The sequence below is a fragment of the Coregonus lavaretus genome, assembly GCF_964263955.1.
Source record: "Coregonus lavaretus genome assembly, contig: HAP1_SCAFFOLD_4194, whole genome shotgun sequence".
Taxonomy (NCBI): Eukaryota; Metazoa; Chordata; class Actinopteri; order Salmoniformes; family Salmonidae; genus Coregonus; species Coregonus lavaretus.
Window position 1 is genome coordinate 1 of NW_028158744.1, and position 53,000 is coordinate 53,000.

General features: G+C 44.8%; 1 protein-coding gene across 1 annotated transcript; it reads right to left on the reverse strand.

The window, feature by feature from the left end:
* Positions 1-12,855: 12,855 nt before the first annotated feature.
* Positions 12,856-50,854, reverse strand: LOC311123645 (solute carrier family 2, facilitated glucose transporter member 9-like; the record flags this gene model as incomplete). The annotated part of the gene is made up of 12 exons (XM_084197889.1): positions 12,856-13,107; positions 15,114-15,241; positions 16,914-16,974; positions 17,285-17,386; positions 18,021-18,131; positions 21,136-21,323; positions 21,637-21,769; positions 22,258-22,403; positions 24,933-25,057; positions 27,526-27,686; positions 36,906-37,004; positions 50,810-50,854. 12 exons carry the CDS (start codon positions 50,852-50,854, stop codon positions 12,856-12,858), a joined length of 1,551 nt encoding a protein of 516 aa, XP_084054015.1.
* Positions 50,855-53,000: the final 2,146 nt, after the last annotated feature.

Sequence of the window (53,000 nt, forward strand, 5' to 3'; positions counted from 1 at the left end):
TCAAATGGACTTAGCGGATAGAAACAATGAAAGCCAGCCTCTGGTCCAACTCTATAGATTCATATGAAGAAATAACTGTTTGAAAATTGCTACATGACCAAATAGTGAATCCAATAAGCCACCCATCTCGTAAGAGAATAGAGGGAGGGAGAGAAGGAGTAGTAGTAGTAGTAGTAGTAGTAGTAGTAGTAGTAGTAGTAGTAGTAGTAGTAGTAGTAGTAGTAGTAGTAGTTCCTTGGTCAGAGTGTGGAGGGATGACGCGACAGCGCTTTCCACCACTAGCGCTTCCCCCTGTGAGGGGTGACCGTGTGCATTCTGGGAGATCATCTGCTTCCTCCCCTCAGTCCCCCAGTGAATCAATAGGCGCCATATGACAGCAGCTCACTCATCACCCGGTACCCAGTGCGGCGACTGGGGCTGCTGCTAGAAATTTGCTTAAAGCCTGTACCAATTAACTTCAGCCTGTCACGACGGATACGAGCCGGATACGGGAAGCCAATGGCTGAGGGTCCTGTGTGCCTATTTGGCTGGTTGTCAGTCTGCCTCAGTGTGGGCACAGAATAGAAGAAGGGAAAGCTCAGCTGTTGTATGGATGGAAGAGGGAGAAAATAGAGAGAGAGGGTGAGAAAGAGCAGGAGAGAGAGAGAAGGAGAGGGTGGAGGTGAGAGAAAGAAAGAAAGAGCGAGAGAGAGACATACAGAGACAAAGAGAGACAGGACGGGCATGAGAGGGAGAGAAGGAGAGAAAGAGAGAGAGAGAGAGAGAGAGAGAGAGAGAGAGAGAGAGAGAGAGAGAGAGAGAGAGAGAGAGAGAGAGAGAGAGAGAGAGAGAGAATGACAGAGACAACGAGACTGAAAGAGAGAGTCAAAGAGAGAGATCAGAGGAGGGGAGGAGTGAAAAGGAGGCGTTTCTTCTCTTTTTTTTTAAAGGGTATAAATCTGCAGCGATTCAGGCCTCTCTCTCTCTCTTGGTCGGTCTCGGTCTCCCTCCTTAATGATGATGTCAATCTGTGAAAAGGCTTGGCACACATTGGAGCTGTCAGGGGCCCATCCATCAGACAGGGGTTTGTCAAAGGAGCCAGGCTGCACAGCTCAGAGTAACGAGGCACGCACAATGACAGCAAGCCCCCATTTGCATAGAAAATTACCCTCTTCTCTTTGGGAAAGTGATAGTGGGGATAGAGGGGATGGAGGGTGTGTGGGAAAGGGGGGGGGGGCGAGTGAGAAATAAAGAGAGTATTTGGCCATTGTGGCTGTTTGTTGTTGAAGTGCCTTGTTGTGAGTCAGTGTGAATGGTGTGAGTGTTCATTGGAAAAGAAAAGGACACGTCTTTGATGATTTCTCTCTTTCATTTCAAAGTGGAGATTGAGAACGCTAATCGTTAGGATGTTTGTTGCTGTTTCATAATGTTTATTTGTTTCATCCTCAGCTAATGTGTAGCTATAGCTATTGCTATTTCAATTCTACTAAATTAATCATATAACTTCATTAGGTTGATTAATTTGGTGATAAATTCAAGCCCAGTGGTCTATGTTCAAAGTGGTCGCCTCACCTCCACATCCCTAAAACACAGAGGTACCACGCACCATTGCGGCCCAAGCCTCTCACGTGCGCTTTGTCTATACCGTGCACTTTCTTTTCTCGCCCAAATGAGACATTGATGAATCCAGTGGGTTTTTCGACTCGGTTTTATGAACTACTCGAAGACTACACACTGACTTCATCTGCTAAACAAACACACATTTGGTGAATGGAAACACGCACACGCACACACACACACACACACACACACACACACACACACACTGCTACCTCCACAGCAACCGTCCCTCCCACGAGTCTACTGTGTGCTGGGAAGACAATGGTTAAAGCTACACATTAACACAGTCTGTTGTAGTGGCTATTCAGACACTAGTGCCATCTGGTCTGACTGGATTGTCCTTCTCCCTTCAGAGAGGGAACAGTGAGGGTCAGATCACCTGCAGGGATAGGGCAGAGTACATTACAAAGTGCTGGTCTGTGATGAAAGTGTGTGTGGGTTTGGGGGGGTAATGGTTGAGGTGGGACGTGTGTGTGTGTGTGTGTGCGCATGCTTTCTTGTGTGTGTGAGAGACAGAAAAATATAAAAAGGGGGAAAAAGAGAGAGCGGATGTGAATGGGTGCACGTGCGCTAGCCCTAACCCTGTACGCCCCTGTGTGAATAGAGGTGGGGGGCCTCCAGTTCCTCATCCTGAACAGAGCCAGGGGACAGTAAAGGTGTCAGCACCATGATGGACAGAGTGCTCCTCCACGGGAGATCAGCAGCTGCTAGCCAACTTTCCAGCAGCTTGGCCCTGCATGGTCCCCCACGGTCCCCCTGGTCACTTCACACTAGCCAGTGGTCTGTCCGGAGGTAGGACTGGTTAAGATAAAGAACTGAAGGACCGTAAGGGGGTGGATCCTCTATAGGTCTAGTGGAGTCAAGAGGTTGGAGGTCAATGTGTGGAAGGTCAGATTATAGGTGCTTGAATGCACGCAACAAAAGCATAGACACACACACTTCTGAAATACAAATGCTGCATACAGCTGTGATGCAGCTGTTGAGATTAGCTGAAGTCAGACCACCATGTCAATTTTCATGGAGTGAAATTAAAAGCCAACTGTAAATTAAAAGCCAGACTAAAACATGAACTCTCAAAATCTTGTGACATGCAATACCCTGAACTATGTCTCATTATCCCGTTTTAACCAAGTTGAGCGCTCTAGCACATGGTTTTTTCTACCCAAAACAATGTATTTTGGACTAGAACATACACCATCGTCAGCAGCACCTCCTTTACAATGGTCAATCTAAACAAATGCTAAGTGGGGCTACCTAAACAAACACTCCAACACTACCTCTGCACCAGCAACAATGGCTGGTTCGTAACTACCCTTTAAATCAAGCTTTATTTGCACAAACCTCTGTCCAAATCTCTCTTCAGTTGGAGAGTTTAGCTTCCACGAGTCCAGTGGATAAATTGTGTGTGTGTGCGTGTGTATGTTTGAATAGATAGCATCATTAATCACATGTATACCAGAGGAGACAGTTAAATGCCTACTAGACAGTACACTTGGCAGGCTTCCTTATTACATTGTCATGGACCAATAAACATCAAGCCCCAATCCTGCTTTCATCCAATCAAACAGCTGGCATCCCCGGGTCGTTAGGGAGGTGACGAATCAAAACGCTCCATACTCGGCCCGTTGCCCAGCGCCGCCTAATCTCACCAATGGGAGCGCTGTGCTCTTGTAATCCAATTATATATCAGATAAGCGATTTGTTAGACACTGTGTGTTAGTCTAGCCGCTAGCCAATATCGTGGGTCTGTTTGGTTGGTAATAGCGTGGCTGGGGATAGGAACATCTAACTAGCACAGAGATAGAGAATGAAAAAACAAACACACACACACACACACACACACACACACACACACACACAAGAACAGGAGGATACAAGAGGAGGGTGTAATGTAATGGCAGCAAAAGCTGGATCAGTACATTTTCATGCAGGGTTTTTGCATTGGTCTTTTGGAGAATGCGTCTCATTGATACAATGCTGCATGATGACTATAGCACAGGGACTAATAGGCTGATTATTGGGTTGTAACAGCAGGTTGACCAGCTCATTGTGGGAATCCCCCCCGTGTTAATTATGATAACAGTTGTAGAAGCAAAATGCATGATTTCTGCATGTTAATTCCACAATAGGCCTGCTGTGAAAATTGGTGGATACATGCATAATATATGGGTAATCAAATCAAACCAAAGTTTATTGGTTGCGTACACAGATTTGCAGATGTTATCGCAGTTGCAGCGAAAGGCTTGTGTTTCTAGCTCCAACAGTTCAGTAATACCTAGCAATAGTAAAACAATACACACATAATCCAGAACAATTAAGAAATATCAGAACGAGCAATGTCAGAGACCAGAATATAAATATATAATGTATATACATTTATAAACTGGGTGGTTCGAGCCCTGAATGCTGATTGGCTGACCGCCGTGGTATATCAGACCGTATACCACGGGTATGACAAACCCTTTATTTTTACTGCTCTAATTACGTTGGTAACCAGTTTATAATAGCAATAAGGCACCTCGGGGGTTTATGGTACATGGCCAATATACCACGGCTAATGGCTGTATCCAGGCACTATTCTCTTTCTCTTCCTCCAGGCCAAGCCAAGGCAATAGCATTAGATCATACACTGGCCATATACCTTCTGATCATACACTGGCCATATACCACACCCCCTCGTGCCTTGTTGCTTAAATATATATATACAATGGTGTGTATAGACCGTATGGACAGTGTATGATCAGAAAAGGTGTGTACAGCAGTAGTTATATAGGATGAGCCAAGACTAGAATACAGTATAAAGTGGGTAAAACAGTATGTATACAATATTACAGTGTACATAGAGTCTAAGGTGCAGGGTAGGGTACCGGGTGGTAGCCGGCTAGAACAGTAACTAAGGCTAGCGGTGACTTTAACAGTCTGATGACCTGGAGATAGAAGCTGTTTTTCAGTCTGTCGGTCCCAGCTTTGATGCACCTGTTCTGTCTCCTCCTTCTAGATGGTAGGGGGTTGAACAGGCTGTGGCTCGGGTGGCTGAGGTCCTTGATGATCTTTTTGGCCTTCCTGTGACACCGGGTGCTGTAGATGTAGTGGAGGGCAGGCAGTGTGCCCCCAGTGATGCGTTGGGCTGACCACACCACCCTCTGGAGAGCCCTGCGGTTGCGGACAGTGCAATTGCTGTACAAGACGGTGATACAGCCCGACAGGATGCTCTCGATGGTGCATCTGTAGAAGTTTGTGAGGGTCTAATATGTCATAGACAACTAGCTATATGCCTAATGCACACTGCAAGGTTGAGAGGAGGCAAAGTGACCCAATGTCCAATCAACTGGTCAGAGTGGAGTGAGCAGGAGGGGTAGATAGCTCTGTAGCTACATCATGCTGTGCTGTTGGGATGAAGGACAGTCTGTTGACCCCTCTGAGAGACAGACAACATATCCCACTTTTAAACGTAAAGAGACAGACTGGAGGCTGCTATTTACCTAAGTGCAAGTGTACAGACATGCAAACTGATTCTGTGTTCAGAGACTAGGCCATTTCCCATTTCCCTCAGATGTGGCAGTGTGTGAACACCTTGTTCTTGACACGCTAGGACTTAATCATATCCTCTTCTCTCTTCGGAGAAGCACTGAACTGAACATAATTTGATGCTACATCACATCTGAAAGGGGGGTGTGTGTGTGTGTGTGTTTGTGCGCATACTAGTGCATGTCTGCATGAGTGCTTGCCTGTCTGTCTGTTCTCCTGTGTGCATGTGTGTGTGTGTGTGTGTGTGTGTGTGTGTGTGTGTGTGTGTGTGTGTGTGCATAGCAAATCTTATTAAGAACACTTTCCTTCAAATCCACCCTGTTTCCCTCCACTCACTCTCCGCCGCCGCACTCTGAAAAAAAGCCCATCTGAGACGCCTTCCCAGCAGCCTCTGTAACTAATGACAGCCCTGGACAGATCTGACAGTGAGCTGTGTCTGTATATTGTGCTTAATGTCATCATAATAATGAGAGCAAATTAGAACAATCAATTTCCACGGGCTGGTGCTTGATTGGACGAGAAGGGGGAAGTGACAAGTGGTGATCCATCATTCCACAGACCAGTCACATTAAGGGGAGTGGGGGGGCAGGGGGGGGGCAGGTGGGCCGGGCTGGCGGCCAGTAACAGCCAATAGGGATGCGGCGAGGAGGGTGAGGAGAGCGAGGAGGGAAGGGCGGGCTAGGAATTAGATGCAGTGTTCTAGAAGCAAGCGTTAATTCAACTGTGGTGTGGACTGGAGACAACAAGGGGGGAAAGGAGTGATGAGACGTGGAGAAAAGTACAGGAATGTGCGTGTAGTGTTTTGATTTGTGTGTTTGTGTGTGTGTTGGTCAGTGTGTGTGTGTGTGTGTGTGTGTGTGTGTGTGTGTGTGTGTGTGTGTGTCATTTTGTACAGTATATACTTTGCTCTCCATGACAAAATACCTTTTAAATGACAATAACGTTGTGTAAACACAATCAGTTAATTTGCCTCCAGCCAGCAACAAAACTACCATCAATCTATATTTTAACACACATCACCAATGACCTTGCTCTCACCTCTGACCTTAGGGCCACCTCCAATTCAGAATGACACATTCTGAAAACCATGACATTGAGTTCTACTTTCAAATCCCAAACAAAGCAGATGTGGTATTTCCTCAGCTACTCCTCTCTTTTTCTCTGTTGAGAGACTCAGGCAGTCGCTTGACAACACGTATCCATTGTGGCCCCAGTCGGGGGTTCCCGGGCCCTTCTGCAGGGGCTGTGTGTGCAGATGGAAGCAGCAGCCTAGGGGTTAGAGAGGCATCATTTAATTTCTTATCATCTGATCCACCATAATGCTCCATTACACCAGGCTGTGTGACAATATCTCACGGTGAACTGTCACCAGACCTTTGCTTCAAAATGGTTGTAGAAAACAGGCCTGTGCGTGGCTAAATATAATGTTTGAGGTAGTTCTCTAAAGATATTTACAGGAGGGAGAAGTTGACCTTACCTAAAGATATGATTTAAAGGGGCAATCTGGGACTTAAACAACAACAAATAGTTAACCCGCCACTTATTTTAGTAAACAGCTAAGAATTAGTGCACACAACACCTCAAATGGTTATAGCCTAGTTGATTAGAAGTGTAGTTGATGAAAGTTCGACAGAGCAACCACTATTGTATATGTAGTCTAGAGCAGTGGAGTGGGCCCTGGTCAAAAGTAGTGCACTACATTGGGAATAGGGTGGCGTTTGGGACACAGCCCGAGTCATGATAAAGGTTGTGTCTGACCTTGCCTGATTGACTACCCAAACGTAAAATATGTGACTTGTCAGGGCTGAAAAATATCATAAAACCATGATGCACCATAACCAAAGACAGGAAACATGTTCAAGCATATTTATTCCTATAATTTACATACATTTGAATATAGAACATCAAAGGACATTTTACTCAACCCTCTACAGTACTATACTAGCTATACGTTATACTATATGCATAGCAGCAATAGTTAAAGACACATTCAAATATTCCAAATGTAAATACAAGGATTCTGAACAAATCTATACAGGTGCTTTGATACTCGGAGCATGTACAGTGCTTTCGGAAAGTATTCAGACACCTTTACTTTTTCCACATTTTGTTACGTTACAGCCTTATTCTCAAATTGATTACATATAATTTTTTCCTCATCAATCTACACACAATACCCCATTATGAAAAAGTGAAAACAGTTTTTTTTTTATGTTTGCAAATGTATTAAAAATAAAAAAACAGAGGGGGCCTCCCGAGTGGCGCAGTGGTCTATGGCACTGCAACGCATTGCTTGTGGCATCACTACAGACCCGGGTTTGATCCTGGGCTGTATCACAACCGGCTGTGATCGGAAGTCCCATAGGGTGGCGCACAATTGGCCTAGCGTCGTCCGGGTTAGGGGAGGGTTTGGCCGGGGGGGCTTTACTTGGCTCATTGCGCTCTAGCGACTCCTTGTGGCAGGCCGGGTGCCTGCAGGCTGACCTCGGTCATCAGGTGAACAGTGTTTCCTCCGACACATTGGTGTGGCTGGCTTCCAGGTTAAGCGGGCGGGTGTTAAGAAGCGCGGTTTGGCAGGTCATGTTTCGGAGGACGATTGACTTGACCTTCGCCTCCCGAGCCCGTTGGGGAGTTGCAGCGATGAGACAAGATCGAAATTAGGGAGAAAAAGGGGGTAAAAACAAAAAATATATACTGTATACAGTGAGGGAAAAAAGTATTTGATCCCCTGCTGATTTTGTACGTTTGCCCACTGACAAAGAAATGATCTGTCTATAATTTTAATGGTAGTTTTATTTGAACAGTGAGAGACAGAATAACAACAACAAAATCCAGAAAAACGCATTTAAAAAATGTTTGCATTTTAATGAGGGAAATAAGTATTTGATTCCCTCTCAATCAGAAGATTTCTGGCTCCCATGTGTCTTTTATACAGGTAACGGGCTGAGATTAGGAGAACACTCTTAAAGGGAGTGCTCCTAATGTCAGCTTGTTACCTGTATAAAAGACACCTGTCCACAGAAGCAATCAATCAATCAAATTCCAAACTCTCCACCATGGCCAAGACCAAAGAGCTCTCCAAGGATGTCAGGGACAAGATTGTAGACCTACACAAGGCTGGAATGGGCTACAAGACCATCGCCAAACAGCTTAGTTAGAAGGTGACAACAGTTGGTGCAATTATTCGCAAAAGGAAGAAACACAAAATAACTGTCAATCTCCCTCGGCCTGGGGCTCCATGCAAGATCTCACCTCGTGGAGTTGCAATGATCATGAGAACGGTGAGGAATCAGCCCAGAACTACACGGGAGGATCTTGTCAATGATCTCAAGGCAGCTGGGACCATAGTCACCAAGAAAACAATTGGCAACACACTACGCCGTGAAGGACTGAAATCCTGCAGCGCCCGCAAGGTCCCCCTGCTCAAGAAAGCACATATACAGGGCCGTCTGAAGTTTGCCAGATGAACTGAGTGAAAGTGTTGTGGTCAGATGAGACCAAAATCGAGCTCTTTGGGATCAACTCAACTCGCCGTGTTTGGAGGAGGAGGAATGCTGCCTATGACCCCAAGAACACCATCCCCACCGTCAAACATGGAGGTGGAAACATTATGCTTTGGGGGTGTTTTTCTGCTAAGGGGACAGGACAACTTCACCACATCAAAGGGACGATGGACGGGGCCATGTACCGTCAAATCTTGGGTGAGAACCTCCTTCCCTCAGCCAGGGCATTGAAAATGGGTCGTGGATGGGTATTCCAGCATGACAATGACCCAAAACACACGGCCAAGGCAACAAAGGAGTGGCTCAAGAAGAAGCACATTAAGGTCCTGGAGTGGCCTAGCCAGTCTCCAGATCTTAATCCCATAGAAAATCTGTGGAGGGAGCTGAAGGTCGAGTTGCCAAACGTCAGCCTCGAAACCTTAATGACTTGGAGAAGATCTGCAAAGAGGAGTGGAACAAAATCCCTCCTGAGATGTGTGCAAACCTGGTGGCCAACTACAAGAAACGTCTGACCTCTGTGATTGCCAACAAGGGTTTTGCCACCAAGTACTAAGTCATGTTTTGCAGAGGGGTCAAATACTTATTTCCCTCATTAAAATGCAAATCAATTTATAACATTTTTGACATGCGTTTTTCTGGATTTTGTTGTTGTTATTCTGTCTCTCACTGTTCAAATAAACCTACCATTAAAATTATAGACTGACCATGTCTTTGTCAGTGGGCAAACGTACAAAATCAGCAGGGGATCAAATACTTTTTTCCCTCACTGTATATACACTACCAGTCAAAAGTTTGGATACACCTACTCATTCAAGGGTTTTTCTTCATTTTTACTATTTTTTACATTGTAGAATAATAGTGAAGACATCAAAACTATGAAATAACACATATGGAATCATATAGTAACCAATAAAGTGTTAAACAAATCAAAATATATTTTATATTTTAGATTCTTCAAAGTAGCCACCTGCCTTGATGACAGCTTTGCACACTCTTGGCATTCTCTCCACCTGCTTCACCTGGAATGCTTTTCCAACAGTCTTGAAGGAGTTCCCACATATGCTGAGCACTTGTTGGCTGCTTTTCCTTCACTCTGCGTTCCAACTCATCCCAAACCATCTCAATTGGGTTGAGGTCGGGTGATTGTGGAGGCCAGGTCATCTGATGCAGCACTCCATCACTCTCCTTCTTTGTCAAATATACCTTAATATGAGGTGTGTGAGGTGTGTTGGGTCATTGTCCTGTTGAAAAACAAATGATAGTCCCACCAAGCACAAACCAGATGGGATGGCGTATCGCTGCAGAATTCTGTGGTAGCCATGCTGGTTAAGTGTGCCTTGAATTCTAAATAAATCACTGATAATGTCACCAGCAAAGCACCCCCACACCATCACACCTCCTCCTCCATGCTTCATAGGTGGGAACCACACATGCGGAGATCATCCGTTCACCTACTCTGCGTCTCACAAAGACACGGCGGTTGGAACCAAAAATCTCCAATTTGGACTCATCAGACCAAAGGACAGATTTCCACCGGTCTAATGTCCATTGCTCTTGTTTCTTGGCCCGAGCAAGTCTCTTCTTCTTATTGGTGTCCTTTAGCAGTGGTTTCTTTGCAGCAATTTGACCATGAAAGCCTGATTCACACAGTCTCCTCTGAACAGTTGATGTTGAGATGTGTCTGTTACTTGAACTCTGTGAAGCATTTATTTGGGCTGCAATTTCTGAGGTTGGTAACTCTAGTGAACCTATCCTCTGCAGCAGAGGTAACTCTGGGTCTTCCTTTCCTGTGGCGGTCCCCATGAGAGCCAGTTTCATCATAGCAATTGATGGTTTTTGCGACTGCACTTGAAGAAACTTTCAAAGTTCTTGAAATTTGCTGGGTTGACTGACCTTCATGTCTTAAAGTAATGATGGACTGTCGCTTCTCTTTGCTTATTTGAGCTGTTCTTGCCATAATATGGACTTAGTCTTTTACCAAATAGGGCTATTTTCTGTATACCACCCCTACCTTGTCACGACACAACTGATTGGCTCATACGCATTAAGAAGGAAAGAAATTCCACAAATTAACTTTTAACAAGGCACACCTGTGAATTGAAATGCATTCCAGGTGACTCCCTCATGAAGCTGGTTGAGAGAATGCCAAGTGTGTGCAAAGCTGTCATCAAGGCAAAGGGTGGCTACTTTGAAGAATCTCAAATATAAAATATATTTTGTTTAACACCTTTTTGGTTACTACATGATTCCATATGTGTTATTTCATAGTTTTGATGTCTTCACTATTATTCTACAATGTAGAACATAGTAAAAATAAAGAAAAACCCTGGAATGAGTAGGTGTGTCCAAATTTTTGACTGGTACTGTATATCCTCCTACACGTTTTCTTGCACATATCTGTTTGACAGGTACAATATAACGTACAGTACAATATACACTGAGTATACAAAACATTAAGGATACCTGTTCTTTCCATGACATAGACTGACCAGGTGAATCCAAGTGAAAGCTATGATCCCTTATTGATGTCACTTGTTAAATCCACTTCAATCAGTGTAGATGAAGGGGAGGAGACAGGTTAAAGAAGGATTTTTAAGCCTTGAGACAATTGAGACATGGATTGTGTATGTGTGCCATTCAGAGGGTGAATGGGCAAGACAAAATATTTAAGTGCCTTTGAACGAGGTTTGGTAGTAGGTGCCAGGCGCACCGGTTTGAGTGTGTCAAGAACTGCAACGCTGCTGGGTTTTTTACACTCAACAATTTCCCGTGTGAATCAAGAATGGTCCACCACCCAAAGGACATCAAGCCAACTTGACACAACTGTGGGAATCATTGGCTCAACATGGGCCAGCATCCCTGTGGAATGCTTTCGACACCCTGTAGAGTCCATGCCCCGACGAATTGAGGCTGTTCTGAGGGCAAAAAGAGGTACAACTCAATATTAGGAAGGTGTTCCTAATGTTAGGTATACTCAGTGTTTACTGTATATATCCTCCTACACACTTTCTTGTGCATATCTGTTTGACAGGTACGATATAACGTACAATATAGAACGTATCCTGCCTTGGAATATGGAATGACTACTACAGTAGCCACATTTACAAGCTCTCTTACGCAAAAGAGAGAAGCAAGAAACATAAACAAACAAACTCAAGTTATTGGTTTTCTCTTGAGCTAAGCAAGGTAAACATGATCGAAGATACTGTAACACTTGGAGCACCTTTTATGAAGCCTTATAAGCGTTCACAGCACCTTATTATGTGCTATGAATATGTTTATAAGGCATTATAACACCTGATAAAGTGTTACTAAAACTATACCATTCACATGATGTGAACTGACCTCTGTTGTCCTTTTCTGTCAAAACCAGTGATCAGGAAAATGGTAAAAACAGATATTGCATTCATATCTGGGTGGTATCATGATACTGTTGTTGCGTCAATAAATAAATACATTCTCTCTATACCATACATTGTAAGAAAGGTACTCAGCCAGATTTAGAAAAGAAGACTTAAGGCACGGATCTTGAAATGAGAAGAATACTTCCGGCATGCTTTTTGTGGTCCTCTGTAGCTCAACTGGTAGAGAACGGCGCTTGTAACGCCAAGGTAGTGGGTTCGATCCCCGGGACCAGCCATACACAAAAATGTATGCACGCATGACTGTAAGTCGCTTTGGATAAAAGCGTCTGCTAAATGGCATATTATTATTATTATTATTTACGGAATGCATTCAAAAGAGCTGGGCGTCGGCACATATAACTGGGAAGAGAGTGAAACCTGATGATCGCTACATAGAACATTCGTAGATGATTTACTGACTTCCTACCAATCCATCGAGTCAATGGAGGTTACTGTATGAACTCGTAACATTCAATGTTATATTTTGGAACTGTATGGAGATACAGTAGATTTCTGTCATTTATTTTTTCATTTACATAAATATGGCCATAATTGAACTTAGACACCATTGAGAAAACATTAAAACATTTTAGTCATTTAGCAGACGCTCTTATCCAGAGCGACTTACAGGAGCAATTAGGGTTAAGTGCCTTGCTCAAGGGCACATCGACAGATTTTTCACCTAGTCGGCTCGGGGATTAGAACCAGCGACCTTTCGGTTACTGACACAACACTCTTAACCACTAAGCTACCTGCCGACCACATCTCAAACACTCTATCCTAGAACTCTTACATAAGGGGTGGTAGACTCACACAGGCGTCTACTTCTTCTTCTCTATCACTCCGTACTCCAGGTCAACGGCACCATAGCCGTTCATCTTGGCTAGTTTGAGGTTGTTAGCGACGCACAGCTCGCTGCTCTCCTCCTCCAGCATGCCGTTCCTGGCTGCGAACATCTGGCTGATCTCCACAAATGTCTTGTTCTTGGTCTCGGGGACGATGAAGAAAACGTAGGCCGCCACCGCCATGCACACGCCAAAGAACACCAGGTAGCAGTAGGCCCCTGCCGACATCTGGGGGGGTGGAGAAAGAGTTGCTCATTTAATGAATTTAATTTATTAGAGGGAAAAGTAACAGAACATGATGTGAATTGGATCTTCAGACGATGGCAATTAAAATAATGAATTAAAACATCTGGTACTATTTGCTAATATTCTACTACTATCTACTACTATACTACAGCTATACTACTGCTATACTACTGATATACTATGCTATACTACTGCTATACTACTAGTATACTACTGCTATACTACTACTATACTACTGCTATACTACTACGATACTACTGCTATACTACTGCTATACTAAGGCTTTACTACTACAGATTAGTTTGAGGGGAGTTTGAGGGGATAGGGAGCTGGATAGAGAGCTGTCGTGAAAAAAGCCTGACTAAAATGCCAACATACAGCAGTAGAACGTGTGTACTGGAGTAATTACAGTGAGGGAAAAAAGTATTTGATCCCCTGCTGATTTTGTACGTTTGCCCACTGACAAAGACATGATCAGTCTATAATTTTAATGGTAGGTTTATTTGAACAGTGAGAGACAGAATAACAACAAAAAATCTAGAAAAACGCATGTCAAAAATGGTATAAATTGATTTGTATTTTAATGAGGGAAATAAGTATTTGACCCCTCTGCAAAACATGACTTAGTACTTGGTGGCAAAACCCTTGTTGGCAATCACAGAGGTCAGACGTTTCTTGTAGTTGGCCACCAGGTTTGCACACATCTCAGGAGGGATTTTGTCCCACTCCTCTTTGCAGATTTTCTCCAAGTCATTAAGGTTTCGAGGCTGACGTTTGGCAACTCGAACCTTCAGCTCCCTCCACAGATTTGCTATGGGATTAAGGTCTGGAGACTGGCTAGGCCACTCCAGGACCTTAATGTGCTTCTTCTTGAGCCACTCCTTTGTTGCCTTGGCCGTGTGTTTTGGGTCATTGTCATGATGGAATACCCATCCACAACCCATTTTCAATGCCCTGGTTGAGGGAAGGAGGTTCTCACCCAAGATTTGACAGTACATGGCCCCGTCCAACACCCCCAAAGCATAATGTTTCCACCTCCATGTTTGACAGTGGGGATGGTGTTCTTGGGGTCATAGGCAGCATTCCTCCTCCTCCAAACACGGCGAGTTGAGTTGATGCCAAAGAGCTCGATTTTGGTCTCATCTGACCACAACACTTTCACCCAGTTCTCCTCTGAATCATTCAGATGTTCACTGGCAAACTTCAGACGGCCCTGTATATGTGCTTTCTTGAGCAGGGGGACTTTGCGGGCGCTGCAGGATTTCAGTCCTTCACGGCGTAGTGTGTTACCAATCGTTTTCTTGGTGACTATGGTCCCAGCTGCCTTGAGATCATTGACAAGATCCTCCCGTGTAGTTCTGGGCTGATTCCTCACCGTTCTCATGATCATTGCAACTCCACGAGGTGAGATCTTGCATGGAGCCCCAGGCCGAGGGAGATTGACAGTTATTTTGTGTTTCTTCCTTTTGCGAATAATCGCACCAACTGTTGTCACCTTCTCACCAAGCTGCTTGGCGATGGTCTTGTAGCCCATTCCAGCCTTGTGTAGGTCTACAATCTTGTCCATGACATCCTTGGAGAGCTCTTTGGTCTTGGCCATGGTGGAGAGTTTGGAATCTGATTGATTGATTGCTTCTGTGGACAGGTGTCTTTTTATACAGGTAACAAGCTGATATTAGGAGCACTCCCTTTAAGAGTGTGCTCCTAATCTCAGCTCGTTACCTGTATAAAAGACACCTGGGAGCCAGAAATCTTTCTGATTGAGAGGGGGTCAAATACTTATTTCCCTCATTAAATTGCAAATCAATTTATAACATTTTTGACATGCGTTTTTCTGGATTTTTTTTTTGTTATTCTGTCTCTCACTGTTCAAATAAACCTACCATTAAAATTATACACTGATAATTTCTTTGTCAGTGGGCAAACGTACAAAATCAGCAGGGGATCAAATACTTTTTTCCCTCACTGTATATGCCAGTAGTTCTGACCTGTAGGAAGGGGAAGACAAAGCCGATGGTGAAGTTGGACAGCCAGTTGAGGCATCCTGCCACGGTGTAGGCAGCTGGACGATGGGACTGTTTAAACAGCTCTGCTGTAATCAGGAAGGGTACTCCAGCTACACAGGGACAGAGACACACACACAATGAGACACATTGGCTGCATTTAGACAGGCAACCCAATTCTGATCTTTCTTTCACTAATTGGTCTTTTGAGCAATCAGATCAACTCTGAAAAAGATCTGATGTGAAAAGTTCTGATGTGATTGGTCAAAATAACAATTAGTGGAAATAATATCAGAACGTGGCTGCCTGTGTGAACACAGCCTTAGTCTACATCATGGGCTACTAGTTATAGTCACATGTGAAGTTGGGCAAACTACCAAACCAATGATATTGATAACAGCAAGACTTTAGAGTAATAATAGTACATTGAGGATTAAAACCACCATTATATTCCATTGGTGTAATACGAGCTAAATTACAGATGTAGGATCTTAATTTGTCCCGTATTGGCACAGCCAAATAATCCTACAGCAACAGGATTTGAATGTTTAGTCCATAATGTTGCTTGATTGGTGGTTAGGCTATTAGCTGGCCAAAAATAGGTTACATGAAAAGTGAAATACTGTTAATATAACCGTGTGTTAGTGTGGATTTTCAGTGAATTTATGTAAATCACAAGCTCATCTGTATTTCCTGCGGTGCAGGAAAATTCTCAGCAACAAAACAGTGATCAAATTACGATCCTACATCTGTACCTCAATATGTTGAATCTATAATATTTAGAATCTATAGATGGTTTCATTGCTACAAATATCTAATTCTTCATGGTTAGAAATGAGAGATATTATGAATGAGGAATAATACATTAGGAAAAGCCTAATGATGAACGTGTCAAGTTAAGTCCTCATTATTTGAACATGATCATGACATAGGGGAGAAGGCTTGATAATATAATCAATAAGTAGGGCTCTACAATCAGTCTACATATGCAGTAATATGGGCCCCTTCACATTGTTAATGCAAGTTTTTGTCTCAAGGAAGCATATTCATCACACACACACACCAAAATATTCATTATGAACAATGAGCCATTGAAAATCTAATTGCGGCAAACAGAAAATCCTCATCTGAGCTTGATGTATGGATTTTGCCTGCTTGACAGATGACATTATGTAAACTAGTGTTGGTCTAATTCATCATGCTTATAGCCACCATCAGCATTCTAATACTGTTGCGTTCAGCCGATGAGCCCCAAACAAATAGGTGTAAGAATGGATGTTGCTGTTACCGTGGCAATTATGATTTCCTCATTTAGTAGATTAATGAAATACAATAGAGTAGCTATTTATGTCGGGTAAACAGTGAGGGGAGTTTTGGCTGCCTTTCCAAGAGCACTTCTATATTCTACCACCAGAGAGCAATGTTTCCTAGTTGAATATAACAGGCTGTGTCTATTGGATGAAATGGAATGTTCAAAGTGCTACAGGTAGCCTAGCGGTTAAGCGTGTTGGCCCAGTAACTGAAAGGTTGCTGGTTTGAATCCCTGAGCCAACTTGGTGAAAAATCTGCTGATGTGCCCTTGAGCAAGACACTTAACCCTAGTTTCTCTGGATAACAGCATCTGCTAAATAACTTAAATTAGTAGTATTATAGCCCCTTCTGCTGAAAGTGGAAGTACTCACTCTTCTATTGAGAGAGAGATATACCTCCTGAGCATAGAACCCTGTTTTGAAGGAGAGAGACAGAGATAAACAAACAAGCAGACTACCAGAGTAGATGTCTTACCTGGTCCTATACAGAAGCCAGCGATGATCCCCACCACACAGGCAACACTGATGTAGTGGGACTTAATGGGCAGTGAATGGAAGCATAGGACAGTCATTATCAGAGACCATAGGACAGTCATCCCATTACAAACAGTACTGACTGGTCACTGAATATACTCAGTCAAAGACACAGAGACAGTAACTAACAACAAAGAGAGTCTGCACGATTCAGACTAATAGTAATGAATATATGAAGATTACATTTTTCTTCTATAAACTGACCTGAAATCCGATTTCCACTTTTCAGAGAAAATGTAGAATTCCAGGTTGGTGAACTGATCCTAGACCTGTCTCTATAGGGGAAGATTCTACATGGATAGATTAATGTACCTGGAACATGAGGGAGAGCGTGATCCCTGCACAGCAAATTCCCATGAAGGTAAATCCACCAATCATCAGAGGTCTTCTGCCCAGCCGTTCAATGATGAAGCACTGGAGGCGGAACAAAGGAGAACAAGTTATTTCTATTGGCCGACGACATAACATGTCAATGTTATGCTTCTGTGTGGGAAAAATGTTAAACTGCTACCCAGAGACGGTGTTTCTTGGAATAGCTAAGCACCCAGTAGTATGTCCACTGACCTATATGTCTCTTTAGAAAATGTAGTCATGGGATGCATCCCAAATGTCACCCTATTTACTTTGTAGTGCACTACTTTTGACCAGGGACCATAGGGGAATATATAGGGAATAGGGTGCCATTTGGGACAGACATGGTCTGAACCAGAGCCGTACTGTATAGAATGTATATATCATATACTGTATATAATATAGCTGTGGTTTGACTATAGTATCTCAGTGGCTATATGCTTCACAGTTCCTGAGGCATAGCCTTATAGCTAACCTACAGGCTTGTCCAAAAGGAGTGTTGAAGTCAGTATTACCACCAGCTACCAGACAATAATAATAATACCTCAGACTAGAGTAGGCTAGCTAATGTTAGCCTGATTAAACCAGACTGAACGCGTCGCTCACCATTGAGAGTAGCTTTCAGTCTGGTGAACCAGGCTAAGCTAGCATGCTCAGCTGTTGTGCTCACACAGTAATCCAATGACTGCTTGCTTACCCCTACGCATCCAGCGATAACCTCAATGGCTCCGGTTCCAACCGTGGTGTACTGGATCTGAGGGACTGGGATACCTGCGTTCTCAAAGATGGCGTTGGTATAGAACCAGATCTGAAGAGAGACAGTTGTAGATCAGTAGCTGAACTGTGAGTAGTGAACATGTACGTTGTTGAATACACATACTGTAGGGCTACATCTTTGCTGCATTGTTCTTTGGATACTCAATTGTTCAGTGTTTTGGACTGTACAGCGCTTACATCATCATCATCAACAACAACAACATTAGTAACTGAGTGTACATATTAAACATGGCCGTCTGTTTCAACCTGGATAAACAAATATACAACGTTCAGCTAATGGTCATTCTAAAGCTCTTACTATTCATGTCTGATTCATCATCACTGTTGTCATTATCCTCCCGACTATCCTTACAAAAACAGATTGAAACATTTTTTAAACTGCAGTAAAAGTGCAGTAACTGCAGTCGACTGTGGTATTTTGGACACAGTGATTGCAGAATAACTGCAGTGTACTGCAGCTGAACTGCATTTATACTGCACTGTAACTGCAGTTACACTGCAAAATTACTGCAGTATAAAAAAACAGTGTTATTTTAGATGCAGTATTTGCAGCATACTGAAGTTATACTGCCCCCTAACTACAGTTATACTACAGTGTACTGCAGTTATACTGCACTCTGACTGCAATCTTTTTTCGTAAGGGTACCATCTGTCAAATCAGATATATTTAATCAATGCTGTGTTCCAATATGTCAACGTTGACTTATAATATTCCCAGTGAAATGAATGAATGGCACCATCTCATTCATCATACTTCACTACAGCAACACACATCCTCTAAAACGGACAAGATCAGGAAAAGTAGATGAAATAAACACATATAGTTGGTTTCAGTAACCATCCATACACATACAGTGGGGAGAACAAGTATTTGATACACTGCCGATTTTGCAGGTTTTCCTACTTACAAAGCATGTAGAGGTCTGTCATTTTTATCATAGGTACACTTCAACTGTGAGAGAAAAAATCCAGAAAATCACATTGTATGATTTTTAAGTAATTAATTAGCATTTTATTGCATGACATAAGTATTTGATACATCAGAAAAGCAGAACTTAATATTTGGTACAGAAACCTTTGTTTGCAATTACAGAGATCATACGTTTCCTGTAGGTCTTGACCAGGTTTGCACACACTGCAGCAGGGATTTTGGCCCACTCCTCCATACAGACCTTCTCCAGATCCTTCAGGTTTTGGGGCTGTCGCTGGGCAATACGGACTTTCAGCTCCCTCCAAAGATTTTCTATTGGGTTCAGGTCTGGAGACTGGCTAGGCCACTCCAGGACCTTGAGATGCTTCTTACGGAGCCACTCCTTAGTTGCCCTGGCTGTGTGTTTCGGGTCGTTGTCATGCTGGAAGACCCAGCCACAACCCATCTTCAATGCTCTTCCTGAGGGAAGGAGGTTGTTGGCCAAGATCTCGCGATACATGGCCCCATCCATCCTCCCCTCAATACGGTGCAGTCATCCTGTCCCCTTTGCAGAAAAGCATCCCCAAAGAATGATGTTTCCACCTCCATGCTTCACGGTTGGGATGGTGTTCTTGGGGTTGTACTCATCCTTCTTCTTCCTCCAAACACGGCGAATGGAGTTTAGACCAAAAAGCTCTATTTTTGTCTCATCAGACCACATGACCTTCTCCCATTCCTCCTCTGGATCATCCAGATGGTCATTGGCAAACTTCAGACGGGCCTGGACATGCGCTGGCTTGAGCAGGGGGACCTTGCATGTGCTGCAGGATTTTAATCCATGACGGCGTAGTGTGTTAGTAATGGTTTTCTTTGAGACTGTGGTCCCAGCTCTCTTCAGGTCATTGACCAGGTCCTACCGTGTAGTTCTGGGCTGATCCCTCACCATCCTCATGATAATTGATGCCCCACGAGGTGAGATCTTGCATGGAGCCCCAGACCGAGGGTGATTGACCGTCATCTTGAACTTCTTCCATTTTCTAATAATTGCGCCAACAGTTGTTGCCTTCTCACCAAGCTGTTTGCCTATTGTCCTGTAGCCCATCCCAGCCTTGTGCAGGTCTACAATTTTATCCCTGATGTCCTTACACAGCTCTCTGGTCTTGGCCATTGTGGAGAGGTTGGAGTCTGTTTGATTGAGTGTGTGGACAGGTGTCTTTTATACAGGTAACAAGTTCAAACAGGTGCAGTTAATACAGGTAATGAGTGGAGAACAGGAGGGCTTCTTAAAGAAAAACTAACAGGTCTGTGAGAGACGGAATTCTTACTAGTTGGTAGGTGATCAAATACTTATGTCATGCAATAAAATGCAAATTAATTACTTAAAAATCATATCATGTGATTTTCTGGAATTTAGATTCCGTCTCTCACAGTTGAAGTGTACCTATGATAAAAATTACAGACCTCTACATGCTTTGTAAGTAGGAAAACCTGCAAAATCGGCAGTTTATCAAATACTTGTTCTCCCCACTGTATATGGATCTTTCCACCCACTCATTAACATATGTCATATCCACACACTGGTATTTGCCCATCCCTGTGTAGAATTCTGATTGGACTTCTAGTATCTAGTATCACCAAGCAGAAAATGGGTTGTAAAGACCTCGGAATTTAAAAGGTGGACATTGGGGTTATTTGATATCACATTAGAGCTGTTGTGTTCCGTGTCTGGAACAGCTGCGACAGTAAAAATCAGCATAGCGTGGCCGTGCTGTGAAATGGGGACCAGCATGAGACCATGTAGACCAGTGCTTATCCACATGGTGCTGAAGGGCCAAGGGCCCTTATCACTAGGACCAGTGTGGGTGGGGATCCATTTGGACTATGAAATAAGGATGTGTGTGTGTGTCTAGGGTGTATTGTACAGTAATGAGGCGTGCTCCTGCTTTGTCACTCAGCACCAGTGGTTCTAAGTGAGGCTGTAATATATGGTGGTGGTGGTGATGAGGGATTTATCATGTACAGCTGAGAACAGGTGGTGATAGGGGCATATGGTGTATACACACACACGGACACATACTCTCCTGCATGTCTGCATGCATGTATGGACAAACACACACTGACCCACCGCGTCGATACCGGACAGCTGCATGCCGATATTGACCACCACTATAGTGATGACCTGCCATCGGACACTCCGGTCCTTCAGCAGGCCGATGACCGACACGGTCTGGACCGAGGACATGGACCGCTGCTCCTCCTGCATCTCCTCGATCTCCGCCTGGATGTTTGCTTTGGACCGGTACCACTTCAGAGCTGGGGAGAGAAGTTCAGTTTACTAAACTGGTGAGTACAGCACAGCTAGGGTTGTATACAGTATGGATAGTATTGAAATACAAGTCTTTGTTGTATTGGTCTGTGGTTACAGCTTTTCCCAAAAAAACCGAACAAACAGAAAAATGTGCATCTCTTTGAATAATACTCCTTACAATAGCAATTCAGGTCATTTAGGTATGTTACAGTCTAGTCTATATGCCCAGAAATAAATAAAAAAGGAGAGAAAAAAAAAAGAAAGAAAGAAAGAACTCAACTATCAACTGTATCCCCCTAATGGACGGAGCCTCCTCACCTGTGATGGTGGCGTGGACGTTCCTCTTCTCTATGAGCAAGTACCGCGGGCTCTCTGGGAACCACGGCAACAGCATCAGCTGGAACATGGTGGGGATCACCACCAGAGACAGGAAGAGGGGCCAGTGCTCTTCCTGTTGAGGGGTCAGAGGCCAAAGGATATAGGGTCAGCAAGAGGTCAATATGAGTTTCTTTTAAATATTATCTGGAATGAAAAGCAGCCAAATAGTCTGCTGAATGGAGATCATCGTAAAAGATGAGTCTACCATGTAGAAAAAAAACTGTACATTTCAGGGCGTTTAGGCCTGCTGCATCTCGGGCTCTGTAGTAGTCACATCGTTTCAACTTTATCAGAATCCCACAGTTCTTACCTTTGTAACAGTACTAAGCATGTGTTTGTAGGACTTATAGTTTTGAAACCGAAATGTACTTTATGAGGGTAGTATACAATATTATGCAGCGTTTAGAAAATGCCACCAGAGGGCGCCAGAGTTGAAGAGGTTAAGTTTCATTTGTTTGTACCTCTTCAGAAGGTGCCTTCCTTATCTATTTACGCCAAAGAAAAGACCAACAAAGAAGATTAACTATGAACTAAGATATTAAGCATAAGATTTTACTGCACCTTTCCGAGTAGTTCATGTAGCCCCAGGATCTGAGCGATGAAGACTCCTAGACAGATAAAGATGCTAGGCACGAGGCCCAGGAAGCCTCGCAGGTTCTTAGGTGCTATCTCTCCAAGATACATTGGCACCACACTCAGAGAGATACCTGGAGGGAGGGGAACAGAGGTGAGAGGTCATACAGGTTCTTAGGTGCTATCTCCCCCAGGTACATAGGTACCACACTCAAAAAGATACCTGGAGGGAGGGGGATATGGACAGTACACAGACCAGATTCAGCACTAGCAGTTAACCTTACAGCTAGAATTGTTGCTGATAAGAGCTGATAATGTGTTGTAGAGCAACAGACAGAAGACCTGATAAAGATTCATTTAGATAAGTAAAACACAACACAGAAATGCATAAATCAAATTCAATCAAATGTATTTATTTAAAGCCCTTTTTACATCAGCAGATGTCACAAAATGCTTATACCAAAACCCAGCCTAAAACCCCAAAGCGCAAGCAATGCAGATGTAGAAGCATGGTGTCTAGGAAAAACTCCCTAGAAAGGCAGGAACCTAGGAAGAAACCTAGAGAGGAACCAGGCTCTGAGGGGTGGCCAGTCCTCTTCTTGCTATGCCGGTGGAGATTATAAGAGTACATGGTCATTAAGGCTAGATCGTTCTTCATGATGTTCAAAGGTTCATAGATGACCAGCAGGGTGAAATAATAATCACAATGGTTATAGAGGGTGCAACAAGTCAGCACCTCAAGAGTAAATGTCAGTTGACTTTTCATTGCCGAGCATTCAGAGGTCGAGACAGCAGGTGTGGTAGAGAGAGAGAGAGCGAGAGAACGAGAGAGCGAGAGAGAGATGCCTATGCGCACTTGTGTCAAGTGTCAAGTTACAGTGCATTCGGAAAACATTCAGACTCCTTCACTTTTTCAACAAAAAAATTAGTTACAGCCTTATTCTAAATTTGATTAAATTGTTGTTTTCCTCATCAATCTACACACAATACCCCATAATGACAAAGTAAAAACCGCATTTTTGAAATGTTAGCAAATTTATACAATAAAAAAACGGAAATATTACATTTACATAATTATTCAGACCCTTTACTCAGTACTTTGTTGAAGCACCTTTGTCAGCGATTACAGCCTTGAGTCTTCTTGGGTATGATGCTACAAGCTTGGCACACCTGTATTTGGGGAGTTTCTCCCATTCTTCTCTGCAGATCCTCTCAAGCTCTGTCAGGTTGGATGGAGAGCATCGCTGCACAGCTACAGTGCCTTCAGAAACTATTCTGACCCCTTGACTTTTTCTTTCTTTGTTACGTTACAATCTTATTCTAAAATGGAATAAATAAATAAAACTCCTCAGCAATCTACACACAATACCCCATAATGACAAAGCGAAAACAGGTTTTTAATTTTTTTGCAAATGTATTAAAACTAAAAGAAAGTAATACCTTATTTAAATAATTATTCAGACCCTTTGCTATGAGACTCAAAATTGAGCTCAGGTGCATCCTGTTTCCATTGATCATCCTTGAGATGTTTCTACAACTTGATTGGAGTCCACCTGTGGTAAATTCAATTGATTAGACATGATTTGGAAAGGTACACTCCTGTCTATATAAGGTCCCACAGTTGACAGTGCATGTCAGAGCAAAAACCAAGCCATTAGGTCGAATGAATTTTCCATAGAGCACTGTGGAAGGGTACCAAAACATTTCTGCACCATTGAAGGTCCCCAAGAACACAGTGGCCTCCATCATTCTTAAATGGAAGAAGTTTGGAACCACCAAGACTCTTCCTAGAGCTGGCCGCCCGGCCAAACTGAGCAATCGGGGGAGAAGACCATATGGAAGCCACTCCTCAGTAAAAGGCACATGACAGCCTGCTTGGAGTTTGCCAAAAGGCACCTAAAGTCTCTCAGACCATGATAAACAAGATTATCTGGTCTGATGAAACCAAGATTGAACTCTTTGGCCTGAATGCCAAGCGTCACGTCTAGAGGAAACCTGGCACCATCCCTACGGTGAAGCATAGCGGTGGCAGCAACATGTTTTGGGGATGTTTTTCAGTGGCAGGGACAGGGAGACTAGTCAGGATCAAGGCAAAGATGAACGGAGCAAAGTACAGAGAGATCCTTGATGAAAATCTGCTCCAGAGCGCTCAGTACCTCAGACTAGGGTTCACCTTCCACCTTCCAACAGGACAACGACCCTAAGCACACAGCCAAGACAACGCAGGAGTGGCTTCGGGACATGTCTCTGAATGTCCTTGAGTGGCCCAGCCAGAGCCCGGACTTGAACCCGATTGAACATCTCTGGAGAGACCTGAAAATAGCTGTGCAGCAACGCTCCCCATCCAACCTGACAGAGCTTGAGAGGATCTGCAGAGAATGGGAGAAACTCCCCAAATAAAGATGTGCCAAGCTTGTGGCGTCATACCCAAGAAGACTCGAGGCTGTAATCGCTGCCAAAGGTGCTTCAACAAAGTACTGAGTAAATGGTCAGAATACTTATGTAAATGTGTTATTTCATTTTTTTATAAATTAGCACACATTTCTAAAAACCTGTTTTTGTTTTTTCCTTATGATTACCCCCTCAAATAGTGTTTCCTAATCCTTACTTCATTTGTTAAGGACGGTAGGACATAATGGCATTATTCTCTGTTACTGCATTACCTGAGTGTACCCCTGTGATGAAGCGTCCAACAATGATCATCTCTGGAGAGCCGAAGGTCCTGCTGAAGCCCATGAAGGCTCCAGCTATGAACACCAGACATGTGATTCTCACCAGGGTCCCTTTCCTGTAGACAGTAGAACAATCAGCCTGAGAAACCTTCTACAAACCTTAACCTCTTAAGGATCTAACCCTTTTTTTCAATTTTCGCCTAAAATGCATCATGTTATGGGTATGCTTGTCACTGGCAGGGACTGGGGAGTTTGTGAGGATCAAAATAAATATGAAAGGAGCAAAGCCCACGTAAAAGGTTTGAGAAACACCCACTTCAGTCTTCTGAATACCTGACCCTGGGATAGAGTTTTATTTTTCAGCAAGACAATTACACAGATTTTTATGACAAAGACACACCAGAATGACTTTCCAAGAGGTGTTAAGTGTTCCTGAGTGGTCTAGTCTCAGTCCTGACTTAAATGTGCTTGAAAATCAGAGACAAGGTTTGAATATTGCTGGCCATCAGTGATTCCCAACCAAATTTAATGAGCTTGAGCAAGTTTGACAAAAACAATGAATATACAGTATGTTGCCCTAAGACTTGTGCAAAGTTGGTATAATCTTATTCAAAATGATACACAGCTGTAATGGCTGCCAAATGTGCTTCCACCAAGTATTAACTCAGGGGGTTGGAGACATCCAATTATTATATATATTTTTTTATAATAATTTTTTATTGATTTGGAAAATGTTCTATAACTTTCTTTCTCTTTGAAAATGTGGAGTAGGATGTGTAGATCTGTAGGAAAACATATATAATTTAGTCCATTTTTAGATTTCATTTTAAGGCAGCAAAATTGGATGTCATTGAAGTTATGTCATTGACGTTATGTCAATGGCGTATGTCAATGACGTTATGTCAATGGCGTATGTCAATGGCGTTACAGTGGGGGAAAAAAGTATTTAGTCAGCCACCAATTGTGCAAGTTCTCCCTCTTAAAAAGATGAGAGAGGCCTGTAATTTTCATCATAGGTACACGTCAACTATGACAGACAAATTGAGAGAAAAAAACCCCAGAAAATCACAGTGTAGGATTTTTTATGAATTTATTTGCAAATTATGGTGGAAAATAAGTATTTGGTCAATAACAAAAGTTTCTCAATACTTTGTTATATACCCTTTGTTGGCAATGACACAGGTCAAACGTTTTCTGTAAGTTTTCACAAGGTTTTCACACACTGTTGCTGGTATTTTGGCCCATTCCTCCATGCAGATCTCCTCTAGAGCAGTGATGTTTTGGGCCTGTTGCTGGGCAACACGGACATTCAACTCCCGCCAAAGATTTTCTATGGGGTTGAGATCTGGAGACTGGCTAGGCCACTCCAGGACCTTGAAATGCTTCTTACGAAGCCACTCCTTCGTTGCCCGGGCGGTGTGTTTGGGATCATTGTCATGCTGAAAGACCCAGCCACGTTTTATCTTCAATGCCCTTGCTGATGGAAGGAGGTTTTCACTCAAAATCTCACGATACATGGCCCCATTCATTCTTTCCTTTACACAGATCACTCGTCCTGGTCCCTTTGCAGAAAAACAGCCCCAAAGCATGATGTTTCCACCTCCATGCTTCACAGTAGGTATGGTGTTCTTTGGATGCAACTCAGCATTCTTTGTCCTCCAAACACGACGAGTTGAGTTTTTACCAAAAGGTTCTATTTTGGTTTCATCTGACCATATGACATTCTCCCAATCCTCTTCTGGATCATCCAAATGCACTCTAGCAAACTTCAGACGGGCCTGGACATGTACTGGCTTAAGCAGGGGGACACGTCTAGCACTGCAGGATTTGAGTCCCTGGCGGCGTAGTGTGTTACTGATGGTAGGCTTTGTTACTTTGGTCCCAGCTCTCTGCAGGTCATTCACTAGGTCCCCCCGTGTGGTTCTGGGATTTTTGCTCACCGTTCTTGTGATCATTTTGACCCCACGGGGTGAGATCTTGCGTGGAGCCCCAGATCGAGGGAGATTATCAGTGGTCTTGTATGTCTTCCATTTCCTAATAATTGCTCCCACAGTTGATTTCTTCAAACCAAGCTGCTTACCTATTACAGATTCAGTCTTCCCAGCCTGGTGCAGGTCTACAATTTTGTTTCTGGTGTCCTTTGACAGCTCTTTGGTCTTGGCCATAGTGGAGTTTGGAGTGTGACTGTTTGAGGTTGTGGACAGGTGTCTTTTATACTGATAACAAGTTCAAACAGGTGCCATTAATACAGGTAACGAGTGGAGGACAGAGGAGCCTCTTAAAGAAGAAGTTACAGGTCTGTGAGAGCCAGAAATCTTGCTTGTTTGTAGGTGACCAAATACTTATTTTCCACCATAATTTGCAAATAAATTCATAAAAAATCCTACAATGTGATTTTCTGGGTTTTTTATCCTCAATTTGTCTGTCATAGTTGACGTGTACCTATGATGAAAATTACAGGCCTCTCTCATCTTTTTAAGTGGGAGAACTTGCACAATTGGTGGCTGACTAAATACTTTTTTTCCCCCACTGTATGTCAATTATGGCTGGAGGGGCAAGTCTAAGACTTGGGGTTAAGTCTTACCTTCCAAATCTGGTGACTAGTATGCCCACCATGAGGCTGCCCACCATACCCCCAATGGCAAACACAGACACGGTGAGGGAGTAGAACAACGTAAGCTTCTTGTCGTCCAGACCCGTCCCATTCCTCGCTACCATCGTCTGGTTATAGAATGCCTTGATGTACTGGGAGAAGAGGAAGAGAGGGAGGAACATACCGTAGATACCATGTCAAGTTAGAAGCAATTGCTAGAAGCAGACACCTTTATTTAACCAGGTAAGCCAGTTGAGAACAAGTTCTCATTTACAACTGCGACCTGGCCAAGATAAAGCAAAGCAGTGCGATAAAAACAACAACACAGAGTTACATATGGGGTAAACAAAACATAAAGTCAAAAATACAACAGAAAATATATATACAGTGTGTGCGAATGTAGTAAGTTATGGAGGTAAGGCAATAAATAGGCCATAGTGCAAAATAGTTACAATTTCGTATTAAGACTGGAATGATAGATGTGCAAAAGATGATGTGTAAATAGAGATACTGGGGTGCAAATTAGCAAAATAAATAACAATATGGGGATGAGGTAGTTGGGTGGGCTAATTTCAGAATGGCTGTGTACAGGTGCAGTAATCGGTAAGCTGCTCTGACAACTGACGCTTAAAGTTAGTGAGGGAGATAAGAGTCTCCAGCTTCAGAGATTTTTGCAGTTCGTTCCAGTCATTGACAGCAGAGAACTGGAAGGAATGGTGGCCAAAGAAGGAGTTGGCTTTGGGGATGAGATATACCTGCTGGAGCACAGACTACGGGTGGGTGTTGCTATGGTGACCAGTGAGCTAAGGTAAGACGGGGATTTTGCCTAGCAGTGATTTATAGATGACCTGGAGCCAGTGGGTTAGGCGACGAATATGTAGTGAGGGCCAGCCAACAAGAGTGTACAGGTCACAATGGTGGGTAGTATATGGGGCTTTGGTGACAAAACGGATGGCACTGTGATAGACTACATCCAATTTGCTGAGTAGAGTGTTGGAGGCTATTTTGTAAATGACATCGCCGAAGTCAAGGATCAGTAGTATAGTCAGTTTTACAAGGGCATGTTTGGCAGCATGAGTGAAGGAGGCTTTGTTGCGAAATAGGAAGCCGATTCTAGATCTAGCTTTTGATTGGAGATGCTTAATGTGAGTCTGGAAGGAGAGTTTACAGTCTAACCAGACACCTAGGTATTTGTAGTTGTCCACATACTCTAGGTCAGACCCGCCGAGAGTAGTGATTCTCGTCGGGTGGGCGGGTGCAAGCAGCGTTCAGTTGAAGAGCATGCATTTCGTTTTACTAGTGTTTAAGAGCAGTTGGAGGCTACGGAAGGAGTGTTGTATGGCGTTGAACTCATTTGGAGGTTTGTTAACACAGTGTCCAATGAAGGGCCAGATGTATACAAAATGATGTCGTCCGCATAGAGGTGGATCCGAGCTTCACCAGCAGCAAGAGCAACATCATTGATATACACAGAGAATAGAGTCGGCCCGAGAATTGAACTCTGTGGCACCCCCATAGAGACTGCCAGAGGTCCAGACAACAGGCCCTCCAATTTGACACATTCAACTATATATGAGAAGTAGTTGGTGAACCAGGCAAGGCAGTCATTAGAGAAACCAAGGCTATTTAGTCTGCCAATAAGAATGCGGTGGTTGACAGAGTCGAAAGCCTTGGCCAGGTCGATGAAGACGGCTGCGCAGTCCTGTCTTTTATCGATCGTGGTTATAATATCGTTTAGGACCTTGAGCGTGGCTGAGGTGCAACCATGACCAGCTCGGAAACCGGATTGCATAGCGGAGAAGGTACAGTGGGATTCGAAATGGTCGGTGATCTGTTTGTTAACTTGGCTTTCAAATACTTTCAAAAGGCAGGGCAGGATGGATATAGGTCTGTAACAGTTTGGATCTAGAGTGTCACCCCCTTTGAAGAGGGGGATGACCGCGGCAGCTTTCCAATCTCTGGGGATCTCAGACGTTACGAAAGAGAGGTTGAACAGGCTAGAAATAGGGGTTGCGACAATTTCGGCGGCTATTTTTAGAAAGAAAGGGTCCAGATTGTCTAGCCCAGCTGATTTGTAGGGGTCCAGATTGTTCAGCTCTTTCAGAACATCAGCTGTCTGAATTTGTGTGAAGGAGAAGCGGGGGGGGGGGCAAGGGCATGCTGCAGCAGAGGGTGCAGAGCTGGTGACCGGGGTAGTGGTAGCCAGGTGGAAAGCATGGCCAGCCGTAGCAAAATGCTTGTTGAAATTCTCGATTATTGTAGATTTATCGGTGGTGACAGTGTTTCCTAGCCTCACTGCAGTGGGCAGTTGGGAAGAGATGCTCTTATTTTCCATGGACTTTACAGTGTCCCATAACTTTTTGGAGTTTGTGCTACAGGATGCAAATTTCTGTTTGAAAAAGCTAGCCTTTGCTTTCCTAACTGATTGTGTATATTGGTTCCTGACTTCCCTGAAAAGTTGCATGTCGCGGGGGCTGTTCGATGCTAATGCAGTACGCCACAGGATGTTTTTGTGCTGGTCAAGGGCAGTCAAGTCTGAGGAGAACCAGGGGCTATATCTGTTCTTAGTTCTGAATTTTTTGAATGGGGCATGCTTATTTAAGATTGAGAGGAAAACACTTTTAAAAGAACAACCAGGCATCCTCTACTGACGGAATGAGATCAATATCCATCCAGGATACCCGGGCCAGGTCTATTAGAAAGGCCTGCTCGCTAAAGTGTTTTAGGGAGCGTTTGACAGTGATGAGGGGTGGTCATTTGACCGCGGACCCATTACGGACGCAGGCCATTAACGCAAACCATTACCTGGTTGTTGAGCTGCTCTATGTACTGAGGGAGGCAAGGAAAAGGAGAAGGGGTTGAATGTTGATAAGGAAGTCATATCAAGGCAATAGAGACTAGAAGCGATGGGATCAACAGGCAATACCCAAGCCTTTATTTTCAAACTATTTACGTGTGTGTTTTTAGGCACCATTACAGTTGTCTGTAGCGATAGGCGCTACCATTCTCCCGGTGGGTTTTTCGGATCATCACATAACCATGGCTCGGCTGTCTATTTCACCAGGGCCTCGGCAGGCATCCTATTGGAAGTTTAATGTAAAGCTCTTACAAGATGCCACTTTTTGCTCAGGTTTCCAGACTTTTTGGGAAAGGTGGGGGCAGCGAAGAGAGGAGTATGAGTCTCTGAGTCAATGGTGGGATGTGGGAAAAGTCCAAATTCGGCTTTTCTGCCAACAGTATACAGCTCTCTCATCCTAGGATAGGAGAGTATTGGGGGAACTCGAACGTAGTATTAGTGAGATGGAGGTAGAGCTGGTGGGGCAAGGCAATGTAGGCCTCCAAGCTAATCTATCTGAACTACGTAGGGACCTGGGCAGTTTTTTCCAGGTTAAAGCAAAGGGAGCACTTGTAAGAGCTAGGTTCTCCATGCTCAAGGAGATGGATGCTCCCAGCTCCTCCTTCTTTGGTTTGGAAAGACAGAGCGGTGAAGCCAAGGGTATGCATTGTCTACGGCTTTCGGATGGGCGGGTGACCTCTGTGGTGGGGGAGATGCGGGAGCGGACTGTGGAGTTTTATACTGAATTGTATAAGGCAGAACTGTGTGATCCTATGTGTGCTCAGGTTTTGTTTGCCGAACTCCCTAAGCTCTCTCTGGTACAAAGGGATGAAATGGACATTCCCCTGTTGTCCCATGAACTGGCAGAGGCCGTAACCCAGATGTCCCCCGGCCATGCACCGGGGGTCGATGGGACTCCCAGTGGAGTTTTATAAAAAATTCTGGGGAGAATTGGACTGGACTTCTTTTGTGTGTTGCCTGAATGCGTTGGGGTAGGAGAGTTGCCGATGAGCTGCCGGCGGGGGGCTCTGACTCTCCTGCCCAAAAAAGGGGACTTGTGTGAACTTATGAACTGGAGGCTTGTGGCATTGCTCTGTGCGGACTACAAGATATTTGCCAAGGTCCTCGCTAACAGACTAAAGTCCCATCTGGACTCTATAGTACACAAGGACCAGACATATTGCGTACCAGGACGCTTAATCACGGACAACTTGTTCTTAATCAGGGACATGTTGGACTTGTCGAGAAGTTCTAATGTGAACTTTGGTCTGGTCTCTTTAGATCAAGAGAAGGCTTTTGATAGAGTGGACCATGAGTATCTGTTTAATGTGATGTCTGTGTTTGGGTTTGGGGAAAGGTTTTTGGCCTATGTGAAGATGTTGTATGCTGGGGCATCATGTATGGTTAAGGTGGGAGGGGGGATCAGTAGGCCAGTCTGGGTGAGGCGGGGCATTAGACAAGGATGCCCTCTATCAGGGCAGTTATATACACTAGCCATTGAGCCTTTTTTGGGCCTGCTACGCAGGAGACTGCAGGGAGTGTGCTGGACAGGCATAGCAGTGTCAGCGTATGCAGATGACGTTTCTGTGATGGTCAGGGATGGTCAGGATATGCAGGCACTAGAGAATAGTCTGAAATGTAAGGTGTACGAGGGAGCTTCGTCAGCTAAGGTAAACTGGGGAAAGAGCAAAGCTCTGTTATGTGGGGCATGGGGAGATAGGGCCCCTCCTCTGCTTCCAGATGGGTTGCAGTGGGGTTGTGAAGGGCTTAAAATATTGGGGGTGTACCTGGGCTCGGAGAGGTGGTCAGGAAGAACTGGGAGGGGCTGTCACAGGCAGTGGTGTCGAGACTGGCCAGGTGGAGGTGGCTCCTGTCCCAAGTGTCATATAGAGGGAGGGTGCTGATAATCAACAACCTGGTGGCATCTTCCCTGTTGCATTAACTGGCTGTCCTCAACCCCCCCACCGGTCTGCTCGCAGACCTGCAACGCAAGCTGGTGGATTTTTTCTGGTCGGGCCATCACTGGCTGAGGGCGGCAGTGTTGTATATGTCCGTAAATGAAGGAGGACAGGGCCTGGTGGAACTGGAGAGCAGGGTGGCTGCATTCCGACTAAAGGCGGCACAGAGACTACTGATGTCGGATGGAGGGAGCCAGCATGCGCGCTGCTGAGGAGAGCTGGCAGATTAGGGTTGGACCGGCAGCTATTCCTCATGAGGCTGGAGGGGCTGAGTACAGCAGGACTCTCTGATTTTTACTCTGCGGTGCTGAGGGCCTGGCAGCTACTAAGGCCCACACGAGAAGGGGGTGTGGAGCCTGGGCTGTGGGTGTGGGAGGAGCCTATCTTCCACAACCCAGTCATCCTTTTGAGATCGGTTCAGTCAGCCACCCTGAAGAGGCGACTGATGGCAGCGGGATTACTAAGGCTGGGTGACCTGCGACTGCTGAGGGAGGATGGATGGAAAACCCCAGAAGTCCTAGCAAAACAAACAGGACTAACATCTCTTAGGCTGCTGGAGAGATTCCTGGGGGAAGTCCAGGAGGCACTGTCTGAGCCGGTAAGGGGGGTGTTTGAGCAGCCAAGGGGGGAGGGGCCACCAATGTTTCTGCCACTGCACGTGACGGCAGAGACTGGGGACTGGCAAGGGGGTCTGGAGGACTTGTTAGATTTTAACACTCCGAGCCTGGGGGAGTTTGAGGGGGTGGGAGGTAAAGCCCTCTACAACATCTGTATTAAGGTAAGGAACATTAGGAGCCTAACAGGAGTGAAGGCACATCAGTGGCAGGGGGCATGTGGGGCGGAGAGTATGGTGGGTTTTAGATGGAGGGGGCTCTACAAACTCCCAGTCCCAAAGAGGTCAGGGGACCTCCAGTGGAGGGTTTTACATGGAGCCCTGGCCACTAACAGCTGGTTAGCACGGGTTGAACCGGGAGTCAGACAGAGGTATCCTTTCTGTGTCATGAGTGAAACTGTGATTCATGTGTTTTCTGTGTGCGCCAGGTTAATGACATTAATGTCTCAGTTGGAATGTCTGTGTGAGAGGTTGGGGGTGGGTTTTACTGTCGGGATGTTTATAATGGGGTACAGGTATTCAAATAAGGAAAAGGAAAAATGTGTGTTGTTGAATTTTCTGTTTGCTCAGTCAAAGTTAGCTATTTGGATAACAAAGAGGAACAGGTTCAAAGGTGGAGGGATAACAGACCCTTTACTATTATTTAATGGGATGGTCTCTACGCGCCTTAGGGTGGAATTTGAGTTTTATAAAATGATAAAAAGTGTGGAGATGTTTCAAGAGATATGGTGTGTTGGGGGGGCTGTCTGTATTGCCGGGGAAGATGGTCTGGATATACGGTTGTAGAGGTGGTGAGGTTTGGGTTATTGTGATGTGTGGTGTTGTTTTTGTATCGTGGGGTAGAGGAAAAGATGAGTATGCAGTACATGGGATATTGGTAATTTGTTTATTTTAGGGGGTGGGGTGAGGTTTTAATGAAATGAGGATGTACCATTAAAGAAAGACCAAAAGTCTCTCTCTCTCTCAGGAAGCTCTGATTCAAACTCCCATTAGACAGCTCTGCAAGCGGCCTGTGGTGGGTAGCCTAGCAGTTAGAGCGTTGGGCCCAGTAACCAAAAAGTCGCTGATTCTAATAGCTGAGCCGACAAGGTGGAAATCTGTCGATGTGCCCTTAAGCAAGGCACTTAACCCTAACCCCCTGTAAAAACTACAAAAATTCACTGGACCTATCCAGTGTGTGACAATAAAATATAAAGTTCTTAAAAAAAAAAAAAAATGTTTTTATATAATGTAAATATACGTTCGTTACTCACCAAATATAGAGTTTCGCTGAGCAACTATCTTCATTTCCTACCATTACAGACGGTATGTACTTCCAAAAAAACGTCTAAATAAAAATTTACAGGCAACCGGATTTTTTTATTTATTCGGCACCTCCAATGTAAATCACTCATTACCGCGATGCACAAGTCAGAAGAGTACAACAGCTTAATACATTTGAGGTGGCGAAGATTTAGCTTGTCGATTTTTATTGAGACCTTTTTTGGAAGTACATACCGGCCGTAACGGGAGTAAATTAAAATAGTTGCTCAGCGAAAGACCATATTTGGTAACGAACGTATTTTGACATTATAACGCTTGCAGAGCTGTGTAATGGGAGTTAGAGAATAGACACGTCATACTCATTATCGACATCTCTAACCCAGAGACACTGGAGCAGGGCTGATTCAACTTCAGATACCAATATCAATAATCGCTGTGGAAATGTGCGATTATATTGTCTATGGAAGTATTCGTCAATTACCATTATGTATTATGTTTTTATGACACCATTTTGTCTCCCGTAGACAAATCGATTTAGCTTATGAGATCCCTATCCAAGTATAAGACTTACAACGTCAACAGTTCACATTGTGGAAATAACACAGTCTAATGTGAGGCTGCCTGACCATGGCTGACTGAATTAACACAGTTCACACTGAACCAGTTCAACCATCCAGGTCACAACAAATCTACCACAACCAGGAAATCAGGCAACAAGACTCATGACTCGGCTCACGGGTGAAGTTTCCCCTGGGTACAAATCTAGGATAAGCTTCCCCTCCCATAATGTTAACGTTAACCATTAGTGGGTAAAATGGAAACCTGACCCAAGATCAGCGTCTAGGTGCAATTTCACCCAACACTCATGACTCTAGATGGGAGGAGAGTAGTAACACGGCGTGAAAAGAATGCTCATGGTGGTAAACCTATACAATACATATGGAGTCTTAGTTTGTGTAGCTTCTATGTTATATTCCACTAACTACAGTACATACTGCATGTACTTATACAAATAATAGGTCCGGTCATGGAGTGTGTATATTCATAATAGGTCTGTGCATCTTGACTGTATGTATCTCATGAAAATGTATATTTCCCTGTTCAAAACCATTTCAGTCGTGGTGAAAAGTTTTGAGAATGACACAAGTATTGGTCTTCACAAAGTTTGCTGCTTCAGTGTTTTTAGATATTTTTGTTGTCAGATGGTACTATGGTATTTTGAAGTATAATTACAAGCATTCCATAAGTGTCAAAGGCTTTTATTGACAATTACATTAAGTTTATGCAAAGAGTCAATATTTGCAGTGTTGACCCTTCTTTTTCAAGACCTCTGCAATCCGCCCTGGCATACTGTCAATTAACTTCTGGGCCACATCCTGACTGATGGCAACCCATTCTTGCATAATCAATGCTTGGAGTTTGTCAGAATTTGTAGGTTTTTGTTTGTCCACCCGCCTCTTGAGGATTGACCACAAGTTCTCAATGGGATTAAGGTCTGGGGAGTTTCTTGGCCATGGACCCAACATTTCAATGTTTTGTTCCCCGAGCCACTTAGTTATCACTTTTGCCTTATGGCAAGATGCTCCATCATGCTGGAAAAGGCATTGTTCGTCACCAAACTGTTCTTGGATGGTTGGGAGAAGTTGCTCTCGGAGGATGTGTTGGTACCATACTTTATTCATGTCTTTGTTCTTAGGCAAAATTGAGAGTGAGCCCACACCCTTGGCTGAGAAGCAACCCCACACATGAATGGTCTCAGGATGCTTTACTGTTGGCATGACACAGGACTGATGGTAGCGCTCACCTTGTCTTCTCCGGACAAGGTGTTTTCCGGATGCCCCAAACAATCGGAAAGGGGATTCATCAGAGAAAATGACTTTACCCCAGTCCTCAGCAGTCCAATCCCTGTACCTTTTGCAGAATATCAGTCTGTCCCTGATGTTTTTCCTGGAGAGAAGTGGCTTCCTCGCTGCACTTCTTGACACCAGGCCATCCTCCAAAAGTCTTCGCCTCACTATGCGTGCAGATGCACTCACACCTGCCTGCTGCCATTCCTGAGCAAGCTCTGCACTGGTGGTGCCTCGATCCCGCAGCTGAATCAACTTTAGGAGATGGTCCTGGCGCTTGCTGGACTTTCTTGGGCGCCCTGAAGCCTTCTTCACAACAATTGAACCTCTCTCCTTGAAGTTCTTGATGATCTGATAAATGGTTGATTTAGGTGCAATCTTACTAGCAGCAATATCCTTGCCTGTGAAGCCCTTTTTGTGCAAAGCAATGATTACGGCATGTGTTTCCTTGCAGGTAACCATGGTTAACAGAGGAAGAACAATGATTTCAAGCACCACCCTCCTTTTAAAGCTTCCAGTCTGTTATTCTAACTCAATCAGCATGACAGAGTGATCTCCAGCCTTGTCCTCGTCAACACTCTCACCTGTGTTAACAAGAGAATCACTGACATGATGTCAGCTGGTCCTTTTGTGGCAGGGCTGAAATGCAGTGGAAATGTTTTTTGGGGATTACGTTCATTTTCATGGCAAAGAGGGACTTTGCAATTAATTGCAATTCATCTGATCACTCTTCATAACATTCTGGAGTATATGCAAATTGCCATCATAAAAACTTCATTCAAAACTTTTGACCACGACTGTATGTAGGCCTGCAGTATCTTATTGCATAGTGATGTTACTGTGGTGCCTCCTACCTGTGCAGGAGAGTTGACGACGGCCAGGTTGTAGCCATAGAGCATGGAGCTACCGAACGAGGCCAGGAAAGCCACGGCCAGCAGCGACTTGGTGAGAGACTAGAGGAAGGAAAAGATGACACAACATTAGGAGATGCTGTACAGGTGTAGGATCTTAATTTGATCATCATGTTGATTATTTTCCTGCTGTGAGAAACTGGTCAAGTTAAGATCCTATACCTGTAGGAGTTAGGAACACTGCAAAACCTGATGAGAAACATTCAAGACATCTGATAACATTTGGATCATTTTATCATACAATATGACCAGGGCCCAGGGGATTTCCTGAGCCCTGGTTACAGGTTATCAGGTAAATCTGGGCCCTGGTTACTGGCTATCAGGTAAAACTGGGCCCTGGTTACAGGCTATCAGGTAAAACTGGGGCCTGGTTACAGGTTATCAGGTAAAACTGGGGCCTGGTTACATGTTATCAGGTAAAACTGGGCCCTAGTTACAGGTTATCAGGTAAAGCCAAGCCCTCGTTACAGGTTATAAGGTAAAACTGGGCCCTGGTTACAGGTTATCAGGTAAAACTGGGTCCTGGTTACAGGTTATAAGGTAAAACTCAGGGTCCTAAATACACTCTTAGAAAAAAGGGATCCAAAAGGGTTCTTCGGCTGTCCCCATAGGAGAACCATTTTTGGTTCCAGGTAGAACCCTCTGTGGAAAGGGTCCTACATGGAGCCCAAAAGGGTTCTACCTGAAACCAAAAGGGTTCTACCTGGAACCAAAAAGTGTTCTTCAAATGGTTATCCTATGGGGACAGCAAAATAACCATTTTAGGTTCTAGATAGCACCTTTTCTTCTAAGAGTGTATGACCAATAGATCTAGGATCATTTCATTAATGGAGTCATGTGATGTAGGCCTAAGTGTTGGAGAGAACAGTACAAACTGTGACTATAAATACTACGAAACAGGTCATTGGGCATTTCAATAGAAAATATACATAAGCATAGTTAATTATGCTTAATGATGATTTAAAATCAACATGTCAACATAACAGCTTTCTATTATGTACTGTACAGAACCAGTTTTCATAGGGAAGCTGACCTGAATGTAGCTACACAACAACACTTACAGTATAGTATTTTTGATATTATGAGCATTAAACTGTAGGTTACACTTCATAATTCAGTTCTGGATAAACATATCTGCAATGCAAGCAATTATTAAGTAAAGTATACAACTTTTACTGTTACTAGGCTACTTTAACAACAACAACCAACTGGGCCCAGTGGGATTCGGCTCTCGCTCCCGAGGGCACCAGCCGGGTGTCAGGGTTTCCTTCTCCAGGTAGAGCTTTACCTGGCAACCATTCACCCGGCGCCCTCGGGAATACGAGAGCGTGTCCGCCCTCATCTCCTGTCTGTCGGGGAAGGTGCTCGAGTGTGCCAACGCCGAGTGGGGAGGAATTGACGCTACATCTGTCCGCTACGAGGATTTCACCCGCCGCTTCCGGGCAGTATTCGATCATCCACTGGATCGAGAGAGCGGCGGGCGAGCGTCTGTTCCACCTACGACAGGAGAGGAGGAGCGCCCAGGATTTTGCGCTGGAATTCAGGACTCTGGCAGCCAGCGCAGGATGGAATGAGAGGGCCCTGATCGACCACTATCGTTGCAGCCTAAGGGAGGACATTCGGCGGGAACTGGTCTGCAGGGATACCAATCTCAACCTGGACCAACTGGTGGAGATGTCCATCAGGCTGGATAACCTGTTGGAGACCCGCAGACGTTCTGATCAGGGCCCCTTCATTCCATCCCCCAGCACCTCCGACCCTACCCGCATGGAGCTCGGAGGTGCTGTCTTAGGGAGACCAGGAGAGGGGCCGTCCCCTGCACCAACTGTGGCCGCAGAGGACACACTGCGGGTCGGTGCTGGGGAGGGTCCCCAGGGAGTCGAGGCAGTAGGCAGAGCACTGGTCGACCATCTCAGGTGAGTAAGCACCCGACTCACTCAGAGCTCCCTGTTGGTCAGCTGTGTATAGAGGTTGTTTTCCCAGAGTTTTCTCCTCATTACCAGCATAAGGCGTTAGTAGATTCAGGCGCAGCTGGGAATTTGATTGATCGTCAATATTCACATAGTTTAGGGATTCCCACTGTTCGTGTTGATGTGCCCTTCCCTGTACACGCATTAGATAGTCGCCCGCTAGGGTCAGGCCTAATCAGGGAGGTTACTGCACCACTCTTAATGAGGACGCAGGGGGGTCATGAGGAGAGGATTAGTCTCTATCTGATTGATTCTCCTGCGTATCCTGTGGTGTTGGGACTTCCCTGGTTAACCACTCATGACCCCACTATTTCCTGGCAACAGAGGGCTCTCAAGGGATGGTCCAGTCAGTGCTCAGGGAGGTGTGTAGGGGTTTCCTTAGGGGCTACTACGGTGGTGAGTCCAAACCAGGTCTCCACAATGCACATTCCTTCCGAGTATGCCGATTTGGCTCTCGCCTTCAGTAAAAAGAGGGCGACTAAATTACCACCCCATCGTCCGGGGGATTGTGCGATAAATCTCCAGGTAGGCGCAGCACTTCCCCGGAGTCACGTGTATCCTCTGTCACAGGGGGAGAAGGCGGCTATGGAAACATATGTCTCCGAATCTCTGTGACAGGGATACATTCGGCCTTCCACTTCACCTGTTTCCTCAAGTTTCTTTTTCGTGAAGAAGAAGGATGGTGTGTTACGCCCGTGCATTGATTACCGTGGGCTTAATCAGATCACTGTCAAGTACAGCTATCCCTTACCTCTGATAGCTTGTATGACGGAGTCACTGCACGGGGCGCGCTTCTTCACGAAATTGGATTTCAGGAGCGCGTACAACCTGGTGCGTATTCGGGAGGGAGATGAGTGGAAGACGGCATTCAGTACCACCTCAGGACACTATGAGTTCCTCGTCATGCCATACGGGTTGATGAATGCTCCATCAGTCTTCCAATCCTTTGTTGATGAGATTTTCAGGGATCTGCACGGACAGGGTGTAGTGGTGTATATTGATGACATTCTCATATACTCCGCTACACGAGCCGAGCATGTGTCCCTGGTGCGTAAAGTGCTTGGACGACTGTTGAAGCATGACCTGTATGCCAAGGCGGAGAAATGCCTGTTCTTTCAGGAGTCCATCTCCTTCCTAGGGTACCACATGTCCGCGTCTGGGGTGAGGATGGAGAGTGACCGCATTTTGGCCGTGCATAATTGGTCGACTCCAACCACGGTGAAGGAGGTGCAGTGATTTTTGGGGTTTGCCAATTACTACCGGAAGTTTATCCGGGGCTTTGGTCAGGTAGCAGCTCCCATTACCTCGTTGCTGAAGGGGGGACCGGTGCGTCTGCGGTGGTCAGCTAAGGCGGACAGGGCGTTCAATCATCTGAAGAACCTGTTTACCTCAGCTCCAGTGCTGGCTCATCCGGATCCCTCCTTGGCTTTCACGGTTGAGGTGGACGCGTCGGAGGCTGGGATAGGTGCTGTGCTTTCCCAGTGCTCGGGCACACCACCCAAGCTCCGCCCCTGTGCGTTCTTTTCGAAGAAGCTCAGTCCGGCGGAGCGCAACTATGATGTGGGGGACCGGGAGCTGTTGGCTGTGGTCCAAGCCCTGAAAGCGTGGAGACATTGGCTTAAGGGGGCTAAACACCCTTTTCTCATTTTGACTGACCACCGCAATCTGGAGTACATCCAGGTGGCGAGGAGATTAAACCCTCGCCAGGCAAGGTGGTCTATGTTTCTCACCCGTTTTGTTTTCACCCTTTCTTACAGGCCAGGTTCCCAGAACGCTAAGGCAGATGCTCTGTCCCGACTGTATTGCACGGAGGAAAGTTCCGTGGAGCCCACTCCCATACTTCCGCCATCGTGTCTGGTGGCACCGGTGGTGTGGGAGGTGGACGCGGACATCAAGCGGGCGTTGCGTAATGAACCCACTCCTCCCCAGTGTCCAGAGGGTCGTGTGTACGTCCCGCTGGAGGTCCGCAATCGCTTGATCTATTGGGCTCACACGTCCCCCTCCTCTGGTCATCCTGGCATCGGTCGGACAGTGCATTGTCTTAGTGGGAAGTACTGGTGGCCCACCTTAGCTAAGGACGTGAGGGTTTATGTTTCCTCCTGCTCGGTGTGCACCCAGTGTAAGGCTCCTAGACACCTGCCCAGAGGGAAATTGCAACCCCTACCCATTCCACAACGACCGTGGTCCCACCTATCGGTGGATTTCGTGACGGATCTTCCCCCCTCACAACGGAACACCACGATCCTGGTCGTTGTGGATCGGTTTTCTAAGTCCTGCTGCCTCATTCCTCTGCCCGGTCTCCCTACGGCCCTACAGACTGCTGAGGCCCTATTTACACATGTCTTCCGGCACTATGGGGTACCTGAGGATATAGTGTCTGATCGGGGTTCCCAGTTCACCTCAAGGGTTTGGAAGGCGTTCATGGAACATCTGGGAGTCTCGGTCAGCCTGACCTCAGGGTTTCACCCCAAAAGTAACGGGCAGGTGGAGAGAGTCAACCAGGAGGTGGGTAGGTTTCTGAGGGTCGTATTGCCAGGACCGGCGGGGGGAGTGGTCGGTTTTCCTCCCCTGGGCAGAGATGGCCCAAAACTCACTCCGCCACTCCTCCACTAACCTTACTCCATTCCAGTGTGTATTAGGTTATCAGCCAGTTCTGGCACCTTGGCATCAGAGCCAGATCGAGGCACCTGCGGTGGATGAATGGTTTCGGCGCTCGCAGGAAACCTGGAACGCTGCCCATGTGCGCCTGCAGCGGGCCATCGGGCGGCAGAAGGCGAGCACCGACCGCCACCGTAGTGAGGCTCCGGTGTATGCACCGGGGGACCGGGTCTGGCTCTCGACCCGAAACCTGCCCCTTCGCCTGCCCTGCCGGAAGCTGGGTCAGCGGTTTGTGGGGCCATTCAAATTCCTGAGGAGATTGAACGAGGTATATTATAGGTTACAGCTTCCTCCTGAGTATCGTATTAACCCCTCGTTCCATGTGTCTCTCCTCAGGCCGGTGGTAGCTGGTCCACTCCAGTAGTCTGAGATACGGGAGGTTCCTCCGCCCCCACTGGACATCGAGGGGGCACCGGCGTACTCGGTTCGTTCCATCTTAGATTCGAGGCGTCGGGTGGGAGGCCTGCAGTATCTCGTGGAGTGGGAGGGGTAAGGTCCGGAGGAGCGGTGCTGGGTCCCTAGGAGGGACATCCTTGATCCCTCCATGTTGAGGGATTTCCACCGCAGTCATCCGACTCGCCCCGCACCGCGTCCTCCTGGCCGTCCCCGAGGCCGGTGGGGGGGTACTGTCGCGGATTCTGCAGAGGCTGTCCCTCCTCCTTGCTCGGGCAGGCTTCGGCGTTCGTCGTCACCGGAATACTAGGTACTGCCAATCTATGTTCTATGTTGCACCTGTTGTCTATTGTTACACACCTGTTGCCCATTATGTGATTACTCCTTCCTTATTTAACCCAGTGGCTCCCAATGTGTTTTGTGCGTGTTTGTTTTTCGTTTCGTGTGTCGTTGGTGAGCGGGTTAGTTCCTCCCTGTGTGGAGGTATTCTGTATTGTTGTCTTTACTTATTTCAGTAAAGTAAGTTTCATAGAATTCTGTGTCCTGCGCCTGACTTCGATCCACCGCATTACACTGACACTCGTGACAGGGTGTCAGACTCTGAAATGGTCCATTTCAATTATTCGATCTGTGGCCGGATTAGTATGGAATTATGAGATTAGTAAATGATGAGATTAGTAAATGATTTCGCATGTACAAACGTTTAATACAGCATAAATAGGGTATGAGTTGGATACTGTCTGGGACAAGGAGAGCTGTACTGTATTGGCTGTGATCCATTTCAGCACATGACCGTGTCCGAATGGGATTGGAGACTGGACCTTGGCCAGACCTGGGTCACGTTCATTGGGCACAAAACAGAAGATAATGTCAAATTTTTTCAAACACCTGAAACAGCTTTTTCCTGCAATCTAGAGCCATTATCATTATGCTTAATTCTATGTAAAATATGTTTATTTTTCTGCATATCTAAGCATATCTCTTGAGCTGTCTGTATCCTCCTGACTAGTGGTTCTTTTTTTTAAAGAAACTAAATATGCTTCTCTGGATCTCTGATAAAATCTGAGTAAAAGATTGAAAGGAATGTGAGTCTTATTCAGTACATTTAGTAATTGCTTGCAGTCTACCAACCTTGCCAGCACCTAAGATAGTTAGACAAGCTAGCTACTATCTTTACAACTTGATTGATAGCCTGAAATGGCTTCTTGGTAGCTAGTTATAAGGTTGGGAGATTGGGAACCTACTGTAGCTGGGCTAGCTAAAGCCAACTTCATAATATGTCTAGGTGGCTAGTAGTATTACAGAGAAACCAAAACATTTTTTTTAAACAAAAACGAAATATTTGGTCATTTTTGAACAGGAAAAATCTGAGGGGGCATGTGCCCCTGTGCCCTTATGGGCATAACGGCACTGCATAGACTGAGACATACTAGGTCAAGTAGAAGTACTGTGTTATTGTCTTCCTGGGGGTGGTGTAGTAGACAGGAGCCCTGCCTGAACTTCCTCAAAAAATTCTACAGCTGCACCATCGAGAGCATCCTGACTGGTTGCATCACCGCCTGGTATGGCAACTGCTTGGCCTCTGACCGCAAGGCACTACAGAGGGTAGTGCGTACGGCCCAGTACATCACTGGGGCAAAGCTTCCTGCCATCCAGGACCTCTATACCAGGCGGTGTCAGAGGAAGGCCCTCAGAATTGTAAAAGACTCCAGCCACCCTAGTCATAGACTGTTCTCTCTGCTACCGCATGGCAAGCGGTACCGGAGTGCCAAGTCTAGGTCCAAAAGACTTCTCAACAGCTTCTACCCCCAAGCCATAAGACTCCTGAACAGCTAATCATGGCTACCCGGACAATTTGCACTGCCCCCCCACCCCATCCTTTTTACGCTGCTGCTACTCTAGTCACTTTAACTCTACCCACATGTACATATTACCTCAACTACCTCAACTAGCCGGTGCCCCCGCACATTGACTCTGCAACGGTACCCCCCTGTATATATAGCCTCCCTACTGTCACTTTATTTTACTTCTGCTCTTTTTTTCTCAACACTTTTTTTGTTGTTGTTTTATTCTTACTTTTTTTGTTTAAAATAAATGCACTGTTGGTTAAGGGCTGTAAGTAAGCATTTCACTGTAATGTCTGCACCTGTTGTATTCGGCGCATGTGACCAATAACATTTGATTTGATTTGATTTGAAACTTAGCCTCCTGTCCAGATGCTGAATTCCAGCACAGCCAGCTTAACTGACACCCCCCAGTACACAGGGTCAGTAGGTGAGAGAGGATTTAACTACGCCCTAATAACCAAACTTAACCAAACCTCATCAGGAGTACAGTAGAAATAGCAACAGAAGCTTGCTTTTGGGAAAGTCAACTGTGAATCGTATGTATGGGGGTGAATGGTTTAGGCATGGTACAACAAGATCACATAAGAATGACAAGAGCAAACATTACTGTCTGGATACGATAGGCTACAACTCCACAGCAGGTGTAGTAGCCTATAGCATGATTACAAACGTTATGTTATACTAATATTTACATTGAACGAATGAATATACAGTGGGGAAAAAAAGTATTTAGTCAGCCACCAATTGTGCAAGTTCTCCCACTTAAAAAGATGAGAGAGGCCTGTAATTTTCATCATAGGTACACGTCAACTATGACAGACAAAATGAGAAAAATAAATCCAGAAAATCACATTGTAGGATTTTTAATGAATTTATTTGCAAATTATGGTGGAAAATAAGTATTTGGTCAATAACAAAAGTTTCTCAATACTTTGTTATATATCCTTTGTTGGCAATGACACAGGTCAAACGTTTTCTGTAAGTCTTCACAAGGTTTTCACACACTGTTGCTGGTATTTTGGCCCATTCCTCCATGCAGATCTCCTCTAGAGCAGTGATGTTTTGGGGCTGTCGCTGGGCAACACGGACTTTCAACTCCCTCCAAAGATTTTCTATGGGGTTGAGATCTGGAGACTGGCTAGGCCACTCCAGGACCTTGAAATGCTTCTTACGAAGCCACTCCTTCGTTGCCCGGGCGGTGTGTTTGGGATCATTGTCATGCTGAAAGACCCAGCCACGTTTCATCTTCAATGCCCTTGCTGATGGAAGGAGGTTTTCACTCAAAATCTCACGATACATGGCCCCATTCATTCTTTCCTTTACACGGATCAGTCGTCCTGGTCCCTTTGCAGAAAAACAGCCCCAAAGCATGATGTTTCCACCCCCATGCTTCACAGTAGGTATGGTGTTCTTTGGATGCAACTCAGCATTCTTTGTCCTCCAAACACGACGAGTTGAGTTTTTACCAAAAAGTTATATTTTGGTTTCATCTGACCATATGACATTCTCCCAATCCTCTTCTGGATCATCCAAATGCAGTCTAGCAAACTTCAGACGGGCCTGGACATGTACTGGCTTAAGCAGGGGGACACGTCTGGCACTGCAGGATTTGAGTCCCTGGCGGCGTAGTGTGTTACTGATGGTAGGCTTTGTTACTTTGGTCCCAGCTCTCTGCAGGTCATTCACTAGGTCCCCCCGTGTGGTTCTGGGATTTTTGCTCACCGTTCTTGTGATCATTTTGACCCCACGGGGTGAGATCTTGCGTGGAGCCCCAGATCGAGGGAGATTATCAGTGGTCTTGTATGTCTTCCATTTCCTAATAATTGCTCTCACAGTTGATTTCTTCAAACCAAGCTGCTTACCTATTGCAGATTCAGTCTTCCCAGCCTGGTGCAGGTCTACAATTTAGTTTCTGGTGTCCTTTGACAGCTCTTTGGTCTTGGCCATAGTGGAGTTTGGAGTGTGACTGTTTGAGGTTGTGGACAGGTGTCTTTTATACTGATAACAAGTTCAAACAGGTGCCATTAATACAGGTAACGAGTGGAGGACAGAGGAGCCTCTTAAAGAAGAAGTTACAGGTCTGTGAGAGCCAGAAATCTTGCTTGTTTGTAGGTGACCAAATACTTATTTTCCACCATAATTTGCAAATAAATTCATAAAAAATCCTACAATGTGATTTTCTGGAATTTCTTTTCTTAATTTGTCTGTCATAGTTGACGTGTACCTATGATGAAAATTACAGGCCTCTCTCATATTTTTAAGTGGGAGAACTTGCACAATTGGTGGCTGACTAAATACTTTTTTTCCCCACTGTACAAGTGTAAACAAAGTACCCAAGTATCACTCCTACTCCCCAGGCGTTATCATTTGTTGACTTCTGTAACCGTAAAAGCCTTGGTTTCTTGCACGTTAACATCAGAAGCCTCCTCCCTAAGTTTGAGTTATTCACTGCGTTAGCACACTCCGCCAACCCTGATGTTCTAGCAGTGTCTCAATCCTGGCTTAGGAAGGCCACCAAAAATTCAGAAATGTCCATCCCCAACTACAACATTTTCCATCTCGATAGAACTGCCAAAGGGAGTGGGGTTGCAATCTACTGTAGAGATAGCCTGCAGAGCTCTATCATACTATCCAGGTCTGTGCCCAAACAGTTTGAGCTTCTACTTCTAAAAATCCACCTTTCCAGAAATAAGTCTCTCACTGTTGCCGCTTGCCTCAGACCCCCCTCAGCCCTGAGCTGTGCCCTGGACACCATATGTGAACTGACTGCACCCCATCTATCCTCAGAGTTCGTACTTCTTGGTGACCTAAACTGGGATATGCTTAACACCCCGGCCAACCTACAATCTAAACTAGATGCCCTCAATCTCACACAAATTATCAACGAACCTAACAGGTACAACTCTAAATCTGTAAACATGGGCACCCTCATAAATATAATCCTGACAAATGTACCCTCTAAATACACTTCCGCTGTCTTCAACCAGGATCTCAGCGATCACTGCCTTATTGCCTGCGTCCATAATGGGTCCGCGGTCAAACGACCACACCTCATCACTGTCAAACGCTCCCTAAAACACTTTAGCGAGCAGGCCTTTCTAATTGACCTGGCCCGGGTATCCTGGATGGATATTGACCTCATTCCGTCAGTAGAGGATGCCTGGTTGTTCTTTAAAAGTGCTTTCCTCTCAATCTTAAATAAGCATGCCCCGTTCAAAAAATTCAGAACTAAGAACAGATATAGCCCCTGGTTCTCCTCAGACTTGACTGCCCTGTGGCGTACTGCATTAGCATCGAACAGCCCCCGCGATATGCAACTTTTCAGGGAAGTCAGGAACCAATATACACAATCAGTTAGGAAAGCAAAGGCTAGCTTTTTCAAACAGAAATTTGCATCCTGTAGCACTAACTCCAAAAAGTTTTGGGACACTGTAAAGTCCATGGAGAATAAGAGCACCTCCTCCCAACTGCCCACTGCACTGAGGCTAGGAAACACTGTCACCACCGATAAATCTACAATAATCGAGAATTTCAACAAGCATTTTGCTACGGCTGGCCATGCTTTCCACCTGTCAACCACCGCATTCCAGAAATAAGTCTCTCACTGTTGCTGCTTGCTACAGACCCCCCTCAGCCCCCAGCTGTGCCCTGGACACCATATCTGAATTGATTGCCCCCCCATCTATCCTCAGAGTTCGTACTGCTTGGTGACCTAAACTGGGATATGCTTAACACCCTGGCCATCCTACAATCCAAACTAGATGCCCTCAATCTCACACAAATGATCAAGGAACCTACCAGGTACAACCCTAAATCCGTAAACATGGGCACCCTCATAGATATCATCCTGACTAACTTACCCTCTAAATACACCTCCGCTGTCTTCAACCAGGATCTCAGCGATCACTGCCTTATTGCCTGCGTCCGTAACGGGTCCGCGGTCAAACGACCACCCCTCATCACTGTCAAACGCTCCCTAAAACACTTTAGCGAGCAGGCCTTCCTAATTGACCTGGCCCAGGTATCCTGGATGGATATCGATCTCACTACCCCGGCCACCAGCTCTGCACCCTCCGCTGCAACTTGCCCATGCCACCCCCCTCTTCTCCTTCACACAAATTCAGACAGCTATGTTCTGAAAGAGCTGCAAAATCTGGACCCCTACAAATCATCTGGGCTAGACAAACCTTTCTTTCTAAAAATAGCTGCCGAAATTGTCGCAACCCCTATTACTAGCCTGTTCAACCTCTCTTTCATAACATCTGAGATCCCCAGATATTGGAAAGCTGCCACGGTCATCCCCCTCTTCAAAGGGGGTGACACTCTAGTTCCAAACTGTTACAGACCTATATACATCCTGCCCTGTCTTTCGAAAGTTTTTGAAAGCCAAGTTAACAAACAGATCACCGACCATTTCGAATCACACCGTACCTTCTCGGCTATGCAATCCGGTTTCCGAGCTGGTCATGGGTGCACCTCAGCCACGCTCAAGGTCCTAAACGATATTATAACCGCGATCAATAATAGACAGTACTGTGCAGCCGTCTTCATCGACCTGGCTTCTCAAATGACTGCCTCGCCTGGTTCACCAACTACTTCTCAGATAGAGTTTAATGTGTCAAATCGGAGGGCCTGTTGTCTGGACCTCTGGCAGTCTCTATGGGGGTGCCACAGGGTTCAATTCTCGGGCCGACTCTATTCTCTGTGTATATCAATGATGTCGATCTTTCAGCTGGTGACGCTCGGATCCACCTCTATGCGGACGACACCATTTTGTATACATCTGGCCCTTCATTGGACACTGTGTTAACAAACCTCCAAACGAGCTTCAACACCATACAACACTCCTTCCGTAGCCTGCAACTGCTCTTAAACACTAGTAAAACTAAATGCATGCTCTTCAACCGAACGCTGCTTGCACACGCCCACCCGACTAGAATCACTACTCTCGGCGGGTCTGACCTAGAGTATGTGGACAACTACAAATACCTAGGTGTCTGGTTAGACTGTAAACTCTCCTTCCAGACTCACATTAAGCATCTCCAATCAAAAGTTAGATCTAGAATCGGCTTCCTATTTCACAACAAAGCCTCCTTCACTCATGCTGCCAAGCATGCCCTCGTAAAACTGACTATCCTACCGATCCTTGACTTCAGCGATGTCATTTACAAAATAGCCTCCAATAGCCTCCAAATTGGATGTAGTCTATCACAGTGCCATCCGTTTTGTCACCAAAGCCCCATATACTACCCACCATTGTGACCTGTACGCTCTTGTTGGCTGGCCCTCACTACATATTCGACGCCAAACCCACTGGCTCCAGGTCATCTATAAATCACTGCTAGGCAAATCCCCGTCTTATCTTAGCTCACTGGTCACCATAGCAACACCCACCCGTAGTCTGCGCTCTACCAGGTATATCTCACAGGTCATCCCCAAAGCCAACACTTCCTTTGGCCGCCATTCCTTCCATTTCTCTGCTGCCAATGACTGGAACGAACTGCAAAAATCTCTGAAGCTGGAGACTCTTATCTCCCTCACTAACATTAAGCATCAGTTGTCAGAGCAGCTTACCGATCACTGCACCTGTACACAGCCATTCTGAAATTAGCCCACCCAACTACCTCATCCCCATATTGTTATTTATTTTGCTAATTTGCACCCCAGTATCTCTATTTGCACATCATCTTTTGCACATCTATCATTCCAGTGTTAATACGACATTTTAACTATTTTGCACTATGGCCTATTTATTGCCTTACCTCCATAACTTACTACATTCGCACACACTGTATATATATTTTCTGTTGTATTTTTGACTTTATGTTTTGTTTACCCCATATGTAACTCTGTGTTGTTGTTTTTATCGCACTGCTTTGCTTTATCTTGGCCAGGTCGCAGTTGTAAATGAGAACTTGTTCTCAACTGGCTTACCTGGTTAAATAAAGGTGAAATAAAATCAAAACATCCTGATGTAAATGTATTGACATAGATCAGTTATGGAGCTCAATCCGAAACAAAAGCTGTCCTAAAGTGGCTATAAAGATGGCTCAAACGCTTTGGGGCCTACCACTCATGTACTTTAGAGGCTTCCTCTATCTTGTGATCATCGTAAAACAAACTGTCAGACAAGGCCAGATTTCAGAGAAGTTAGGGTGAACAATAAAAAGCATAGTGTGCATGGCTGGCCTAGGGATCTAATTCAATCTTCTTAAAGGGCCAGCGGGAGAGACTAACAGATAACCACATGTGAAAATATCTGAAAAGAGACAATGCAGCATTGTAACCTCCAATAGGTCGCTCTAGTCTTCTGACAAGCCTGGATTCAGTGGCTTGTATTGAAGTTCATAAGCTAAACTATAACTATAGATCGATCTTAGAAATACATATTTGTTCCCATTAAAAGTCCCAGTTACTCGACTACAGATAGGTATCCTTTTCTGAGTAAAATGTTGAAAACGTTACCACTTATAAGCTGAAGTTACAGCAGTTTAGATCTTCTGATGCTTTAACTGGAATACATGAGCTGCATTCCTTAGTGAATTGAAAGCACTGGCTGAGAGATTAATGCAGAGAGGTGTAAACCATGCACCAGGATGTACTGTAGGCTAAAACATATGCACAGTAATGTAAAGTCCATTACAATAGGCCAACAACATTGCCATGCCATTGAAGTAATATAAATAAATACAATCTGAAAGTAAGCCATACATAAACCCTATTTGTAGCCTACCATATATGGCCATTAAAGGGAAATGGCAAGCATGCTTTAAGGATAAAAAATATATTGAAAGCCAGTTACTCTAATGTGTAGTGTATCTCATATTCCATATAAAATTGAAAAAGTGATATACTTGTAGAATGGCACAATTATGGTAGAAAAGTGATGAAAGAAAATCTAGTCACTATTTGTATAAAATAAACAAAAATCTATTGGAATCATCAATAAGGCTATTATTTAAACTTAATTAACACTTACCTCCACACATTTCCCATCTTCTGCTAATAACACTTCCTCTGCCATCTATGAAATCATCAATAAATGCTCCCCCGGTTTGCAGTGCGGTTTTAAGATAAAGGAATGTTAATCCTACAATACTTTTTATACCACAGGCATCTCCATCCATGTTATTTTGGGTGGAAGGAGGCGTGTTTTGATGACCGACATAATTGAGAAGTTGTGAAAGCGTCGGCCTACCAATCCGCGGAGCGCAAAGCCTACAGGTCCCTCCCAGTAGCAAAACAACCTCCTCAGCTCGGCGATCACATGATGGTTGTCAGCGTGATTCTCCAAGGCAAGGGCGACTACTGTAGTGAATTAAATCAGCTTTGCCTCCTTTGCCTCTGTTAATGTGTTTTTAAGAGCCTTCTGAGCAAAACCGACTGGAGGGAACACTCATGAGTGCATTGAAGAAAGACCTAAAAGAACAACAACGCTTCTTGCTAGTCTAAAGTGTATTATTGTAAAAATGACCAAGATTAAATGTCTACAGCCCTACAATGTCCTTCATACATTTAGGCTATCCATCATTCTCATTCAGTAGACAGACTCATAAACATTGTAGATAGGCTAGCCTACTATACATATCATTTAATGTATCAAATCAAATGTTATTGGTCACATACACAAATTTAGCAGATGTTATTGCGGGTGTAGCGAAATGCTTGTGTTCCTAGCTCCAACAGTGCAGTAGTATCTAACAATTCATGTATGTTATGAGTGTTATTATTGTCATGTAATCCTACAGTAGGCCTGAATACAGTAAGTGTCCTCTTCAGTTATTAATCAAATATATAAGGCCAGATCAAATGTAATATTTGTGACTGTCTTTAGCTACAGTATGTGTCATTCAGAATATACAGTCTTAGGACAGTGACCAGTCCACCACCATGAGATCGCTTACTACCACTAGTTAGTTGTGGATACTGAAATTCTTCACACAAGGTCGTTAATGTCTCCTGTCAGACCAAGTGTCACATTAACAGGCTATAGTGAAACCCACTGAGACGGCCTACTCTACTGTCTACACAACCTCTACTATGTTATACTGTTATGTTAGTCTCTCAAGCCAACAGCAATAGCACCTGTGAAGTTGTCACTTAAGGATGGTTTTGTCGGAGTAATTCATTTGTTTGTTTGTTCATTCATTTATAAAATAGCTTATTTTATTTAGTGTCTAATAGCAATGGCTGATTTCCAACACCTATCTTGCACAGTCACTCAATAAAAAACATATTGGTACCCAATGACCTCAAAGCGAGCCCTGCATTACTGACGTCATCCACTTAACCAGTCGTCTCAGGTCTGCTCATGAGGATAGTCTGTTGATGACAATTTGACAATCAATCAGATCCTCACTCATGACTCTCAGCAGCATGTCTCCATTGAGTGTCCATTGGACACAGTAACCTCCCTGGGATGAGCCGCACATGACTCAGCTACACTAGTTCATGTTTGACTGTTCTCAGAGAGGCATCCGGTCAGGTCAACCTCATGTGACGTTATTGAGGGAGCAGAGCTAATATTTGCACTAATTGGAGCAATTTGACATGGAAATGGATGTTATTATTTAGCATAGCTATGAATTGAGCAGGCGCTTAAACCAGTATATGTAAAGAGATGTATGGAGGGTTGTTTGTCTTTCTAAGTAGCCTTGCTCATAGGCCTGCGATTTCAGTTTTCATCCTAAAGGCTTTGTTGTTCCAATATACAGTATGTTGTTGACTCATTATCCTAAATATGTTAACGTAATGTAAATAATGTTTGTTTATCATAAATGGGTTTAATTACTCACACTGTGATGAGGTGGTGTTGAAGGAGTCAGGCGTAGGAGGGTAAATCACAGAATAACAGGCTTTAATCCGCAAAATACAGGTTTACGCAGAAATGCGTCAAACACACTCCAGGGCACAAAACAGGCGCACTGGAAAATACAAGGCACACAGGAAATACTCCCGTCGATACAAAATACACGAGCTCCACCGAGCTTCACTAACCACCACAATAAACAATCACCCACACAGACAAGGAAGCAGAGGGAACACTTACAGTGAAGGAAAAAAGTATTTGATCCCCTGCTGATTTTGTACGTTTGCCCACTGACAAAGACATGATCAGTCTGTAATTTGAATGGTAGGTTTATTTGAACAGTGAGAGACAGAATAACAAC